The sequence below is a fragment of the Abramis brama genome (genome assembly GCF_963993115.1).
Source record: "Abramis brama genome assembly, chromosome: 4".
NCBI lineage: Eukaryota > Metazoa > Chordata > Actinopteri > Cypriniformes > Leuciscidae > Abramis > Abramis brama.
This window is the reverse complement of record NC_139966.1, coordinates 14,671,114-14,743,202: the sequence shown is the minus strand read 5'-3', so window position 1 is coordinate 14,743,202 and position 72,089 is coordinate 14,671,114. Positions and strand designations below refer to the sequence as shown.

At 37.6% G+C, this 72,089-nt stretch overlaps 1 protein-coding gene across 1 annotated transcript; it reads left to right on the top strand.

Moving 5' to 3' along the window:
• The first annotated feature begins 23,645 nt into the window (after positions 1–23,645).
• Positions 23,646–49,965, top strand: LOC311081652 (uncharacterized protein). The gene is made up of 7 exons (XM_084112256.1): positions 23,646–23,687; positions 24,352–24,437; positions 29,105–29,146; positions 29,665–31,503; positions 31,582–31,610; positions 31,739–31,899; positions 46,748–49,965. Exons 2-7 carry the CDS (start codon positions 24,416–24,418, stop codon positions 46,887–46,889), a joined length of 2,235 nt encoding a protein of 744 aa, XP_083968382.1. The 5' UTR covers positions 23,646–23,687; positions 24,352–24,415; the 3' UTR covers positions 46,890–49,965.
• The last annotated feature ends 22,124 nt before the right edge of the window (positions 49,966–72,089 follow it).

The following is a 72,089-nucleotide window of genomic DNA, read 5'->3' as shown; positions in this document are numbered from 1 at the left end:
CCAAGACACTCCTGTCTTATCGTGAAGACTGTGCTACATTCAGAAAAATGGGCACAGCTTTCACTGTACCACCAGAGCTCTACGAGGCAGTGGAAGCATTCACATGCAAGCTCTAAGATCAGAAGTGTATAACAGATGTCAACAAGGGAAGGTGGCAAATGTTCAAATCAGGGAAATGTTTGGAAAGAAGTCTTCCTCCAAATAAGGACTCCCTTCACCTTCACATTCAGCGAGCAAACTACCAGGCTGCTATACACAGGTACAGAACCTAGGAACAGAAAAAAACTAACTAATTACTACTGTAAGAACAAGCAATACTAAGAATTCCAATGTTACTCAGGGATGGGCAAAATTACATCAAAATGTATTTTGAAATAAGATTCAAAATACTCAAGCTGTAAAGGTATATAAATAAAAATACAAATTACAGCAACCATGACATGTATCAAAGTAAACAGTATTTTGTATTTTAAAAATACTAAAATATGTTTCCAAAGCTACATTTGGTCATAATTGACAACTCTTCACTGCTTGAAAATACGTTAAAAATCTGCTTTGAGAAGCACTGTATCATAATGGGGATTATTTTAGTAAACTAGATGACTGTAACCATGTCAAAAAACATACACCAAATTTTTTGTTGTCCAATCAAAGAGAGAAACAAAAATCTTCAATGCCTACATGGTTATGCTGCCCAAGCAGACACAAATTTTGTCAATTTCACATCCATTTGTTGTGGAGCAACTCTTGTTGCCTGGACTTGCCTGAATCATAGAAAACCAATGAGAGATCCATCTTTCACTTGCCATGTGTCTTGAACAAGCATGTGCAAAGCACTCAACACACCGTTCCAACTCCCTGTTTTGGGTAAATTATTTTGTGCGTTTTTAAAATACTCAACAACTGTACTATTTTGATACACATTACATAGCCATTTTTATGAGGCCCAATCAAATACAAATTACAAAAATACTTTTTTGTATTTCAAATACATATTTTACATACATGTATCAAAAATACTGTCCATATCTGCCTGACCTTATACTGGAATATATACCAAAATACTTTCTATTCCTCTGTTCTACAGGAGAAGTTTGCAAAGCCTGCCAGACATACCTCCCCCAATGCAGCATGGATCGAGGATCGAGGGGGAATTCTATGTAGTTCATTGGATGACACTTCCACCAGAACCAAAAAGTGTCTTGGAGCTTGTGCATTGCCAGTGAAAAGCATTACAATGTGTGGGGGGAAACTGCATATGTAGAAAGCACCAGCTACCATGCACAGAAATAACATAACACTGATAAAGTTAATCTGGTTCAAGTTCATTTTTGTCTGGTGTTGTTAATTCACTAAATAGCCCTAGTTAGCTGTTGATAATCTAAGTCAGGGGTTAGGATCAATGAAAGTGAAAGTGAAACAATATTACATTGCTTATTGCATTAGTTATCAAAAGGAGATCACACAGAATAGCCTACATGTGTGAGAGTTCAGAGATACAGTAGTTTTTGGGAACTGTTTTCCCCCTATCAGTCAGAAAGTCAGAAACTTATAAATGCCTCATGACAGACCTTTGTTTATAACTATTTGGTGTAGTAAGAAGTTATGTTCAGCAATATTAGGCTATTTTGGCTCAAATGTTGAGTGTCTATGGGATCAAAAAATATAATTATGATCCCATAGGCATCCAGGAATTGAGCGAAACTTACCAAGTAAACTAAAGATGTGGTGGGGGGTGCGCTGTTTCCCACGCTTTATCTGAAGGCACGCAGTCTCAGACTTTGAAAACCCCTGATCTAACGTTTGCCTTACTGTAACGTTTGCCAACTATACAAAACACATCCCACCTGGACATTGCTTCATGGAGATACTGTTAATACGTTGCCTACTTCGCCCAAGTGAGGTGTTCCAAGAGCGTCTGCCTTCTGCCCTCCAGATGTAGGCTCCACTCCATAGACTGTATATAAAAAGCTCCACTCTAAGGTCAGCTCCACCGTCAAGACAGGAAACACATGCAAAGTATACAAAATACAATGTGCGATTAGACAGGAAACAGGAGATAATGTAAGCTAACTATTTATATAACCGTGTGTGTTTTAGATCTCTCCCTGCCCCAACATAGCTGATTCAATCTGTCAACTCATTATGAACTCCGGAAGCTGTTTAAATCATCTGTGTTGGAGCAGGGAGAGGTCTATAACAGACAGGACAACGTGTAACTTACTCCTGGAGATGTTTGGGAAACACTGTCGCAGTACATAAGCTTCACTTCAAATAAGATAAATTCATACAGCTAGTCTACACGGAAGGAGCTGAACGATGGAAGGAGCTGAACGATGGAAAAAACTTTAAATCTTAATTTTATCTTCTTCTGGATGACAAAAAACCCAACAAGACAAATGCAAATATGCCCTTGCTAAACTCTTTACAACAATAAAGCCAAATACACAGTTAAATAAATAATTAGCTTGCGGTATCCACAGAAAAAAAGCTGATCCTACCATACTAAGTTACTTCAGGTGCTAACGCTAGCCAACTTGCCGTATACTACATTTAAAACGACAAATAGCTTAACATTACCCACGTGTGTAGCATTCGGTACTTTGCTTACATTAGTTTTACAAATACTGATAGCTATTTTGACGGCGAACATATGCCAAGACCCATGCATTCAGACTTTTTACAATGTTTCGGATAATGCTAGTGCTAATCAGTTACCTACCGTTTCCATGATGTGTGGTGCAGCCATACACTGTAGCAAAAACAACAGAGAAGTTACGTCCTTTCAGAGATGAAAAAAACGTCAGTTTATTATTTCCTGTCTGGCAGCAGAGCTGACCGCCGCTCTGAACTCCAGGCGGTCAGTATGTGCACCGGTTCAAATAATGATGTGATTGGCCAACTCAGGTTGACAAGGTAACAACACATTGATTGGTTCTTACTCCGGCTAACTCCGGCTAACATTTTGTGGTTAGCTAGCGAGATTATATCTATGTTATATTTTTAATGTGCAACAATTGATGTTGGAAACAAGCAGTAATGTGCTCAACAACAATTTATATAGCCAGTTATAAAAAATGAACCAGTTCCCTGAAGGAGATCTATCAAATCGAAAACTAAAGGAGAAAAACAGACTTGGCCCACTGCCTACCACTGCCCCTTTTTTGGCTTGCTTAGTTGGAGACATTTAATATTCAACAATATTATTGATCTGCCTTACTTAAGGTGGACGATGTTGTCAAACTTTGGTAAACTTTTAGTATGTTATTAAGGACACCTGATACTACAAAAAACAGCTGAGAAACCTTTTGTTCAAATTTTTTTAGGGTTAGGTGTTTTTCATATATGCAGCCGCCTACTATGAGCCGGCCAGCCATGGTAAAAAGATCACTCTACACTAGAATTGTGGAGGCTGATGGGACTAAACGATCTGCCTCACCATCAAAAAGTTTGGTCACAGAGGCGTTTCCTTTTGACAAATGTTAGAAAAATGTGGAAGAGGACAAAGGCATTAGAATTCATTCAAACAGTAAGGATTTGTAGATAGCTTTTTGCTCATCTCAGAATCTTAAACACAAACCTATGTTAAAATTGAATCCAGATTTGAGTTTATTCATCATTAATGAAAAGACATGTCGTGTCACTCCTTTACCAACTGCAATCAGAAAAACATATTTTGAAAATACCTGCAGTGTTCTGCCAGCATCTCTGTCTTTAACGGTTTTGAAAAACAATATCAACATCACTTTAAGAACATTGTGGATCATTACCTTTCAAGTTGAACTTCACCAGAGCTCCCCAATTCACATGTTCTTGCTTGTAGAACAAAATTACTGCACTGTCTTGCTCTTGCAAGTCATCAGTAACATTAATAGTCAGAGTCAGACTTGGGTTCTCCTCATTTTAACAGCAGATCTCTTGAACAAAGCCTTCTTTGGACATGGTTCGGTTTTCCATACTGGACAAATGCAAGAGCAGTACAAATGAATGTTCAACTGTTCACCCTGCTGAGGAAAACAACTTTGCCAGTTCAACTTTTTGTTTCACCATAAAAATTATGTGGTTTATACAATTGAGAAGTGGTTAGCTTTAAGGTAGGTTATTTTTTTCTATAAGAGAATCATGAACAATTATGACAAGTAAGGTTTCCACCAATCTGCTGAGTGAAAAATGTAATTTCAAACCCTGGGTACTATGACCGACATACTTTGATCTTTTTTTAAAACCTACCAGTTGTAGAATCTCTGAAGAATGAGGACCTTGGCATTTGCGACATCCCTGGGTGTTCTTCAACAATGGACTCTAGAGAAGACCTTAAATGAATGTGGTATTGATGTAACTTTCACTGCAATAAATAGTAACCAATTTGTTCAATTAGATGGCAGTGACTTCAGAAATGAATGTCCAATATTCAATGTCAAAAACTGATGTGACTCAAACATACATTTTTGGATGATACAATTTTTGCATTGCATTAGCAAAAAATTAATATTTACTTATCAATGCAAAGACTTGCATGCACTGTTAGCACATCAGTTGAGAACTCTCCCTGGCAGATCGGGCATATCTATAAATACATAAAAAAAAATCTAATGAAACTGAGGAACTGGTTACAGTGAAATAAACTTTTAAACTGCATCAAAGTTAATTAGTAATTATGCATAAAAAGTCGCAGTCTCTGATAAACAATGCAAAGAAAATTGGATGTCACGTTCAAGCAGCTCTAAATTGATTTGATGACTTTACGCAACTTACAGGAGTAAGAGTGTACATATTTTTTAGAATTTTTCCTGCATAACTGTTCGGGGAGACTGATGTACCATTATTTAAATGAGCTATTATTTAGGTTAGGTATAATCTATATTCCTAAGGAGCACAAAAAAAACTAAATAATGAACTGTGGTTTAAGTGCTTTACACTTCAAGTCAGACAGTCTGATCGTTTTTTGAGTAGATAGCACGTAATTGCTGTAGTCAAGTAAGTAGCTACACAAGACAGGAGTTACCTAATTGTTCATCCTCTGTATGATTTTCAGTGTCATCAACATCTTCCTCATCACTAATGATGCCAACATGATGGCATAATCATACCAACATGATGGCATTTCTGTCTTTTTTTTCTGGAAAAAAGTGGAAAAAGTGGTCTTGAGTGGAGAAAATAATATTTATACATAAACATTATTCAGCTCATTAGTAGAGGTTCTATGATCTGAAATGGGTACACCAGAAAGCAATGTATAGTGAACTTGTAGTGAGTATAGTGTGACATTGTGAGCTGTTCCTGCACTCTTTTTGCCTTAGAAGTTGATTGGGTTGGATTCAAAGATGAAATAGCTGGGGAACGGCTGAGGACAGGTGGAGTAGTTGGAGCATGGAAATAACCTGAACTTACTGTAGAATTAGGGCAGCTGATATTTCTAGAGATCAACAATGTGTGTAATGCTTGAAGACTTGTGAAAGCAATGCTAAACTAACAGCAGAAAAAAAACATGGACAACATTTATAACCATCTCTATCATGTTATTCAGGGGAAAAAAATAGGCCTAAAAGAGCTCAGTCGGACATTACTGTGAATTATTAGGAGCACACTTGATCTATTAACGAGGCAGACACATATATCTTAACATATTATCATCCTTCCAAGTCCGAACACACTTCCTATTATGTATGCCTACACTCGCTTTAGGCCCGACATTGGAAAAGCGACTAAGGATCCAGGGTTAACTATTTTTGGTATGAAAAGGCCTACTGAAGCTCAATGTAAATGCTGGAAACCAAAGTAAACCTGCCAACTCCAAATGCAACGGTCCTAGACAAATGTTTCCTCTTTGTTTCCCACTTTGATAAGATCGCTCTTTTCCCAGCTCAATAATGCTAATGCAGTAAAAAAAATCGTGACTTCATTTTTCATACATGTAATTACAGATATGTTTAGGCGTGTAAACATTTGACTTTGACAATATTCAGATATAGACACTACAAACCTCCGAGACACGACGTCTCCCAGAGAAGGCCATGCCGTTTCTGCAGAAGAACACGTGTGTTCATTACACCCAACAGTAAACGGTCCGATTACTTCATTTCCGGAAGCTTTCTGACTAACAGATTTTTATTTTATTTTATCAAACCTACTCCGAAAAATATTGATTTATTCTAATATATAATGTGCATCTATAATACTGTACATCGTGTTATGTTACCTTGTAGTTGCATTACAAAAAATAAACTCAACGCTACTGTCAGTATTTGAAATCTTCCTTTCTTCTGACCACCGTAACCCACTTCTCTATATTTTTTTGTTTGAAAACGCAGTAGCTGATTTTTCCCATTTGATGTTGCAAAAAGGACGCACAAATTATGTGTTTTTTTCTTTTTAAATTGATGCCAGTGTATCAAAATAAGAACAGAACAAAATATAAAATGTTCATATTTAAATAAAACGGTTATGTCACGAAACAGCACAGAACAAACTGGTAAGTTGCAATGATGTTTATTAACACTGGGAACAGTCACGGCAGGTGAGTTTGAAGAGATATGAATAACGGTTGCAGAGTTTATGGATGATATGGATCTGACTGAGTCTCTTATCTGTTTCAGGATTGTAGATGACAAGATGGGGTTTGATGACGGCAGCAGGATGGCAGACAACGACGGAGGATCCAGAGGACAGGCTGATGGCAGGTAAGTCGAAGAAGGTAAGTAGGGGTTTTGCATAAGCAGGAGTATAGAAGAGTCAGTAAGTTGAGTAGGTATCAACGAGACCTGACAAGGGACTGAGGGAACTGGAGGTGAATATAAGGAGTGCGGGAAGTGGCAGGAGATTGATGACAGGTGGTGAAGACAGGTGCAGGTGATTAGTATTCCGGGGATGCTGATCGGGTGGGTGGAGTGTAGAGAGCTGGCGCTGACGCTGATGTATCCGTGACAGGTTACATTTTTTAGGGAAAAAGCCTTAATATTCTGTCAAGTTGACAGATGATGCTCTTTTCCTTTCTTATGTGCACTTAAATATTTTCTGGGAAAATATGTCTTATTGTTTGGAGACAAAGATTCCTTCACTGCCCACTTTATGTTTGGAATGTTGTTGGATGATTACAAATGTAAAAATGATAAATGATTAAAAAAAAAATAATCACGTTACCCCAATTTTAAAATCTCTGCATTGGCTACCTGTGCATTTTAGAATCGAGTTTAAAATTCTTCTTTATATTTTTAAATCTTTTTTGTCTGAGCTACTCTTATCTACTACCCTGCTAATCCAGAGTTCTCGCGAGAGCACAAGTTGAATTTGCTCAGTGAGTTACTCTGCTGTCGAGTAATGATGCTCATTAAATATTCCCCTCGATCTGAGCTGCACCAATCACATCAGGTTATCTGATATAGGCGGGCCAGAGGCGAGCTAAACAGATGACGACAGCACTGCGACGTCGAAGTCATTAGTAAACATTGCAAGATGGCTCTGGATGAACACAGTTGTTTGAAACGGCTTTGGCCGCTACAATGAACGAGTTAGACTTGGCTTTTTATCTAAAACAGGAACAGAAGACGGCGCTCGAATCATTACTTTGCAAGAAGGACGTTTTTGCTGTTTTATCCAACCGGATACAGTAAGAGTCTAATCTACCAGTTAGCTCCGCTGGTATCTAAGCGTATGGGGTTTTTTTGTTGTGATTGGTCATAGTGTTATCCAATTGCGTGCAGTGAGATTTTCAAATGCATGCTTGGTGCTGCCCCTCGAGCTGGCCGATTTTCATTAGTCCATGCCAGACCATTAATCTTTTAGATTTAGGTCTGGATTTCCAAGCTACTTATCTACACAATCCCACATGAAATCTGAGGTCTGGGGATAAGAGACTGCACTCTGTCCCCAGATCGCGACTAAAGAATAGAAGAGATTGAGCCTAACCCAGCCCATGCTGTGGAGCAGCCTTCCGGCGTATATCAAATCGGCCCGGCCTTAACTATTTTTTAAAATCATCTCTTAAAACCTATTTCTTTTCCTTGGCTTTCAATTCACTGTGAGCTTCTGTCATAAATTTGTGGTTTGCCCTGTGTTTCTTTGCTTTTTTTTTTTTCTCAGCACTTTGGTCAGCTGTGCTTGCTGTTTTTAAATGTACTATATAAATAAAACAAACTTGAAACTTGAAAAAAAAATTCTCATTAATGTAATGTTGATTCTGGTCAAATTTTTCATTCATAGATGCACATTTATGATGACGCAACATTTTTTTATTTTACTCAAGAAACTTTAATTGTTACTCTTTTCCACCATTGGGATATATAAAATTAAAAAATGTCCATAAATTGTTTGGAATAATATTTTGTTCTTGGTGTTCAATAAAAATAAAAAATAAAATTCTCCGGAGTCTCTCCACGTGGACTGGTTACTGGGTACCGTAGAAGTTTAATGTGCTGTACCGTACCTAATAATGGCAGGTAGTACAAAACCACTTCAGACTGAATGGGTAAGTAATTATGTAAATGAAATATACATTGTACAGTTATCATACTTCTATACCAGTGACAGAAATTAATTTCCATTATGCGGTTATGTTTGAAATAGGCCTTTATCACAATCCGTGTGACATCACATCCTTAATAATAACCTTCTACAACTATATTTTATACTTACATGATACCTTGATATGTATGTCATCTTTTATTCTATTATTTAACATTATCGTAGAGCCGCGATTGTCAGACCAGTGCTGCAAGTCATGAGATTAACGAGCAGCAACGGACAGATTTAATTTAATTTTGATCATTATTTGGTTTATTTTTGCATTATATTACCACCCTTTATTGTCTACAGTATAAGGCTATCCAATCATTGTACTAAAACACAGAGGATATGACTCGTTTACACTTTCTGATAATTTACCTTCTGCACAATTTTTTTATTATGATCCAAATGTCTTATCCCCTCATATGATAGTTATAAATATCTTAAGAACTCTACTATACCACAGAATAAAAAAGAGAAACATTAAACCCATTGTCCTACTTTACCAGTAGGCTAGTTTCACCCAAACCTTTAATTTAATTCCCTCCAAAGTAGACTGTAGTTGCAAATAATATTTTTAGATTTGTCTAATTCTAATGTTCTTTAATGTGATCTGTTGTTTGTATTGTATTCTTGCAGTTCTGTAATAAAATAAGGTGATCAAACAAGAGTATTGTGCACACACATAGCAAATATGTTTTGGAATATTATGAAACCTTTTTCTTTAGAAGAAGTATGTGCTGAATTTGACATAAATTACAACAATCCCATGCTATGGGCACAGCCATTGATGCTGCAGTGGAAGTTTTTTTTATGCTCCTATTTGAAGCTTCTGCTTTTCAAACGCAGAACTGTGATAAAGGCCTATAGTTTACATGGCTCATTTTTACCCTAATAGGTTGAATATTTTTCTAATGTTATTGTGTCATCTTCTTTATGTCAAATGATTCAATCAAATCCACTTAGGATAATATAGCTTTGAGCAGCAATACCACACACACACACAACAGAGAGAGAGAGAGAGAGAGAGAAATAAAAGGATTACATACTGAATACATACTAATAATGCTTGCACACACATTTTCATGTAGATATCGATATTCTAAATAAATACCTGACCCTACACCTACACCTAATAAATGTAAAACACTTGTTGTTTCCTATTTAATAGAGCAGATTTAATTTTTCCATACAGGAGTCGATCAGATTCATGATCCTATATCGACTGCAAAATCGTCTGACCCAAGCTCTGAATCACCAACCTTTAGATTTAGATTACTTATTTTTTGTGTGTACCCAAGAGTTGTTGTCATTAATGCCTTTACTAACAGTCTCCAGATTCCTCCAGAGATATTTGACTCTCTCACAGACCTGCTGAATCTGCTTTAATTGTGTTATTGCGATCAAAGCAATTCATTATGTGAAGTAGCTTCAACTTCAACTGCAGGCCGCCCAAAAATTCAGCTTTCAGAGGAACACATCTGTCGCCTACTTGAGCTTGGATTCTCTGTACCAAAAATATCAAAGATAATGGGCGTCTCACGCGCTACCATTTTTCGAAGAATGAAAGAGCTGAATTTGTCAGTCAAAGGCCTGTTTAGTCCTGTCACTGATCAAGAGTTTGACACTCTTGTATCTGAAATAAAAATTAGATCACCTTTCCACGGATACCGCATGGTAAAAGGAAATCTGGGGGCAGCTGGGTAACGAGTGCAGTGGACCAGGGTGCGGTCCTCTATGCACCGTGTTGACTCAGCTGGAATCTTGTCACGACTCGCAAGAATGGGCTGTGTGGTCCGCCGAACCTACCATGTTCCTTGCCCATTGTACATGGTACACATTGACACGTGCCACAAACTTATCAGGCATGTAATAAACTCCACGAATATACCCTTTTTTAAAAGCTCAGTAGTAGGTCAAGTGTGACACTCCCAGTTAGCTTGGGAGGGGGCATGTACGATACAATCAATCAAAAACTTTACATCCCTTACTATACATCCCTTTACGCGACTATACTGTATCTATGCAGGTAAAGTTGAATGTACTATATTTCAACTTTAAATATATCACTGGGCCATACAGTATATAAGGAATAAATCCACCATTAGAACATAAAGCAGCAGATAGTTAGAATACAATGTGTTAAACATTAGTCAAATAATGGAGAAACTAAAGATTACTCAGATAAGCATATTAATGTGTGGCCGCCATCACACATAATTAGAGGCTGATCTGATCATATGTGGTGTTTCTATTTTGCATATAACCAGTAAACGCTCGGATCAGGGAGTCGAAAATGTGGATGACATAGTATTTATTTTGTAGTTTTATAACACAATAGATGCTTTTATGTTTTGTAGCAGAATGTGACCAAATACATTTTGTTTTTTATCAGCCCTACAAATCTATATGAACAATGCAATGTGTTCACTGCTTAGTGCTTAATACACAGGAAGCTGTACTGTATCAACTAGAGGACTAAATGCTGCTAGGAGGAACAAACTGTAATTTGCACTGCTGTCTGTTCGAAATAGATGAAAAGAAACTTAGCATTGGGGATTTGTTGCTTTTTCCTGTTGTATCGAACTGTGACCCCAAAACCGAAGCATGCGCCGAAACGTGATTTCTATGTACTGTTACACCCTATACTGTATATATAAACGCTGATTTATAGTGAACATTGAAAAACAGGACAGATTTGGCACACATGTACTCTGACATGTTATCTCAGAGCAACTCACTGCTGGAGCTTCTTCACTTCAGTTTGTAGTCCAGTCATTTTAAGCCAAAATGGGGGTCAACCTTGAACAAATTGCAACAGAAGCAAACTCAACTGATTTTGTATCCTCAGTATGTCCTGAGTAAGGAAAAAAAAGTCCCGAAGAATCCCATTAGGGGAAAGTTTCGAAAAAGACCCAAATATAGCCTATTCATACGCCTATTCATTCTTTTTCTCGCGTGAACAGGGTAAACATTTTAACCTTTAGATATCACCATGAAAATTACTGAGTTGATTACTTGCATCAAGACAAACAAAAATTGTATTACAAGTTTTTTTAAATGGTTTGTTAACATGGACAAACGGTGCATAATCTAATTACGTATGTGCTAATTTGCATAAATACCACAACAGATCTAAACATTGGGTATAGCCAGGTGAAAATATCTTGTTGAATCTTGTTGACACAGTACAGTAAAATACTTAATGTTAAGGTCTGAATGGAACCCATTTAGGCTACCCATGAGCATTAATACATAGAGGCAGGAAGAAGTACTTTAGAAACCTTTTTTCATAAAATGACTGGACTATTGGCCCTATTGACATTTGTCAGTGGAGGCCTGGAGTGAATAATGAGGCTGGAATCGCACAACAGTTCCTGAGCCTCATACACCCTCATCAGGTGAGGATGATGAAGGAGCCCTACAGCTCAGCACAGCCTCACTGAGAATCATCGTAACCGTCTCTCATGGCCTCCATGTGTTGTGTGCCATGATATCAGGCCTTCTACACTTTCACATTCACATGTCTGTCGGGCTGGTTCCTGAATGTTACGAACAGTGAACAATGGACTGTTGTTGTAGTTTGTTTTGATTTTGTTTTTTAAATAAATTTGATTAGAAGGAAATAAACAGCTCAGGGATTATGAGATAAGCTCTGACAAGCTGTATTAGTCACGCACAAAATTAACACCTGTATTTTGGAAAATTTCATTCAGTACTATATTGAGTTTTCTGGGTTCTTTTTGTGTCATACTAGTAGTAATGCTGACTAGTTACATTTTCTTCACAAGGACTGTTGAAGTCAATAAAACTAATAATAATTTCTTCTTTTTTGCAGTTAAACATGACTCTCTTCATCAGGATCATCATCAGTCTGAACTCTCACAAAACTAGACACTGAAGATTCACAGATGAAACAAACCAAGTAACAAACATTCTGATATAACTGATCTATGAAAAACATATAGTCAATAAAGACACAATACATCTCCTTCTTTCTCTGTAGGATTATAGCATTTAAAACTTTTTTAAAACACATTTACCTTGACTGTTCACTGCTGGTGGAATGACCAGCCTAACTCAACCCGAGCTGCTGAGACTTTAGCCATTTTCAAGGAATGGCTAAAGACACATCTTTTTTGTCAACACTTGACACATTAAAGGTGACATATTTATGCCCCTTTTCACAAGATGTAATATAAATCTATGGTGTCCCCAGAATGTGTCCGTGAAATTTCAGCTCAAAATACCCCACAGATCACAGATTTTATAGCATGTTAAAATGGACACTTTTTGGGTGTGAGCAAAAACGCACTGTATTTGTGTGTGTCCCTTTAAATGCAAATGAGCTGCTGCTCCACAGGGTCGATCCTTTACATGAGCTTCGGATAAACCAGCAATAACAAAACATGCGAATAATTTCACTCATCCAAAATCTCAGGAATAACCAGTAGCGAGTGCAGCCTTACAGAGAGACTCAGGAAGAGGTTGAACTTTTAGACGCACCTGAACGTTTCTGAATGGTTAGTGGACATTTATGTAGTTGTTGTGGAGTTACATTAATTCACCTCATCGACTTGCATGTACCGTCATGTTTATCTTTTACACAAGTTGACACAGTTCCCTGAGGTCTTTGTAAGACAGCTGTGGCATTATTTGGTCAAATAGTGTTCAATGCTCGTCTGTGCAGCAACGACAGAACAGTTTGCATGCTTTGCTCCAACTTTTGCCATTGCGTTAGAACTGGTTACACTAGCCGCGTTTCCATTACCCTTCAAATTGCGCAAATTAAAATTGCGAATTGAAAATACGCCCAATGGAAACACGTAAATTTCGCAAAAACTCCCATTTATCGCAAAAAAGTTTTTACGCTCGCATGAGGTGGTTTTTCAGGCAATTCGAAAAAGAAATATTTCGGAAAACTGCAATGGAAACAGTTTTTGCGCATTTCCAGGTCACCTGACGTAGATGACGCGGTTAGTTTGGACAGAATACGAGACAGAGTTCTTTATTAAATTCATACAAGACAAAAGAATTACAGGAATACTGGATTCTAAACCTCAAATAAATGCCACAATCAAGACCTCGAAGCAGATATGAGGGAGAAACACCCAGAAACACCTCATATGTGCCTCTCACAGTATAAGGGTCTTTCCTTGCCATTAATGCTTGGATAATACACATCTCCTTCCATTAATAATAATGGCCAGTGCAGTGGCTGGGATATAGTACATAAACCTACCAACGTCCGTTACCATGGTTTTTGGAATGATTTTACTGATCGCGAGAGGAAAAAATGAAGTTTTAGTCGCATAACATCGGTTAATGGAAACGCCATCATTTCGCAATAGTTTTTTGTCGACATTTAGAAAAAAATCGCGCAAATCTGTAATGGAAACGCACCTAATGTTGTCGCTTGCGAAAACCAACGGCGCCGTGAGTGGAAACGTGCAGATTAAGGGCGGCAATATTGTAATAAGATCCCCTTCCTACGTCAGAAGGGGAGAGAAATCTGATCGGCTTAATTTATGACATGCTTACAGAGAAAGGCTTACTAAAAAACTCATGTTTTCTGAGTTGGATGATGCACTGGGCACACGATTATAGCACTTAAGCCCTATTCGGACGGGACTAGTTTTCCAAACGACGTTTGAGTTACAATTCTTATCAACCTACGTCTGTGATTTCATGTACGGATTCGGATGGGACTAACATCTCCGTGTTTATTACCGAGGTAGGAGTGTCTGTGTCTGTCATTTCAGGAATATAACTTAAAAACTTTAAATTGAACACAATTTATGAAGTTTGATCAAATGTATTTTGAAATTAAGTACTTTTAAAATTAAGCACTTTGAAATATAAAGTAAAACGTCCTAACGTATTTAGTGTTTTGTAAACATTTTATAAAAATTGTAGTATAAAAAAACTAAACATACATTTATCATCATGATTTTATAGAACTGGGTTCTTATAATAAACCCAATGGAATAAAAAGTTTTAACTTATATAATTTACACGTTATGTAATTAAGTGCAGAAATGAAAGTAATCTTACCTGAAACTGATATTACAGTAGCCAGTCTTAACAGTTTACGTGATTTGGCTCTTCTTGTTCATTTCATTTTTTTATTTCTGCGCAGTGTACCGAACACATCTACATCCATTATCGGTGCGCAAAAAGCAGAAACGTGAATACCGGCGCGATAGCGAGAGATTGTACGGTAGTTCACGCTGAACAAAACACACAAGAAAAAGCGTTTTGGAAAAAAACATTTTCGGCAATCACAGACATTCGCATTCGGACGGGATTAGATTTCTCTGAGGACCGCCGAGTTTGACGAAAAACAGTAGGTCATTTGCTCTGGAATTTTTACAGAGGTCGTGTGAGAAAAAGACAGACATGGCAGATTCGGACAGGATTAAAATCTCAAAGTACGTCTGTGAAACAGAAATTTCTCTAACGCATACTTGCCAACCTTGAGACCTCAGAATTAGGGAGATATTCAAAAGGACCATAAACCGAAAAATGTAATTCATTTATTTGACAAATTCAATTCCTTAAGGCCTCTCCTCAGGAGGTTAGACCCTAATTTGTTTGCTACTGTAAATGAAAAGACAAGAAATAGCTAGATCTTATCAATAAACATTTATTAATTCATAGCCTAATGCAAAAATTACATAAGTAAACTCTCAAAACATTATAATTATGACATTTCATTTTTACATTTTCATGTAAGTCTAAAGCTAAATAAATAAATAAATAGCTGTTCTTGCCAGTATTTCAGACGTCTGCTTCTAGGGGCCGTTCACATATCGCATCTTTTTCACGCTCAAGCAAGGTCGTTATTTCAACTGTAGGCGCGCGGCCGCGGTGAGCACGCTCATAATGGAAGCAACGTGGTGCGCTAGTTTTTCCAGGCGGGTTTGTACTTCTTATTTCCAGAAATATATCTAATAGTAGCCTAAAGCTAATGCGAGGGCTAGAAATCAATTAATCCTTTGCTGATACTTCTTCGTCGTCATCGTGGAGAGCGCAGTTTGGTTGCATAGCAACGACAGGTCTGAAACGGCTGGTGTAGCAATATTGTTGTCCGGGTGGAAATCGGGAGAAATTCGGGAGAAAGGTCGGTCCGGGAGATTTTCGGGAGGGGCTTTGAAATTCGGGAGTCTCCCGGAAAAATCGGGAGGGTTGGCATGTATGCTCTAACGTCCCCCTGTGAAACTAGTCCCGTCCGAATAGGGCTTTAAAACACCGAAAAAGTCAGATTTTCATGATATGTCACCTTTAATACTAAAACTTTCTATTATATTTTTGTATTTAAAAAAAAAAAAAAAAAAACTTCCTTTGTGTACTGTACTCTCTAATGTACTCTGACATGTTATTTCAGAAACTCACTGCTGGAGCTGTTGAATTTGGTGTGTGTACCGGTGGGGCTGGTGTTCTTTAGTTTGGCCCTATTGACCTTTGCCCTTTGTCAGTGGAGTCCTGGAGTGAATATTGTGGCTAGAATCAATACAGTCTCTCATGAGGCATGTTTCCATTGCAGATTTGTGCAAAAGGTTTGCGTTTTTTTTTTCCTCTATATATTGATAAAAAAAACTGTTGCGAAATGACGGCGTTTCCATTTACCAATGTTATGTTTCCTCTCACGATAAGTCATTCCAAAAATCATGGCAATGGACAGTGGTAGGTTTATTATACTAATAATAAATATTAATACTATGTTTATTTTATATAGCGCCTTTTCTTGCCTCTCTTGACCTGTAACATGTTGGTAGTTGAACAAACTCTGGGTTAAAGGATTAGTTTCGAGTTGACAAAACCAAACCAATCTAACCAGGCTTTGTTAGTACCATGATGCTGATCATCAACTTTCTCTGTCAATCACATGCTGAGAAAGAGAGAAACTGCGATTCATTTCTGGCAAAAGAAAAGCAGTACGATTCACTTCTCTCTTCTGCAGAATATTACGAGATTAAAAAAATATATATATAAGAATTTAAACAAATTTACACAGCAAGAAGAAAATAACTGTCTATGAAAGTAGACAACTAAAAGAAAAAATCTTGCTATATCAGTGCAAGTAAAAGTTGTGAAGTTAGTTTATACAGTTGATAAAGGTATAGAGAGAATTGAACATTTAAACTCACATGTAGTAATTTTATAGCTTAATTTATTGATTCTAAAGCGTATTTATATTACCTTTATATAGTTATTCCTTTAAACTGTGCGTAAAAATAATTGAGAAACTAAAATTGTACATGTGTGATCGATTACTAATTGCATAAATAATATCTAAATCATACAAATTACTATTCTAAATAAGTGTTACTAAAAGCCAGATGATTTTGTCTTTAAAAAGCATTTGCTATGTAGTGACCTTTAAATTGGAGTAGAAACAGGTGGAGTGACCTTATCGCATCAGACATGTGTCACTTTGCTCACAGCTGATTGGTCCAAGTTCAGTTTGAGATCTCTGACCTGGAACATACACTCCACGGCTAACCTGGTGCAGGACAGGTTAAGTTACTATGGCGATGAACACTGTACAAAGCCAAACCACTTTCATGGTGCCTAAAACCCAGGGTTGGTGCAAACTAAACTGAAACACACCTGGCTACCCACCTAAACCAGCTTCACGGTATAGGCCTCAGGTGTTGTGTGCCACGATATCGGGCCTTCTACACTTCCTCTTTCTCTACGGCTTTGTGTGGGTGTTCATCGAAGCTGTGTTGCTCTTCATCTGCGGTTGCTCAGGTTATGGTGGGTGTGTCTGTCAGGCTGGCTCCTGACTGCTATGGCTGTGAACAATGAGTTGTTGTTGTTGTTTTTTTAAATTAATTTGATTAGAAGGAAATAAAACAGCTTGGGGATTTTTGACATTTATGCTATGAGATAAAAATACAGCTTTGACACAAGCTGTTCACAGTCACGCATATCTGTAACATTTCAACAGTCAACACCTGCATTTTGGAAATGTTCATTCAGTTTTTATAATGTGTTTTGCTCTAAACAGTTACTGGATTAAAGGGAATAAAGGTTTTATCTGTAGTTTGTAAGTTCTAGTTATAAAAGTTATTCAATAATGGGGTCAGGCCTATTTTTCTATGCTAGTTGTCTCCAGAGACAGTATAAGAAGAAAACCAACAGTAGCCTATTTACTTCCGAAAACTCTACTCTCTTAAAACACCTTATTATCTGTTTTTTACAAAAAATGCCATTGTGGTTCATGCGTTTCAGAGGTTAAATTGATGACATGAAGTCACTCGACTCCTCCCGTCTCATTCTTGTCCATGTGCTTCAGATGTCTTTGCTGTGGACTCAAACAACACTGAGGACTACAGCATCAGTGGAAAATGGTTGAAGTGCCATGATTATACAGTGAAAAAAAAACTACAGCACAGTAAATGCTTTTAGCAATCTCTGAGGAGCCTCAGTTACGATAATTGGCGTTTAGTATTCGACACGCGCTTTACATGGTAGTACAATCACAGCAAACTGGGCCATCCGACCAATCAGAGCACAGTAGGCCAACGGAAAGGAGGCCCATGTGAAAAAAAACCCTGCATGGTTCATATACAGCAACCACATATCTTCTTTGCTTAAATCGGCCAGAATTACCTTCTGTGTTTCATGTAAGCCCAATACATGTCCTATACAAAATCAGACCGATTATGGCCCATTTCATACTAAATGGCACACATACAACTTGTAGGGGATTTTTGCGTTATATATGAATACTGTAAAAAGTCTTATATGAGTTTTACATGACAAAAGTATGCAATAGTGTATGGTATTAGTAGAAAATAACTGATATTCATATACAGATCATTTAAAGTTCTTATATTGAATCATATGCTAGTCAAATTAAAGTCATAGGATTTAAACACATTGGGTCTCATTCATGAAACATTCGTAAATATACGAGTAAATATGTGAGTGATTTGCGCGTAAAGAGACATTCCCGAAAATTCTTCTCCTGATTCACAAATACTTCGTAAACGTCAGATTTGATAGTGAAATGTGTGTGTGGGTTAATGAATTCCAAACAGTCGTAAATGGGACGCGCGTGCACGCTCATTCTTAATTACCATAAATTCCGCCCATTAAAACCGACTGACAACTATATATGGGCATCATATTATGACACCAAACGAAGGATTTCAACATGTCTTCCCAAAAGCGAATGAAGAAGAGAAATTTCTCAGATGCAGAAATTGAAGTTTTATTATCAGAAGTTTATTCAAAATGCCACATTTTTTTTTCAAGCGTACATAGTGGCGTATCAGGTCTTAAAAAAAGGATTTTTTAGGTAAAAATGCTTGGCAGCATATTACAGATGCAGTTAATGGAGTTTCATCTGTTAATCGAACAGTCCCAGAAGTGAAAAGAAAATGGTTCGACATGAAGCTTGACTGCAACACTTGTGACTTGCTGACTTGTAAAAAAAAAAAAAAAAAAAAGAATAAACAGCTTGAATATAAAAATTTTTTAAAAAAAAAATTAAAAAAAGACTTGTGGACTTGTGTTCCGTTTGCAGATGCTATTACTGGCTCTCGTAATAAAAGTAAAAAGAAAAACCGTATGTAATTACTATATATAATATTTTTTTCAAAATGCTTGTAAATATGTACCCGATTAAGGTTAATTAAAAGGCAGCCTTATTAAAGAGCAAAACGTTCGGATGTTAAACGCACTATTTACGCGTGGCTGGGAGCAGGTGTAGATTTCTTTCGTACCAACTAACATTTGGGAAATACGAACATTTTAATGAATCCGAAAATTTACGCCAGAACCCCTTTACACACGATTTACACACAAATTTGTTCTGCTCGTGTTTCATGAATGAGACCCATTTTGTGTCATTTGTTTATGTGTTTCATACATACACGTTTTGATGACCAACATCACTTATATGCAGTTGGCAAATTTGGAAATTGTACAGTGCAGAAGCCGGTTAGAGTATTACTGTCAGAATATCACTGACCTTTATGAAGACTGTTCATTTTCCTACAGGATTTGAAAGAGCAGTTATAAAGCAATGACATTGTAAGACCGTGTATTTACATTAATTGTGAACTGTCTGAGCCTGTTGTTTGTGAACAAATCATAACATATTATTGCAAATGAACAAAGTTGAGTCAAATATGTTTCTAAAACAGTGATTAAAATGTTGAAAATTGGCTGGAATATATTTTTGTATATGTGACATGAACTGGTGGTGATATGCATAATGTCACTTCGACATTTAGGAAAGTTTTTATGTTTGTAGGTTAAGAATAGAACTGTTGTATACCATAGTAGTACTGTGATAAAGTTCATAGAAATTGTCACAAATGAAAAGGAAATCTGGTGATGCAGGTTTTAAAATGAAAACTATTGATATGTGAAATATGCAACTGTATCTTGTAGAATACACTCTAATAAATCATTTTGTAATTAAAATGTGTGCTTGTATGTGTAGCTTAAATGTGTTTCATCTAAGGTTGATTATACAGTATATATAACCATGATTTACTATAGGCATATGGCTCCACTTAGGAGAAGATAAGAGTGAATTACAGCCTTATACTGATTGGTAAACTGCACTGTGTTTTATACAGTACACGTCCATGCTGGATATTCATATTAAATTAGCATTATTTTCTGATGTTTTTACATCATGAAATCTCTATGGCTTTAGTTGTATGTAGAACATATATGACATAATATGATTAAAAATACATTAATATTATGCAATTTATATATGTGTTTTTTTTTTGTTTGTTTTTTTGCAGCATATATGTCCCTTACAATATTCTGCTGGAACATATAAGAATCACAGGTGTTTTTAGCAAACCTTTTTCCATATGGGGAGGGAGAGACCGAATCTTCAAACTGCTTTGAATTAATCATTTGAGAATCTTTAAGAAATTACGTGATATTAAATGCATATTATGAGAAAATGAAAGTGATTTTGACCTTGGATGCATGTTAACCTGTTGTAGGGTTTATATTTTATAATTATTTTAATTTTTTAAACAAAATTAGGAACTTTTAAAATAGCATAATTAGGGCACTTTAAATTCATTTGACATGCTAACTAGTAATAGCACATGTTGGTATTTTATTTCTATTGTGTTATACAAACCTATAGGATGAGCAAGCAAGAAGAAACTGGTCTCAGTATTACAAATTAACACGGTTTTTGCTCACTGAGTGAAATAACAAATAATATCTGACTATTAACACCCACTTCCACAACGTTTGTATCCACTTCCGCCCACACACACAACATATTATATATTGTAGTGTTGCTAACTTCATACTTCAACCATTCATCATCAAACTAAAAATTAAATTTAAAGGATTTGTTGAAGAATGAGGGGAAAATAGCCTATAGGCTAGTGTTTACAATGTTTGAAAATGTTTGAAAATGTTTCGTTATATAATGGGTATATTTGTGGCAATAGCCAACAATACATTGTATGGGTCAAAATTATTGATTTTTCTTTTATGCCAAAAATCATAAGGCTATTAAGTAGATCATGTTCCATGAAGATATTTTGTAAATATATATATATGAAACATTTATGTGAGTGAATGCTGCACAATCGCGAACAAAAACTTTAAAGGTGATTTTTTTTGCACCCTCAGATTCCACATTTTCAAATAGTTGTATCTCTGCTAAATATTGTAATATGGAAAGTTTATCTATTCAGCTTTCAGATGATGTATAAATCTCAATTTCAAACAATTTACCCATGTGACTGGTTTTGTGGTCCAGGGTCACATATAACATCGCGACTACATGAAAATAAATTTTACTGTTATAAAAAATAGATTTGTGAACATTAGTGGAACTGAAGGTGTTCGAATAAACACAAAACACATGTGATCATAGCCATAATTTGCGGTGGGTGGGACATGTCCACACCACTTTTTGCTAAGGTCGATATTGTCCCCACCACTTTTGAAACATCTTGTGGCATGAATGTACCAATACAAATAAATAAAACATCTCCAGTTAACTAGCAGAGCATTCATTTTATTCGTTTGTTAAATAAGAGGCGATCTAGTGCTGAAATGTGTTGTTTTTGAAATCAAGTGCTGGTTGCCGCTGCGATCAGTGGCGCGGATACTGTGTTTGTTTGTGGCTCGCGCACAGTCTTTACACGGATGCGCGCTTGAATCCATTGTGAAAACTCTTTATTCGTTCCGGTGAAATTACAAAACAAAATGCTCACAAACGTGTCCCTGCCTGATATACAACCACTGATAAACATAATCGGTTTTGATGAGAGAAAAAAAACATATACGGGTGCGGATTAGAACCCAGAACCTCTGACACGCTTGGCAAAAGTTCTGCCACTGGACCATTTACACTAACAACATATTAGACCTCATTAAACGACAAATTAAACCCAATGTACTATTTAAATCGATTGCTTGACATTGTAATGTTATTGTACATACATCTGATTTATGATTTAGCATTGTGTTAGCAACGCCCAGCCCCCACCTACACACCTGTCCCACCCACTTTTTAAAACAAAAGGCTTGTTCGTCTTGAACCGGCGCTGCACAGACCGATCGGTGAATGACATCAAAGTACCGCGAGAGCGAATAGAAAGTAGATGGCTCCTTATGCTTTTGAATTGCTCTCGCGGTACTTTGATGTCATAAACCGATCGTTCTGTGCAAGTCGAACAAGCCTAAAGTTACGCCACTGCACTGATCGTTGTCATGCGGTGGATTCGTCCAATCATGGAACAGTTGTGTCATCATCAGAGCTCATGCAGCCGCTCTGAAGAAGCTGCGCAGAATGAACCACTCGACTGTCACTCGGCAGTCACGCGGCACTGTGACGTATCGGCACTGTTTCAAGTCGGACACAATTTCTCCACTCCGTGTTCAGCGATCAGGTTACACTCTGGCTCAGCGTGTTTTGTGACTTTTCTTTTGAAAATGCACAACTTCAAAGTGTGTTCCAGTGTGTGTGTGTGTGTGTGTGTGTGTACCGTTCACGCTCACTGGAAAGGCAAAATCTCGCACATCAATGTGCATTGGCTCATTTTATCAATACTCGAAGATGACAGGCTCCCTAAGCATGATCCCAATCAGTACGGTACGTCCGACTCATGTCAAACGTGACCGAACTGAAAGGGAACTGAACTGAGCTGGACGATGACAACACGGTTTTCTCCAGAGCGGCTCTGTAGTTAAATGAACTAAATTAATAACTTTTTTACAACAGAAATTAACTATCACTGAACTTATTTAAGCTGGACTATGACAATATTTTCTTCTAGATCTGCTGTACAGCAGAAACAAACTTTGTTGCATTATTTTCCTGTTATCACTGTAAAGCTGCTTTGAAACAAACTGTTTTGTAAAAAAGCGCTATATAAATAAAGGTGACTTGACTTGATTTAACACCAGGGTTTTTAATGTGATAATGCACAGTTGATGTCTTCTCTAACCCAAGGTTCTTGCTTTCAAAACATGCTGTCAAATCCCATCCCTTCACATTACAGTGGTGTTTTTTCCAAAAATGAAAATTCCAAAAATTCTCATGTCATTCCAAACCTGTATGATTAAACAAAACTTGCAGTTGTTTTTGTCCACAAAATGAAAATCAACTGGGTTTTAAGCTTTAAAAATCCCAAATAGCATAATCTGCACAGAAACTAAGACAGATATAAATCCATGGTTTCTATATTGTCAGATGTTATGAATATTCTGTTGACACTGGACATGAATATTTGACCTGTTGAAGTCTGTAATGAAGAGCAGTTCTATAAGCTTTTGGTCACTTTTCCTGAGTTTCTGGCATTGAAGATGGATGTGGTGCTGTTGTAGTCTTTGCACACCACACTTTGAGTACAACATCCAAAAACATGTGCCATGACAAATATGAAGATAAGAACAAGGAACATTTTTTTTTTTTTTTTTTTTGGAAATGTGTATAAATATATTTGAAATGACATCTTTGTTTTCTATTGAAATGAAGTTATAAATGCATCTTGGTGTTTGTTCTGTCTTTGTGTGTAGATTTGAATATAAATTTGAATTTTAGATGGAAGAGACATAAATATGTTAAATATGTTTCATCATCAGATTAACAGATAACTATCATATAAACTTTGGACACAAATATAGTCAGTCTAGTTGGGTGAAGATCACTACATGTAAACTCATTTCAGGTGAGTCCCTCCCTCTTTAAATGCTATGAGAATGAAATGCTTTAGTGTTACTATCAATTAATCAATTTTTGCAGTTTTGTCTTCAAAAGCTGTTTATGATACTGTATATGTTTCATGCTATTTAGAATAAACATTGAAATCCTTAATTAAACTTTCTAAACATGTTTCTATCATCTAAATCCCTGATATTCATCATGAGAATGAACTATTAGCCTTTTCAAAACAAATATACTTTCTCGTGTGTACTGAGATGTGATTTATTTGTAAGAGCATTTAAAAAAAAAAATCAAAGGGCTGTTCAATGTTGCAAGAGAAAGTTGAAGGGTTTACAGACAGAAGAGCGAGGTAAAATAGAACTGAATTAAAATTTGTTACTAGCTATTTTTTAGAAAATTATTTTCTTTTTTTTATCCTTAAATTTTATCCTTAAAAAAAAGCAAGTGTGTAAGAGGTAAATGTGTAAAAAGAGTTGGTTGGCACTGTTTTCAGTCTGTTGAATATCTCTGGTGGGAAACCCAATCATGGGTATGGTTGGCTCAGCAATTAAAGGTGATTGTGATTATGATGGTGCTGGTTATAGATTATGATAGTAATTCTCCCTGTCATTTTGGTAAAACTCTCCTCATCACAGCTAATTTTTGTTTTGTCTCTTAATTTATTTCAGAAAATCAATGCCTGATCTGGTTTGCTAAATAAATATTAAACACAGTGGACTATGAGATTCCACAATGGTGGTCACTGGTTTTAAAAGTAAGTATTTTTCTTTTCCTGTTTTCAAAAATTCATGAATAATTGATGAATAATTGAATAACAGAAATTGATGAGTATTTTATGTTCATTTATAGCTCAGCTCACATATTTTTTGTAAAAACTATATAAATATTTTTAAATTATAATTTATAGTTTATTACAGTTGCATCTAAATGTCATGCACTATCATTACTCTATCATCCTCAGCAAGCCAAACTTCAACTTTCTACATTCATTTATCAGTAACATGTTTTCCAATTCCAGAAATGTTTTTTTTCTGAAACTGTAACTGCAAAACAAAACTTTTTTTCTCTTTTAACAAGCAAAAACAAGTAAGAAGTTATATGGCACCATCTGTGTCTCTAAATGGTATAGACCAGGGGTGGGGAACGTCGGTCCTGGAGAGCCACTGTCCTGCAGAGTTTAGTTCCAACCCTAATCAAACACACCTGAACCAGCTAATCAATGTCTTTAGGATCATTAAGGCTACAATCAGATGAGTTTTTATCTGGGTTGGAGCTAAACTCTGCAGGACAGTGGCTCTCCAGGACCGACGTTCCCCACCCCTGGTATAGACGGTAGCAAAAAATGTCCTTGGGGGACTTTATATTAATAACATAAATTAAAATTGCACTTTTGTTGCAGTCGTAGCTCTAAGAGTTATATTCTAAATACATCTTATACTTATACTTCCTATATTGATCCCCGAGGAGAAATTAAGGTGTAACAGCAGCAACAGAAAAACAAGACAAAACAAAAGACAAAAGTAGACAATACAGTCGATCAATTATCACAATAATCTGAATATCAATTACAAAAATACCATACAAAGACCTAATTAACATAATAAACTCAAAAACACCTCCATTCACTTGATACCCCCATACACACTCAATACTCGCAAATTACATATCATACCATCAAACAATGCGACTCAACCCCTTAGGGTGACTAAACGTACTGTTTTCCCAGGACATGTCCTGTTTTCATGTCCTGTCCTGGCCGTCCTGGCTGTTTTTTATAAAGTGATGAAAATGTCCTGGTTTTCATTATTTTTCATTGGGCCATTAAATTGACCGGCACTAGGGCAATCTACACCTGCGGTGCTGCATGTGACGTAATCCCTGAGAGGCTGCCGTGTGGGCGGCTCTCTTTACACTCACAACCAGCGAGCAGACAGCCGTCCGAGCACTTCTGCCTGCAACATGCCAAAGTGCAAATGCACATTTACCAATGAGTTACAGAGGAAATTCCCCTCTTAAAGCTAAACTTTTTTTTTTTAAATAGTATTCTATTGTTGCAGGCCAAACACTGAATGGAAAGGATGTATTACTTTATGTATTAAAGTACAATTACATAGTTGCAAGGTTGTGAATGCATTTGTCAAGTATTTTTTGATGCATTCACCCCTTAACCACGCCTCCCCAAACCACGCCCCCGTCCTCTTTTCTGAAAACTAAAATATGGTCAACCAACCTTAGTCATGATGGTTCTCAAACTGGGGTATGCATACCCCTGGGGGTACACGGGGTGACAGGGGAGACGCGAACAAAATGCTGAGTTTTGCTGTTCATTAAATTCTACTCCACCTTAAAATAACATTAAAACTGAGCATTTATTTTGAGCAGGTAAAATGCTGTAAATACATGACATCAAATGAAATTACCTCATCTTTCGCAGTCAAAACTCACTGCATCCACACAATCCAGCAAATCCTGCTACATTACTGCCATTCTCGACAATGTATAAAAGTGCAATTTAGCACTTACTAGCATGAAGAACAAATACTGTATGGACACAGACTGTGCATAGAGATCGATTTAAGATTTAAAATCTCTTCAGTACAAAAACTCTGTGTGAGTTCTTGTTTTTAATGTTGATCATATATTATACGAGCAAGAGTGCAATGTTTCCTGAATATCCACGATTATGTGACTGATTTTATTCAACAGTTCAACAAACGAAAGGGTAATATTAAGTGATGTTCATTTTAAACACAGTATTGTCAGTATTTTTGCTCTATTTTGCAACAAAATAATAGTTCCAAATTCTAACAAAAGCCACAGCAGTGTTAGTGAATGAATCTGCAGCTTTGAACGAATCGTGAGAGTCAATTATACAATGACCCATTCATAAATACAGCCATGCTTTGTTACTGAATAGATGAATGAATGAATGAATGAATGAATGACTTGATGAACCACTCATAAAGACAGTGGATTACCACCAATAACTAGCGGTTTCAATTTAATATTTAAAAGTATCACTTCGTTTTCACCATCATTGTATATTTCTCTATTGAACCTTTTTATTTAAAGAATTATTTATTTTATGTAAATGTAAATTTGGTAAAATCGATTTAAGGGGGCAAGTATTGTCCCTTAATGAAAAAGGTGTAACATGCAGTCTAAGTGGAATAAGTGGAAGGGAAGAGAGGTGGTACACATAAGGATGTTAAATGCATCAGGGGGTACTCCCCTCTAAAATGTTTGAGAACCCCTGCCTTAGTCCAAGCAAAACATAATAATAAACAAAGTAATATATTATGTCATTAAAGTTATATAACTAAAAAACAGTAACATAAGTTAATATATCAAATAAACATCTGTTCATGTATCTACATAAGTACATATTCAAAAATACGCATGCCACACATACCCATATACATCCCTATGCATATACATATACACATACATACATATATATTTACACAAATATACCCCTAAACATACATACCTATACATACACACCTATCCAGATTAATGTTTATATGTATACATATCCACACTATTCTGCACATACTACAAATCAGGGTGTGGTTATAGTCTAATTGCTGCAGGAATAAAGGACCTAAAATAGCTCTCCTTCTCACAATGAAGAGGAATCAACCTCCTACTAAATGTACTCCTTGCACCAACAATACTATTTAATGGGTGAGCAGTTTCACACATAATGACAGAGAGTTTGGCTAGGACTATTTTCATGAATACAAAAGTTGGATGACTCTCCCCCTAGACTAATAAAAGTTGTCCCTCCCCTCAACAAAGAATAAAAAGACATGACCCTCCCCTATTTTCCTCCGGTGGTCCTTTCCATAAATACCGAACAGTCCCTAACCATAATACTTGGCTGTTACGTAACTGCAACATAATTTGATTACCAAACTTTCGTTGTGGAAATGTAAAAAGTGGTTATATTGTCACAACCGGAAAAGTAATTTTCCTGGATTTGTTGCTACAACATAACTTTGTGATGTTGTCAGTGAGTAGTTGTGTGTTAGGGTTGTAATCAGTTGGTAATATTTTTTTTTTCTGTGAGCGGACATAAGCTTAATAAGCTTAACCTAAGTTATGTCCTCATTTGCCCAAATAATTAGTATGGCTCCAGAAATTTACAAAACTGCTTTGTATAGTGGAGGATTTTCCCGAATTTTAGAAAAGAACCGCCCTCTCCACTTTTTGAAAAAATGCAAATGCTCAACACTCTACCTGCTCCCAAGAGGGAACGCCTATTAAACGTGTGCACGAGAGAGCATGCACGAGCCTAGTTCTCCTCGTGCACGCTCTATTTACAAGTTGCTGTCGGCATGGCACATACAAGCCTACTTTATACACGTTAGTTGTTTGTTCTAACAAAGTACAAGCATAAAACATCTTTTATATTTTAGTGCACAGATATGCATCAAAGTAGATTATTTGGAAGGGCATCCACATTTGGCTAGTCACGTTTGGTGGCACAATTATGTTGCAAATTATAAACTAACTCAAAAACATTCATGCAAGACAAAATGTCAAATGCCCTTCCGTGTTTTATTTACTTATTATACTGATCGATTGAGTGAGGACTCAAGACATGATCTGCAATGGCGAAGTAGCTTGTTGCATTTGTGTAATAAATACTATGGTGAACACATTGGAATTATTGAAAATGAACACACAAGGTTTTAGAACATTTCAGCGTGATACCTTTTACCATTTGGTCATAAGGCTACTTTAGACAAATTGAGATGTTTACCGTGTCTGCGCGGTGCGTGACTTGTGCCAGGGCTAGCATCGCTAATCATAGCTTACATTAACTTTTACTAGCAGTGATTTTAAATGGATTTCTCCAAATAGCATGCCAAACTTTACCTGTCGAGTAGAAACTTCGCGACTGAGGCATCAGTGGGAAGCCCAACCTGTGCTTTGAGCGCACACCAGTGTGTGAAATATTCTCCCAAAAACACTCTGGTCTTGTTTCTTTCTTCAGAGGCCTTTCTCTTCTTGTCATACAATTCGTACTACACTTTTTCTCTTGCGACCCTCAGACATTTAGAAAAAACCCGGTGAGAACGGCGAGCTTCAATGAATGGCTGAAACCGTAGCTCACCACACACATACACCTGAAAGTGTGCATGCGCAGAAAGCGAAAACTACCTAGGGACGAGCACGTACAATGGCCTTACGTAAACATATCACCAGAATGATTGACAACTAGGAGGACCAATAGTCTTGATGATCCACCCGGAAAAAGAAAATCCTCCACTATACCTTTAAGTGTCTAACAGTCAGTGCTAAAGATCTCCTTTGAAAAACAATTCATATTTGTGCGTATTGTGAAAGAATTCTAAGTATAACAGTAGAAAAACATTAGACGTTTTAATATTTGTCTTTTTTTTTTCATGCCAGGTGTTGAATGGTCACTGCTGACTGTCATCTCTTTAATCCTCTGTAAGTGTAAGCCAGTACTGTTTTCTTTAAACAAATGTCTGTTGACCCTGTGAACCATATTACCTTTTTGTTTTTTTAAATAATTAGTTACATTCATTTCTTAGAACTTGGTCATTGTCAAAACTCTACTCCGTTGTCTATATAAGGATGCAATTTAACAGACCTGTTAATCTAATTTCAAAAATGCATTCTAAATTCATACTCCAAATGAAATACTTTGAAAATATTTATTACATTTTAAAGAATGGATACTATGAATCTACACAAATAAACAGTGCCTGAAGCACGTGTGAAAAATATGGCAATTTTATTGGCCGACAGAATGGTCAGGTGATGTAAGTGCATCACCGAGAGTATAAATAAACACCTGAAACAATTGTCACCAGATAAAAACAAAAAACAAACAAACAGTGTTTACTCAAAATGTGTTTAAAATTAAATTAAATGTGCTAAACATGTATGAAATTCACCTGTTTTGGTATTTGTGTTTACTTTGACCACATCTTTCTCACTCTCAGGTATAATATCCACTACTGCCACTGAATCAAGAGCAGCAGTTCGTTCAGTTGTGGACTGTGATCTTGATAATGACACGCACATCTGCACCGGTGCTCAGTACCGCATGCACTGCAACATAAGAATGCATCGTTTCTCCTACCAGAGATACCAATACCAAAACCAATACCAGTGCATTAGCAATGACTGTAACTGTGTTGGTAATAATGACACCTGTGCATGCTACTATAATACTTCATCCTGCTTCTGTGAGAATATTAGCAATAACATCACTATCCCTGCAGCAGTTCGTCCAGTCTATAACTGTGGGCTTTATAACGACACATACGTCTGCACTGGTGCTCGGTACCGCATGCACTGCAACACAAGTGTGCATGATTTCTTCTACTGGAGATATCAGTACCAAAACCAATACCATGACCAGTACGAATGCTGGGGTAATGACTGTATCTGTGTTGGTGATAAGGACACCTGTACCTGCTACAGTAGCACTCCGTCCTCCTGCTTCTGTGAGACTAACAACAATAGCATCACTATCCCTGCAGCAGTTAAACCAGTCTACGACTGTGGTCTTTATAATGACACGTATATCTGCACTGGTGCTCAGCACCGCATGTACTGCAACACAAGAATGCATGGTTTCTACTACCAGAGATATAGATACACAAACCAATACCAGTACGAATGCTGGAGTAGTAACTGTTACTGTTTTGGTAATAAGGACACCTGTACCTGCTACAGTAGCACTCTGTCCTCCTGCTTCTGTGAGACTAACAACAATAACATCACTATCCCTACATCAGTTAGTCCAGTCACAGACCCGGACTGTGTGCTACAACACGACATATACATCTGCACTGGTGCTCAGTACCGCATGTACTGCAACACACAAATGCATGATTTCTCCTACCAAAAATATCAGAGTCAGGACCAGTACCAGTGTGCGAGCAATGACTATAACTATAACTGTCACTGTGTTTTTGATAAGGACACCTGTACCTGCTCTAGTAGCGTTTGGTCCTCCTGCTTCTGTGAGACTTATGGCAATTACATTGCTCTCACGACAGCAGTTAAGCCAGTCTATGACTGTGTGCTTTATAATGACACATACATCTGCACTGGTGCTCAGTACCGCATGTACTGCAACACACATATGCATGAATTCTCCTACCAAAAACATCAAAGTCAGTACCTGTACCAGTGTGTGAACAATGACTATGACTATAACTATAATTGTCACTGTGTTGGTGATAAGGACACCTGTACCTGCTCCAGTAGCACATTGTCCTCCTGCTTCTGTGAGACTTATGGCAATTACATTGCTCTCACGACAGCAGTTAGACCAGTCTATAACTGTGTGCTTTATAATGACACGTACATCTGCACTGGTGCTCAGTACCACATGTACTGCAACACAAGTGTGCATTATTTCTCCTACTGGAGATATCAGTACCAAAACCAAGACCAATACCTGTGCATGGGTAATAACTGTTACTGTGTTGGTAATAAGGACACCTGTAACTGCTACACTAGCACTCTGTCCTCCTGCTCCTGTACAAATAACAACAGTAGCATCACTATCCCTGCAGCAGTTAGTCCAGTCTACAACTGTGGGCTTTATAACGACACGTACATCTGCACTGGTGCTCAGTACCGCATGTACTGCGACACAAGTGAACACGACTTCCATTACTGGATCAACTATTACCACTGTTATAACTATAATAGTGGTAACTGTTACTGTGTTGGTGATAAGGACACCTGTACCTGCTACAGTAGCACTCTGTCCTCCTGCTTCTGTGAGTCTAATATCTACACTCCAACCAGTCCAACTATTACAGGTAAGCATGTTTCTAGACTGAGATGTGATGTTTGATTTTACTTTATTCATGTTATAATGATGAGTTCCCTCACTACAGGTCTGGATAACATGCTGGATCAATGCAGGGTAAGCCGAATATTTACATTTAAACAGTGCACAGAGTCTTTGAGTTTAATTCATAAAGCTCAATTGTTATTTCAGAGTCAGAACTCTACAGGATGTTTTCAGAATCTTACTTTGACATGTTTTCTCAGAGCGATCCGGACCAGTTGATTTTGGTGTGTGTGATCGTGGGGCTGGTGTTCCTCTGTTCGGCCCTGTTGACCTTTGCCCTTTGTCGGTGGACTCGTATGTGTGATTGGATAGTGGGTCACTCTGGTGTCAGGCGGGTTCCTGAAGGCTATGTCAGGGAACTGTGAGTTGTTTAATTTTTTTTATTTGTTTAGAAGGAGATAAAACAGCTCAGGCTTTTGTGACAATTCTGCTATCTGATAAAAAATACAATGTCACGCTCAAGATTAAAAAGGTCAAACAGTCAACACCTGAAATACTATTTCAACACGGGCTCAGTTTGTGGTTCTTGGTTGCTCCTGGATTCTGTGTTTCTTCACTAATGGCAGAAAGGAGCTGGAGGTCTTCTTCAGTCACATACACACTGTAAAGTTTCAGGAAGTGACAACCGCATTTAAATGTGGGATTGAGTCCTGTTAATTATCATTCAATGTTTGTACGGAACACATGACTCTCGAAACTGTGATGATTGACACTGTGGTAACCTTAGCAACGTTCTGGCATCTTCATGTGTTTAGTATCCACTATTCAGAACAAAGTAATTATACAGTGACAAAAGACTCATTGGGCCCTATTTTAACGATCTGAAACGCAAGTGTTAAAGCGCAAAGCGCAAGTAACTTTGTGGGCGGGTCTTGGGCGCTGTTGCTATTTTCCCGGCGGGATAAATGACTCTTGCGCCCGACGCAAATCTAAAATGGGTTGGTCTGAAGTAGCTTCATTATTCATAGGTGTGGTTTGGGCGTAACGTGAAATAAACCAATCAGAGCGTCATCTCACATTCCCTTTAAGAGCAGGCGCGCTTGTTCTAAAGCGGATTCCTATTATAACGGCGGATTTGCCAGGCGCGCGCCAGGAGCGGTTCACAGCCAAGGAGAGCAACGCTCTCGTCAGGGACGTTGGGGATGGAGAAACACACCCAAATTAACTTTGGTTAAAAAGGCGTATGATAATTTGGATAAATGAGTAAGCTAGATGTATGCTTTTATAATAAATTGTCTATCTATCTATCTATCTATCGTAAAAATGTATGATTTGCAAAAATGAAAACTGCTGCTTCTGTGTAGATGAGAGAATCAAAGTGCGCGTTGTGCACACGCTACATTGATTATGGCCAAGCATGCACCCTTAAAATAGCATATGAATAACATGCGCAACGCGCCACTGACTTTAAACTATTTTTTCCTGGTTAGTGGCGCAATTGTTTTCTAAACCTGCAAAATAGCATGAAGGAACATTTGCGCCGGAACACGCCTCCTTTTTTGCGCTGAACCGCCCAGGGAGCGCAAGTTCATTCCCTAGTTTAGCGACGTGCTTCTGTGGAGGGAAAAGCGTGCTTTGCGCAGGTGCAAAATAGGAATGATACATGCGTCAGTGTACAAAGTCAATTGCGCTAGGTGCAAGATAGGGCCCATTGTGTTCAGTTATTTTAACTAAAGCACAGTCGACGGAGGCATCGTGTTTTGTTTATGCTTAAGGCTGCTTCACAGAGCGTGCTCTTGCAGTCTTGCCATGTCCACTTAACAGAAGTGTTTTTGGGCTTGTTGTTTAAGCTCAAATGTTGCTCACTGCAGAGTCAAATGACGTCCAGCTCCTCCTCTCTGCCCTAATGGGGTGGAGGGATAGAGTTGTGGGTGTGGTTGGATATTGTAGCTCCACCCATCAGGACCAAATTACATTATGTAGCTGACAAAACGGTATTTAGCTGTTAATTTCAAAAACAGTAACACACCATATTTTTACGGTATGATGCTGGCAACCACAGCTGCCAGTAGTTTACAATTTTTTTACAGGATTATTTTTTACAGTGTAGTTGTGTTACTACTCACAACCCCATTTCAATTTTAAATACATATTATACCCTGCATTTTCTGTTATGTGGATTACAAAAGAGAACAACACAACACTAGATAAACTTTTAGATTTATCTCATACAACATTAGAGAGACTTTTACCATATGTCTTAAAACAGGCATACATAATTACATACATATATACATACATACATACATTACCTGTTCATAAAATACAAATATACTCTTAAGTCAGGCTTCAGTGAACACTAGTCAATTATTTTATATCAAAACAAATAGTTTATTAAATATATATCAGCATTTTATACTTTTGGACTGATGGTTAAAGTCTTTTTCTGCACAGTTTTCACAGTTATTTTACACACCTCTTTCTCTGTGCAGCTTTGGTTCTCTTTTCCGGATTTATTCCAATAAAGTATCTGAAAAATAAGTATGGAGTGTGAGCTTTGTTTTAGAGAAACAAAATGCAGACATGTCTAATATGACATACTTACCAAGGAGGATCAAACAAGGAGACACAGGCAAGCATTTACTCAAGGTCAGCAGGTTTGGGAGACATCTATTGATAAAGAAAACAATTTAAGATGACTGACAGTATTTGTATCTGCAAATAAAAAAATTTAAACTTAAAGCAACAACATGGAACTTTTCCTCTGCGGTCGCCCTACAGGTTGGAAGCGGAATTGTCCATTACCGCTGTCGTAAAATGATTTACGGTTACTGTATATGAAGCATGCAGGTTTTTTTCATATGGGCAATGATAATATTATTAATCTTCCCCCTTTCATAATTTATACATGTTTAGTAGACTAAACATTTTAACTCAAACATTTGCGATTTGCATGTCGATTGCAATGCTCAAATCTGAACGAGAATGATAGCGATAGCATCCTAACCATCTAAAACTACCATGTTAGTGTTTACTAGCTACCAGATTGATAATTCGCTCATCTACTAGCTGATTCATGAAGATAAATAAATGGAGGACCAGATAGTTTCCGTAACGTAGCCAGGCAGACAACAGATTAGAAAAACTAAAGATAGTATGCAAGCAATTTACAGTTACTTACTAGTTCAACAGCATGACGGCCAAGTCAGCATCGGTCTGGTAACTCTCCTCCTCCATAAGCTAACGCCAGCGAGCAAACGCTCGACCACTATTGATCCTCGTCCTGCCTTTCAGTTTATCACTCTCCCTTTTCCTCTTCCGACTCTACTCCGACAAAACCTTGGACTTCTTACGTTTCGCTGCTGCTTCAGCCATGACGAAAACAGACGTACGAAAACAAACGCGCTGGTTGGCCACATTTGAGGAAGTGGTGGGCAAAGTGACGTATGCCGTAAAGCAGTCGAATTTTGTAGTTCTTTTTGAGCGCTGGTTACTACCCGCACCCCGAAGTTACATAGTGCCAGTAAAAGCGATGCAGACCCCGTCAGGCTCTGGCAGACGTCTCATTCAACCTATTGTAAGTCGATGTACTATCACAAGGGTCTTGGAAATATATTATGAAGGTTGAAAAGTTACATGTTGTTACTTTAATGTGCTACTTGTTGCTTATATTCTACAATAGAGCTGGTAAGTCCCGCCCATCCGTAAAACCCCGCTGGACCTCTAGGTTGAAAAATCGTCAATGCAAGTGAATGTGAGAAAATAATTATATTCTGGTCCCGTTTGAATTGTGCCATGAATGTGAACATATGTTGTCTGTGAATTTTTTATATAATTTTTCATGTTACGAGTTTGACAGTATATTGTATGATTCTTCGGCTAGCAGTTGTGGAAAAGACATAACGAGAATGTGACCTATGTGACGTCACCCCATAAAGTTGACTTACCCGTGGTTTTCGCCAACCTCAACGATTTTGTCCTCTCCCTGAAAGAAGACGGTGAAGTGCACCAAAGACACAGCCGTGTTTAGCGGGATCCGTGTGCTAGTGTCCGTGTGCGAGTGGTGGTGACGTATCAAACGCGTCGAAAGCAGCGAGAGTTGTAGTCCACAAAGTGCTCTCACACAAAGTCTAACCGTATCAAACTTCTACCCGCTAAATTGTAGCATTCTTTACACGAAAAATTATATAAAAAATTCACAGACAACATATGTTCACATTCATGGGACAATTCAAACGGGACCAGAAAATAATTATTTTCTCCCATTCACTTGCACTGACTTAAAGTCTGATGATGCAAAAGACGATATTTTAATGGAAAATTTAATGTCTGTTTGTCCCTACAATGGAAAAGAAGAGAATGGGGATCAATAATGGGGAACACCAATAGTCGTAGTAAATGAAAGATAAAAGTAGCCTAATTTATACGGGTCACGTGTTTTAACCAGTTTTCTGAAGTGATTCAGTTTGTTTCACTGTACATCTAGCAATTGGAGGCCAGTTTTTGATGCTTTGGTCTCATATCTTTGATATTACATGAAACAACAGGTGACTTATATTAAAGGGATAGTTCACCCAAAAATATAAATTAGCCCATGATTTACTCACCCTGAAGCAGTTTTAATTTTGGCAGCCATTTTTGATTTAGTCTTAGTCTTCATCTTCAGATGAAAATGCTTATTGGTCTTAGTCGCATTTTAGTCATTTTGTCTTTCACAGTTTTAGTCTAGTTTTAGTTGACGAAAAGTCATTGAATTTTTTGTCAACTTTTAGTCATTACTTTTAGTCAAACTGCAGTTAGCGACATTAATTTTGGTAGCTATTTATATGTAGTCTTTAGACAAAAAATTTCCTTATAATAATCTCTAGGCCAATTCAATTAAACTTAAATTAAGGTAACAGGCTGTATTGACATTGCACTCTTTAGCAGAAGCACTTGTGCAATTCTACATACCCCTTTTCCTTAGTTCAGTGGTTCAGTGGTTTTTAGAGTGCCGTACCCCCTGGTGCCCCCTCTCTTCCACTTAGACTGCAGGCACACCTTTTCAGTATTTGCCCCCTTTAATCAATTTTTTTCCAATTCATTTTTTACCTTTATAAGTAGCTTTATAAAATAAATAATGCTTTAAATTAAACAATGTTCAATAAATATGAAATGATGGTAAAAACGAAGTGATACTTTTAAATATTAAATTAAAATCGGCAGTAGGTGGCGGTAAGTCACTGTCTTTATGAGTGATTCATTTATTCATTCAGTAACAAAGCAAGTTGCTATATTTATGAACGGGTCATTGAATCTCACGATTCGTTCAAAGCCACAGAGTTGTTCACGAATCACCGCTGTGTGCTGCAGTTCTGCTATGGCTTTCGTTGCAAAATAGAGAAATACGCCTATTGACAATATATTGTCAATAGGCGTATTTCTCTATTTTGCAACGAAAGAAGGGTAACATTAACTGATGTACTACATTTAAAACAGTATACTGTTTTAAATGTAGTACATCAGTTAATGTTACCCTTCTGTTTGTTAAACTGTTGTATAAAATCAATGTCACATTTGAAATCGTGTGGATATTCAGGAAACATTGCATTCTTGCTCGTATAATATGATCAGATAGCTCAAGCGGCTCGTCGCAGAACACAGACCGAATGAATGACACTTTAATTTAAAAATCTCAAATGAAGATCGCTGAACTCCAGCTTACTTGTCTGTGTTTTCGGATCATCCCCAGATAGCCACTGGACGCTGTAACGGAACAGGGCCGCAACCGCAAAACGATAGAGCCGGGTCTGTTCCGCATCCGCCTCACGGACTCGTTCCTGAGTCCAAACGCACATCGGGCCAAAGCCGTTTCTGGTCTGTTTTTAGGGGTTGTTGCGGATATGTGACAGCGCCGATCCAGCACCGCCTGATCATCCCGTTACAGATGCGTAACGGGTGCGTGAAACGATTCCGCCTACCGGAGCTGTGCCGGATGTGTTACGATTCCACTTAAATCACCACTGGATTGTCCTTTTGCCTTATTTTCGGCATTTTTGTCAGTTAGGTTATCATAGTAACCTATGCTACCTAGGCATACATAAAGTTATTTTATAATAATGCTCTGTCTATCTACAGTAATTATCTTTTAATATATAGTTTTTCTGTGTAAAATAACTAAGAAGTTATGTATAAAAATGCAATAAGTACATAAATTCAAATACAAAGTTTGTATATTTTCAATTTTTGCAGATCCAGTTTCACAACTTTGACCAATCTCTAATTAAGTACTTAATAATAGCAAATGTACAGTCAATTTCTGTTAAATACAAGTACGGAATACCTGCACATTTACAGTATTACAAACTCTGAACATCAAGATACGTGAATGATAGGAAATACAAGCTTAGTATATAATTTATAACATGTAAAAATATCCACATTAAAAGACTATTGCTGTATACCTTTATACTCTATTATAACTTATTTTAAACATTTACAATTACATTTTATCCAAAGTGACTTAAAATTAAGAGAACAATAGAAGCAACAAGTGCAGTGACAAGTCCCAGTTAGTGTAGCACAGTGCACAATTTTTTTATTTTTTTTATTAAAACAAAGATTTAGTATTATTGGGTCAAGTGTTTATGAAAAGATGGATCTTTAACAGTTTCTTGAAAATGTGTTGAGTTGCGCCGGTCATTCCACCAGCAGGGAAAGGTCAGTGAAAGTGATTTTGTGTCTCTTTGGGATGATGGCATTACAAGGCGCCGTTCACTTGCAGAACACAAGCTTCTGGAGACACATAGATCTGAAACCAGCGAGTTTAGGTCTTGCTGCAGCATCTGGATCAGTTGCAGAGGTTTGACTGATGCTGGAAGGCCTGCCAGGAGAGCATTACAATAGTCCAGTCTGGATAGAACAAGAGCTTAGACAAGGAGTTGTGTGGCTCCGATAGGAAGGGCCGGATCTTTCTGATGTTGTAGAAGGCAAATCAGCAGGATCACACAGCAAGGATGGTTTGGCTGAAACCATAAGCAGTTCTGTCTTGGCAAGGTTGAGTTGAAGGTGAAGGTCATTCATCCAGCAAGAATTTTCCATCAGGTAGGCTGAGATGCAAGCAGCTACCGTCAGATCCTCTGGCTGGAATGAAAAGTAGAGATATGTGTCATTAAGTGATAGGAAAAGTCATGTTTCTAAATGACAAAGCCTAGTTATGCTACAAAAAATAAAAATAAAAAAATAGATGGGTGGAATCTAACACAATCGTGGTTTTACTGTAGTAAAAACAAACCTTGTGCAGCTACAGTGGCCTCACAAGGATCAAATGAATATTCACATGGGAAAATATAGTATAAAACAAATTCAATTTTCTGCCACTTTTAGTGCAATCATATGGAATCAGAAGACTCTGCCATTATAATATTTTAAATTACTTCTTCCCATACCTTGTTTGCCATGATCATTCTGCTTTCCACTTGACCTGAAATCACACACACAAAATTTTTTTTTTAACAACTCAGTATTACATTTACACATGTCAGAATATGTTCCACTGAGACAATGCAAAACCTGACTATGATCTGGAAGCTGAGCAGGAAAGGCTAACAGTGAAGTTTTGAGCTGAGACGAGACACCTAAGGTTAGGGGTGTAACTGCCTGTTCATCTGGATCAATGCAATTTTCATAACCAATGATCAAAAGTATCCTATGAAAAAGGCTACTATGATGACCCCAGGCCATCCAAAATGTAGATACGTTAATTTCTTCATCAGAACACAAACATTCTATCAACTTTTATTTTATAAGCCTAATATATGCACATGTATGCATTCTATAGCTGCGTGTTGGCAAGCAGATGCAGCCAGAATATGCAATTTATCATGTTGTGTTCATATTCTAGTCTCATGTGCTTTCCTGTATCAAGTACAGTATTTACTGAATTCGTTTTCTTACCAGTCTTGAGATAGCCATGTTAACCCTTACGAAAATTATCTATGGTTTCACCACAAAGAAAAAAAAACAAAAAAAACATGGTAGGCCTATTTGTATTTGTAGTATAACTGTGGTTATTAAAAATGGTAATAAAAATCCGCCAAAAACGTGGTTACTATAATTAAAACCGAGGATATTTTTTAAGAAGAGTTTTCAGCTTCCAGACAGTGTTTCAAAATGTCCCGCCATTTAAGAGATTGATTTACTGACAGATACTATCGCGTATTAACAAAGATTTTATACACAATTAAACGGACTTTGATATGTATAACAAGTCTACGAAAGCTTGTTTTAGGTCTTTTGAGATGTGGGTTCAACTGATCTTTCTTAAAACAGATGGAAAATGTAAAGACGCATGATGCTACATTTTCAGTGTTTTGCCCTCCAGCTCTCGCCAGTTATGACAGAACATCATTTAAGAATGCTAACGTTAGCTTGAAAACTGTAAACGTAACACAAATGTAATATAAAATATCGTTCACATGTAACTTAGGATAATGAGACTCTTACCTCAGCCGGTGATCGGTTGGCATGATGTCCACTGTGACGAACAAGGCTCACTGAAAAGGGCGTTATTTCCAAAGAATCCAAACGGACTGACTGACAACAGAAGTCCTGCTCACGGCTGCTCGCCTCTTGACGAATACGATTGCTTTGAACCACTGTTGATCTCACAATCCACTTCACGAGAGTAGACTGAATTCAAATCTCCCGCTTGCCCAAACTGGACTGATCAGCTAACGTTAACCGTTGTGGGCGGGAGTAAACAGCGGAAAAGTAATGGCGGCGAATTTGAATCTGCGTCATCGCGCGCGCGCCCTGAATGTGCAGCAACGGAGATTTGGAAAAATATTCATAAAATATACATGAAATTATGGGAGAATAAGACAATGAAATAATGATCAAAATGAGTATAAAATAAAATGTGAAATAAAAAATAATTCAATACAGGCCTACTGTAGCCTATGTAGGGTACTGAATGTACAAATACTATTATTTAACCTTAAAAAAACTCACTTTAACTCCCACATGCTTAATAATCTGTAAGGAAAACATATTGAATAGATGCTGATTTCCGCAGTTATACCTTCTTTACTTTGTTTTCTAATTTCACAGAAAAAAATCTGTAAAATATTACCTAATAATTTCTGTAAAATTACACATAACTCTGTAAAAATACAGACAAGTTCCTTTTAAAAAAACGTAAAATTGATGTAAAACCAAAATACAAGCAATTACCTGCAAATTTAACAGTGGACCTTTAAATTACAGCCTTTTATTTTACAGATATTTGCTGTAATAATGACAAAACGGTAAAAATCTGTAAACAAATACAGACAATTACCTGTAAAATTACACCTTTTTTTTACAGTGTGTGCTGTAACGGACCTTATAGCATCACAAAATGTTGCTGTATAGTTTTTAAACACTGATAATATTGCTCAGCTTAATGACAATGCATTTATCTCGTGCTCTAGATAGAAAAAAAAATATGCAGACAGGTAACCATGTTGTTTTGAAAATGTTTATTCCACGGAGTTCTTCACACAGTTTGAGAAAAGTATTTCGGATGTGGTCCACATCAGGTAGTCTCTGTCAAAACAGTGTTGGCTCAAATCCGTTTTGCAGATATGGGCCAGAGCAGTTTTTAGCCCTTTTTTAAATGCAGTCGGCTCAGATATGTATCACAGATTCGGGCCACACCAGTGTAGCCTATGTGAAAACAGTATCGGCTCAGATTCATATTGCAGATCTGGACCAAATCAGTGTCAGACACAGCTAATGTCTTTCGGTTACCTATGGGAAAAGTGATCTGGGCCAGATCTGTAAAATGATATAAATACTGAACTGATGGCAGTTAGAATGTTTAAGATGAAACCTCTATCTGGCACGGATCTGGTTCACAATCAGAAAACGTCTCTAAGATAGAAACGAAGGCAAGGGGCTTAAAACGGATCCGGGCCAAATGTAATTGCTATCTGGGTCGGCACTTCTTCAGCAGTGTAGAGAGCGCGCGCGCGCATGGTTGCCAGATACTATTGAAAACACCGGGTAGAAAACGTGTTCTATTAACAGAAAAGCTCTGACTGGGGTTTAAAATTATTCAAATCTGGCAACCGTATGCCTGAACGCTCGTAAAAACAGTCAATGTGTTGTCGTCTACTTTATTTGACACAAACAAGTGGTCAAGTAAAAAAAAAAATTGTAAACATCTCGTCACATCTTGTCTCGTCAACGATATTGCATGTGTTGATATAGTCACAGTTATCGTTTAAAGACGTAGGTCTCTCATCGTCTTGTCTTAGTCAGGGAAAAAAAGGACGTTAACGAACATTTTTCGTCATAGTTTTCGTTAACGAAATTAACACTACCCTGAAGGCATCCTAGAAGTATATGACATTCTTCTTTCAGACAAATACAATTGGAGTTATATAAAAAAAATGTCCTGGCTCTTCCAAGCTTTATAATGGGAGTGAATGGTAAGTCCATACAAGTGCATCTATCCATCATAAAAGTGTCCCAAGCTGCTTTGAGGGGTTAATAAAGGCCTTCTGAATTGAAGCAATGCGTTGGTGTAAGAAAAATATCCATATTTCTAACTTTATCGACTAAAATAACTAGTTTCCGCCAGGCGGCGATACGCATCGATTTACGGTGAAAGAGTAACACTTGAACTTGACGCACGAAGTAATGACGAACGCGGTAGCTGCTCAGCCCTGTTTGTTTGAACTGGCATAAGTTGACTTGCGGATAGCCATCTGCCGGAAGCTAGTTATTTTAGTCGATAAAGTTTTAAATATGAACATTTTTCTTACAAAACTTTACAACGCTTTACTTCAGAAGGCTTTTATTAACCCCCCGGAGCTATTTGGGACACTTTTATGATGGATAGATGCACTTCGATGGACTTAAAAAAATTGGTGCCCATTCACTCCCATTATAAAGCTTGGAAGAGCCAGGACATTTTTTAATATAACTCTTGACTGTATTTGCTGTGCATGATTGTAGTGAATACAAAAGAAATGCAGTCTGTGTATGCTAACGAGCTCACAAGCATGCTATCATTTTACTTGGGTTACTCTTCCATGATTAGCCTAAAACATGCTATCTTGTCATCTAATTACACTTCACTGGATCTTTATAATGTATGTTAATATTTAGACGTACTTGGTAAAATCAAAGAGTAGTTGCAAATAACAGCAGCAGATAATGGACGGTTTGAATCACACATAAAAATTTTAACCACATAAGAAAATTTTTTACTCAGATAAAGTTAAGGAAAATGTGCAAGTTTAATAAAAGTTTCTTACCCGTTTGAATGTGATGGATGACAGTCTATACAATGGGCCTCATACAGATAAACTAAAATGTCTTCCTAAACTCACGTGCATGGGAAAATATGGTATTATACTGTTAAATAACAGTGTCATACTGTTGCTGGTCAACACGCAATTTGAAGCGACCAAGTTCTCCCATAATGCATTGCAAAAAACGGTAACTTACAGTTATTACATGAAAACAGCATTTTGCTGTTAAATTTTCATGTAGATTTACAGGAATTTTTTACAGTGTGGAAATAACACCAAATTTGGCACACACCAAGTCAAAACCAGATATCTATAGGAATAATATATATTCAACCTTTTTTCCATGATACCACAATTTTTTGATTAACATTAATTGACAGCCTACATATTAAGACCTAATGTACCACACGGATCTAATATAAATGTTACAAATCAGATGTTTTTCCCCACAGTTAACCAAACGTTCACATAAGACATAACAGAATGTTTGTGTGAATGCTCGCCAAGACAGATATTTTAAAATACTGTGATTCTGTGTGTATATCGGGATTCTGCTCTGTCTGAGGCGTCTTTGTACGCACGATTCAGATCTGTTTCAGATTGTTTTGTTTACATCAGCATGAGTTTAAAAATCACATTTCATTGGTTCAGACACATACCATAGAATTTGCTGTGAATATTCACAAAGTTGGAATGCTGCACTTTAAAACGATGCCAAACTTGTGCTGAGGGAAGCACCAGTCGTCAAGAAGCGAGAAGAAAAAAACAGCACTTTTCATGGACAAGGGAAAGGTAATCCTCTCAGAAAACAAACAAGTAAATATACTTTTAGATGTTTAATAGCTATTTGGAGCTTTGGGATCGCTAGACAAGGAATTATTGAACTCATTATGGAGAAAACCTCAAATTCAACCAAAATGTATATTTTTCACTTGTTTCGCCTGTAGCTTGTAAATAGCCCGTGCGCATTCCGACTCATTTTGTCAGCACAGATCACACACATATTTTAACGTGTATCAGAGATGTATCTCTCGCTCATATCTCATATCTCTCTCTCAGTTCGGTTCAGTACACACTGCGTATCATTTTTGTAAATGTGTACGTCATTACCTGTATTTTTCTGGAGTTAATTTGGTTGTGGAATGCGGTTGTCACTCCTGTAAATGACTGAACTGTGTGTGTACAGAACAGGATAAGCACTAAAAGGTGAATTGACAACCGAATTTAGCTGCAGCGTGAATATGGCCTTTCTGATCTTGAACTGCCAGCAGGGAACCTTCATCTTTCTTATCATCTGTATTCTCAATAATGAAGTAAGACCACTGATCTGTATAATGACTGGATTGTGCATTGCGTTCTTAAGTGCCATCAGGCGGTGAAGCCACCAGAAGTGTTTGAGTGGCCATATTACTATTCCCTACCAACAAAGGGCATCATTGAATGACAGCCAAAACATTAACCTAAATCACCTGATTTGCAGCGTATCAGTCGCACAATATATGTATGCAAATTAATTGTTACTTTCGGATGTAATCTGTAATGTTTATGGTCTTTTCTGATAGGATAAGTCATATATTGAAATCGTTACGGTGAGTGTGTCTGCTCCACACTGCCAACACAGGTAACTGACATAACACAAAATATATTTCTTTATGTGTGTATTTATGCAGGAATTATTAAACATGAACATATGTGGGTTTAGTTGCAGAAAAATTAATTCAAATATACAATACATTTTATTAAATAATATTAAATATACAAGCCTCTGTTACTATATTGCACTATATTGTATTAATATTCAAAGTTTGCCATGCATCATCTCAGAAATAAAGCAGTCATCATTATTTCTCTGAGTTATGATGCATGTATTCTATTTCCTGATTGAGCAAAAGCTATTTCAGAATTTAAGACTGCAAATTCTATGCCATTTTACTAGAATTCGTTTCCATATGAGTAAAGTGTTATGCATATGTTGTTTGTAAGGGAAACAGGTCAATTTGTCTCAAAGGGAATTATTAATTAACTTGTAGGGAATTTTGAAAGAATCACTACTTTTTTTTCCCAGCAGCAATATATGCACTTTATGAGACATGACCAGAATGAACCATCAATCATTAATTTAGCCCTTCTATTGTTGCTTAGAAGGGTTAGGGTTGTGGTGTTGAAGTGTTGTGCCATCTCCAAAGCAATCTGTCTTGTTAAACTTCATAACTTGCAAGCGTTCGTTGTTTTAAAGCTGTGGAGTTCGTTGGTTAGCTCAGACTGGATAGCATTAAATTTATTAATGCTCCTGGATTGTTGATTTGGAATTTGTGTTGAATTCTGCTTCTTGATAAGTTTGAAAGAGTCAGTCTTATTCGCTCTCAGTTACTACATGTTGAATTAATTATTAATTTAACCAACGTTTAAATCATTAACTGCTTCAAAATTCATTATGTTAAAGGGATAGTTCACCCTAAAATGAAAATTCTGTCAGTAATTACTCACCCTCATGTTGTTCCAACCCCGTAAGACCTTCGTTCATCTTCGGAACACAAATTAAGATATTTTTTATTAAATCTGAGTGCTGGATCACTCCTCCATAAGCTTCTAAGACATTATAACTTGCTGGCCCAGAAAATGCATTAAAGACATCGTTAATATAGTCCAAGTGACTCCAGTGGCTCAATATTAAGTTTATCAAGCGACGAGAATACTTTTTGTGTGCAAAAAAAAAAAAAGAGACTTTATTCCACTTTTCATTTTCTTCTCTCTGGACCTCGAGTTTTTTCACGTAGTGTTTTAGCGCAGCGCGTCTGTGTTGCACCACGCATCACACACATGACCAGCGTCGGCCAATAGTGAGCCTACGTGTGACGTACACACAGACGTGCTGCGCTAAAACACTACATGTCTACTTTTCACAAAAAGTATTGTCGTTGCTTTATAAACTTAAGATTGAGCCACTGTAGTCACTTGGACTATATTAACGATGTCTTTAAAACATTTTCTGAGCCAGCAAGTTATAATGTCTTAGAAGCCTATGGAGGAGTGATCCAGCCCTCAGATTTAATCAAAAATATCTTAATTTGTGTTCCGAAGATGAACGAAGGTCTTACGGGGTTGGAACAACATGAGGGTGAGTAATTACTGACAGAATTTTAATTTTTGGGTGAACTAACCCTTTAATGAAATCATTTGCAGTTTGCATACTTTACAAATAAAAGCAACACTACAACACTACAGTACAAAGCTTTCCCATTTGTAACACAAATGTACTAAGGAATACATTTGCTGATGTACTAAGGAATACCAATGTTGCGATGGCTTCATAGTGGTGGCTTCACTTTTTATGATTTCATGTGAAATCCAGTTCTCTGTATAGATCAGTGGTTCAGACATCACTCATTTTACCACCATATTCCATGAGAAGTCTGGATATGGAAAACTACTGTATTTATAAAAAAAAAAAAAAAAAGGTTCTAGAAGAGGTTCTTATTTCAGCAATCTGTGTCTTTTAGAGAGAAATGTCAAAGGCAGTTGGTTAATCTGTTACTACTCTTGAACATTCTGTCACAGGAAAGAAATGGAAGAGAGCCAAAACTATTCAAACACCATCTGTCAAAAATTCAAACACAGAATGTTTTTGATCTTCTGTTTGTCTGTCTGTCTTTCTGTCTGACTGCATAACAGTAGTCATCTTCAACTCTAAGCTTTAAAACTACTTTAAACTTTTAGGCCTGGCTTTCTCAAGGTAAAAGTTTTAAATCTTTTTTCTATTTTGTCCTCATTAATGATTTTAGCCATTTTTTTTATCCTGATCCATAGGAAAATCATTTCACTGTCTCCAGAGGCATTATATGGAAGGAAAAAAAACATTAGTATTTATCAGCATTTACTGAAAATGCAAATATACTCTTTTAAAACAGTTTTCTTACCTGTTTATTGTAAACAAATTCCATTGTGGTTCATGAGTCACTCAACTCCCCTCGTCTCATTCTTGTCCAGGTCAGGCAGCGGCACTGGAAGTGCTTATGATGTCTTTGCTGTGGACTCAAACCCCAAGACATCAAAAGTTACCCAAGAAAAACATTGCAACATCACGTTAAACCTTGAACGCGTGAACCAAAATATCTACGCGAATGCATAAAGGATGGTCAAAATTTGAAATAAAAAAAAAAAAAAAGATTATTGATAAATATATAATCAAGCATGATATGTGTATAGTATGAATGCAAACTGAATGTTCTACATGTGCTGCCATTTTAGCATTATCATGTGAGTTATAGAGCGCATTGTGTGATTACCATTCACAAATCTTCTCCCATATGGATAGAAAAATGTTTATTGGATGTGAACTTCAAAATCTTGGCAGAAGCTGTAGGTCATACTTCTTTTCACCTACAGTAGTAGTGAGATTCTTCAATTGGTGCTCTTCAACAGGGGTGACACACTGATCCAACTAAACTCCACGAAGTGTCTGTTGTCATCTCTGGGTTCAGTGTGAATTGGCCTACAGTCTCAGCTTCTTTCTGCAAATAATATTAAAACATTCAAGTTTCTTAATATTACAGCTGTCAATACTAGTGATTGAAATTAAATAACTCTAATTTAAGCACTTAAGTTTTTTTGGGTGGAAGGCAAAAGTATGTTTACAGACTGACTCTTAATAGTTTTTGTTTATTTGATATAAAAGCTGAATATGGAATAAATGCTTGCAAAATACAAAAACAAAAAAGTACTTCATGCCTACATGGTAAATGGAAATCTTAAATGACTTTACATTGTATAGTCTTATATTGCATGTATCAGCTCAAATAATTAATGAAACTGTCAAACTTCAATTATATTTAACTGTAACTATTATTCTTTTTATATTTATAGTTATTTTTTTATTAATTTTTTTTTGTCAAGCTCAGAAAGCCTTCATTAGATGACCATTCCTCTGTGAAAACATGTTATGCGAGTGTCTTCTTTTATAGCTGTTAATACTATAGATGTAAAGCTCAAACTATTTTATTCAGTCTTTTTAAAAACTTTTTCTTGATGGAGGGTGAAAGGCATATTTTGACTAATTCCTCTGAATAATCAAACTTAAATATTTGTAAATAAAAATAAAAGGCTAAAAACTATTTCATGTGTGCATGGTGAAGGGATATAAATTAATTTACATTGAATGGAATCATGGTTGTTAAGTTATGAATTTTTGTTATTTTGTTATTTTGTTTGTAGAGCATAGAAAGCTGTTTCTTCTATAAGGACCCATTCTACTGTATATTACTTTAAATATTCATATGCCTCATACAAAATATGTAATTTTTGTTACAAAATATCTTAATAAAATAAACAATAGTATAAAAATTGTGTTTTAAACATGTTTTTTCAGGTTCCACAAAATAACAAAGCTCCAGTGACTCCGATTTGAGAGGAATACCCTAGAAATATGAAATACTAAATCAAGCCATCTTGCAACATTAATAACCAGCTTGGTTTTTTCATTTTTCATTTTTTTACAACAGAAGTCAATAATCAGCGTTTGAGGGATAGATGAGACTTGAAATGTCCATCTTATTGAGGAAGTTAAGAAGGGAATGTTGGGATTAGTCATGACAGAAAATAGCCTTACGGAAAGAAAATATATTTCATATTTATGTTCAATATTGATTGTTATTAAATTTTAATGTATAATTAATATATTGTATTGAATAATACATAAGGAATTTCCTCTTTTCATATATTTAATATATGTGACACTACTTTTATACACTGTAAATGAAAAGTAATTAGTTGAGTTTACTTAGAAATCTTGTGGAAACAGATTGCCTTAAATTTCTCAAGCATATTTTACTCAAGTTGTAAGCTGTTAGTACAAAGACATAAAAAAGAGTGTCGAACTCGAGACAGCATTAGACTGTGCATTTAAATTGCAAATACGTTGTGTGCAAAAACTTAACTAAAAAACATCAACTAAACAAGTAAATTAATAGACATTACTGCAATACAGTTACTGCCTTTAAAGACTTAACCCGCCGCCATGGAGTGAAGGTTGAGTCTAGAATTAATGTGGAGCAGTGTTGTTTAGCGGTGGGAGAGATTGTGGGACATGATCAAATTGTCTCGGCATCGCGAATGAACAGTGCAATTGTTCTTTTTTTTAAAACAGTTGAAAAGGCAAATGACGTTGTACAAAGCGGCGTTGTGTTGAATGGTTCCCTCATGACTGTTTTACCTTTGAGTACCCCGTCAAAAAAAAATCATATTGTCCAACGTACCTCTGTTTATTAAAGATGAAATACTGATGCAAGAGTTATCTAGGTATGGAAAACTGGTTTCCCCTATAAAGAAAATCCCTCTCGGGTGCAAGTCACCTTTAGTGAAGCATCTAGTCTCATTCAGAAGACAAGTTTTCATGGTTCTGAAAAATGGAATTGATGAGATCGATCTGGTTTATAAGTTCAAAATTGATGGGTTCGATTACACAGTGTTTGCAACATCTGACACTACAATTAAATGTTTTAGTTGTGGTAGAATCGGACATCTAGTTCGTGATTGTCCTAGTAAAAAGGACAGTGCAGGTGCGAGCACAAGCACGGGACTGGCGTTTTCTGTTGTTCCTCCGGTTGAGATCGCGAGTGATACAGACACTGCCGGTATGTCTGTGGTGGAAGCCGGTGAGATTGAGCCCGAGCCGATCACAGTTGTGTCTGTCGAGAATAACCCTGATACACTTGAGATCGTTACCGAGCCTAGTAAAAGTGATGTTCCCTCGATGTCTGATGAGCAGGCTGAACATTTTGAAAACGTTTGTGTAACGGAGGCTGATGAAATTGATGTGGAAGATGATGTTAATTTTGAAATGGAAGCTAAATCTGTTTTCAAGGTCCCAGTTAAAAGAAAGAAAAAAAGCTGTGGAAAAGCTTTTAAACAAGTAAAGAAAGATGAGGTTGGTAATGAGAATGTGGGTTCAGACAGTGATAGGGATTCCTCTGATTCAAACGTGTCTCAGGGTTCAAATCTGTCCATAAGTTCTCAAAGTGAAAACTTGGTTTGTTTGTATAAGGCTGATGACATTAGTAGATTTCTGCAAGAAACAAAGGGATTGAAAGGAGTGCAAAGTTGAGCATTTTTTCCCTGATTGTAAACAATTCATCAATGATGTAAGGTATCTAATGAAAGAGGGAGCCTTTCAAGATGTGGAGATTTACCGTCTTAGAAAACTTGTGAACAAACGTAAAAAAAAAAAAAAATTCTAAAGATGATGAGGCTGTCAACTTCTAAAATTCTGCCAAAAATTTTTTTTTGCCAGCTCTTCTCTTTTTTTTTGTTCTGGGGCCGTATTCACAAAGCATTTTATTTTACCACTAGGATTACTCCTAAATCGCACTAAAAGATTTTAGCTAGGAGTTTTCTCTTAAAAGTTATTCACAACGCCTTTCAGACCTACTCTTAGTAATATTCCATATCTCCATAGCCATGCCATTTGAGAGCTATCATTAGACCTTCCTCAGCCTGACTCACCAAGAGCCCAGCACCGAGCCTTCTTGCTAGCAAAGTCATTGATCAAGTCTTTGAAGTCTAGCTTTCTAGCCAACTGACTTTCAATGGACAACATGGCAAGACTGCAAAGCCTGTCCTGAGACATAGTGGACCTCAAATAGTTTTTTATCAGTTTTAGCTTACTGAAAGCTCTCTCCCCACCAGCAACAGTCACAGGCAATGTACAAAATATACGTAAAACAATGCAGACTTCTCCAAAAATGCTATGTAGCTGCATCTTGTTAATTGCATTCAGGAGACCAAGAGGGGACAAGTTAGGAGGGAAAGTGGCAGCATATACTGTGTTCAGGTGTCTAATTTCATTTTCAAACTCGGACGTGAGATCTCTGTAATATTTCTTGACAAGTGGTTGGCACACAGAAGGGACTTTATCCTCACGAATCTGCCCAACTTTTAAAACAGCAGAGAATCCCTCAACTATTTCTGCAGTGGTGCGGACCCTGGTGTCCAGATCACTTATGATGCTGTCCATAGCAGTAAAAAACACTGTGTCCCGAAACACTGTTACTGCACTGTCATGAGCTGTCTCCTCTTGAGAGGTCTCATCATGGAATCTCTTCCTTTTCTTTTGCCGACTGTGTTCCTTGCTAAACTGAGGTGCAACATCTATTTGTGTTGCAATCAGTGTTGCCTCAGACAGGAGTGACTCCCATCCATCTCTAAGAGCCAGCATCTCTTTTTTTTAAGGCATTGATATTGGATGCCTCTGTGTCAAGAGAGATTTTTCCAGACTGGATAACCACATTCCTGTCATCAATGCACTGCAGTACTTTGAGCCAGACAGTGAGTAGGACAATAGCATTGAACGACATGAAGTAGTTCTTCAGACCACTAGCCTCTGATCTGGCCTCGCTGGTGAAGACTACATGTCGTGAGTATACTGTCAAGGGCCTCAATGACAGAAGGAAGGTGTTGTGCTACAGGTTTAACAGCCATGATTCTTGCACTCCAGGGAGGCGATGCAAAGAACAACCTGTTTTCTCTTTGTAGATGGCCCAGCGTTCTGGGCTGGCACTAAAAAGTGAGTAAAGGCGATTGATGCAGCCAAAGAATGTTGCTACTTCTGGGCTTGTCTGTGCAGCATGCACACCTTCAAGATTTAAGGTGTGGGAGACACAGGGTAAAAATGTAACTAGATGATTTTTCTTTCATATCTGGGCTTGGACTCCCTTGACCCTTCCTGACATGTTTTCCCCGTTGTCATATCCTTGACCTCTGCAGTCGCAATGTCTATCCCTTTGTCATCAAGCACATTTTCAATAATTTCACTTCTCACTTCCTGTTTTTTTGTGAAAGTCCTTAAATTCTAAGAACCTTTCCGTGATCTCCCAGTCGTCTGTTTCTTTGTTATACCTCACATATCTGATGAGCACCACATTCTGCTCAGTGTGGGAAATGTCTGGTGTAGCATCACAGATGACTGAAAAATAAATAGCATCTTTCCTTTCCTTTAAAATTGTTTTCAAAATTCTTCTGCCACATAAATCAATAAATTCATTCTGAATGTCAGAGCTCAGATAATGCGTCAGCCTGGTTCCGGTTTTTTTTTTTTTTTTTTTGCAAGTGCTCATTAAGCAGTGGATCGTAATGAGACGAAACCTCTAGTGTGCCTAAGAAATTTCCATTATGGGTATCATCTAGGTCTTTGGTTTTACCCCTGAAAGGTAAATTCCTTGATGCCAAGTGCAGTGTTACATCCAGGATTCTCTGCAGGAGAGCTCTATTTTCCTCAGTTTCTGTTTGGATCTGCTTTTGCAACTGAGAGTCAATGCCACTAACAGCCATTACTGACTGTTGCAAGTTCTTCCATTTCAAATAGCAGTCTCTATGTGCCGTATTCTTCTCATGAACAGTGAATTTATCATACATCCTACACCACTTTACATCAGACATTTTATATCCCTTTTGGCTGTTCAGTGCACTAAGAGAAGGTCTTTTTTTGTAAATGAGAGAAAAGCACACATGGGATGCAATACAGCGCATTAGAAGATTTGCTATAAATTACCCAGTCTCTCTTCACTTTTTCCCTCCCATTGGCTGCCTTGCTGTACAATAAGTATTCTGGGAATGGTTTTCCCTCAGAATCCTGTGGCAGTAGTACATCATCATCATCATCATCTCTGGTGGACAGTTCCCTCACAAAAGCCTCCCTGTCCCTGTCAGTCAAATCCACTGGCCACTGACCTGGGTCAACATCCTGCCTATGACTTCTGCCTTCTTCCACCATGCATCTCTCATCCTCATCATCACTGTAACTTTCTTTCCCTTCTACCTTTCCTTCCACACTTCTTCCTCCTTCTACCTGAGAGGGCCCTGGCTCTGTAGGATGCACACAATGCATGTGGATATACATATATACTGTGATATATACAGTATATATATATTAAAATATGCCATATACCAATAAATGACACTAACACTACAGAACATTTACCCAAATTACCTATAGTTCTGTATTACCACCACTTGATTACATACATTAGATACGATAGATTTGTGTGTGTGTGTGTGTGTGTGTGCAAGCTTCTCAAATAAATTGCCCTTCATGATGGGAATAACAAAGTCTGTATCTATACAGTGAGGAAAATAAGTATTTGAACACCCTGCTATTTTGCAAGTTCTCCCACTTAGAAATCATGGAGGGGTCTGAAATTATCATCGTAGGTGCATGTCCACTGTGAGACACATAATCTAAAAAAAAAAATCCAGAAATCACAATGTATGATTTTTTAACTATTTATTTGTATGATACAGCTGCAAATAAGTATTTGAACACCTGAGAAAATCAATGTTAATATTTGGTACAGTAGCCTTTGTTTGCAATTACAGAGGTCAAACGTTTCCTGTAGTTTTTCACCAGGTTTGCACACACTGCAGGAGGGATTTTGGCCCACTCCTCCACACAGATCTTCTCTAGATCAGTCAGGTTTCTGGGCTGTCGCTGAGAAACACGGAGTTTGAGCTCCCTCCAAAGATTCTCTATTGGGTTTAGGTCTGGAGACTGGCTAGGCCACGCCAGAACCTTGATATGCTTCTTACAGAGCCACTCCTTGGTTATCCTGGCTGTGTGCTTCGGGTCATTGTCATGTTGGAAGACCCAGCCTCGACCCATCTTCAATGCTCTAACTGAGGGAAGGAGGTTGTTCCCCAAAATCTCGCAATACATGGCCCCGGTCATCCTCTTCTTAATACAGTGCAGTCGCCCTGTCCCATGTGCAGAAAAACACCCCCAAAGCATGATGCTACCACCCCCATGCTTCACACTAGGGATGGTGTTCTTGGGATGGTACTCATCATTCTTCTTCCTCCAAACACGTTTAGTGGAATTATGACCAAAAAGTTCTATTTTGGTCTCATCTGACCACATGACTTTCTCCCATGACTCCTCTGGATCATCCAAATGGTCATTGGCAAACTTAAGACGGGCCTTGACATGTGCTGGTTTAAGCAGGGGAACCTTCCGTGCCATGCATGATTTCAAACCATGACGTCTTAGTGTATTACCAACAGTAACCTTGGAAACGGTGGTCCCAGCTCTTTTCAGGTCATTGACCAGCTCCTCCTGTGTAGTTCTGGGCTGATTTCTCACCTTTCTTAGGATCATTGAGACCCCACGAGGTGAGATCTTGCATGGAGCCCCAGTCCGAGGGAGACTGACAGTCATGTTTAGCTTCTTCCATTTTCTAATGATTGCTCCAACAGTGGACCTTTTTTCACCAAGCTGCTTGGCAATTTCCCCGTAGCCCTTTCCAGCTGTACAATTTTGTCTCTAGTGTCTTTGGACAGCTCTTTGGTCTTGGCCATGTTAGTAGTTGGATTCTTACTGATTGTATGGGGTGGACAGGTGTCTTTATGCAGCTAACGACCTCAAACAGGTGTATCTAATTTAGGATAATAAATGGAGTGGAGGTGGACATTTTAAAGGCAGACTAACAGGTCTTTGAGGGTCAGAATTCTAGCTGATAGACAGGTGTTCAAATACTTATTTGCAGCTGTATCATACAAATAAATAGTTAAAAAATCATATATTGTGATTTCTGGATTTTTTTGGGGGGGATTATGTCTCTCACAGTGGACATGCACCTACGATGACAATTTCAGACCCCTCCATGATTTCCAAGTGGGAGAACTTGCAAAATAGCAGGGTGTTCAAATACTTATTTTCCTCACTGTAGATGTCATTTAACGGCCAAAATTCAGTCTAAATGAACGCATCAAACTGGATTATTTTAATATTGTCTGTAACTTACATGCAGGTTGAGGTAAGCTACTCATTGTTTCTAACTGCATCCAGTACAGACAGGAGTTTTTTTTTTTATGTCATAATGGTCATTATGTGAGAAAATAATTTGTGTTTGATTTCTGTCATTAATAAATATTTCATTTTCTTTTTTGTTACGTAAAAAAGAGCAAGAGAGACAGAGAACCCCACACAGACTCCCTGGAATGATGCTAAGTCATTAACCCTCTGGGGTCTGAGGTGTTTTTGGGGCCCTTGAGATGTTTTGACATGCCCTGACATTTGTGCTTATTTCAGCTACTTACAACATACCATTGGCCAACATGTAATTTTGCTGTATTCAGCACAAACTCTGCTACAATAATATGTGAGCAAAATGGATGTACATGTTTGCATTTTATAGAAAAAAAAATAATGCGTGGTTATTGCGGTGACAATGTTTTTCCCAAAACGTACTAAGGCCATTTAACACATACTGAATAGTTGTCCACAAGACTTTTGAATTACTATTCTTGTAGGCTAGAATTTTTTTTACAAAATAATGTGAAAATCATTCTGACCACTCTTTCACAAACAACAATATAACGATTTTAATTTTGCATGTCAATTTTTGTGTCGGCACTGCTGTATGCATGGGAGTGTTAATGACCATGAATATTAATGTGATTCACACCGGGGGTGTGACTAAAGACACTCCCCCAATGGCTAATGGCCCATCAAGGTGCTGTGAGGCAGCCTGAACAAAGAATAATGAACTAAGAATGATTCACTGATGAATAAAAAGTTAAAAATAACAGCATTTATTTAAAATAGAAAACAATGGAAAGACTTAAAGTTATTACTATCACTTAATACATCCTTTCCAAAAAAGAAAGAAAAAAAGACCAAACTTTTGTTGTTTTTTTATAAAAAAAAAAAATTATTCACAGAATCCTGAAAAAACTATTACAGGTTATAAAAAAAATATTAAGCAGCACAACGGTTTCCAACATTGATTTAAAAAAATAATCATCATAATCAGAATGATTTCTGAGGGCTGATGGTTAGTGGAAGGTGGTCAGCAGAGCACACACATCTGAACACAGTCACACATCTTTATGCCACTCTTGAAAACAGTTCCTGTTCAATAGGGGTTATGCGGAGCGCCCAGCGTTCGAACCGGAAAACAGATCTAAACATTTCCACTTTTCACTTCCGTACACATCTGCAGCGGTAGGTGATCGCTGAGGTAACTGTTAATTTTCGCTTATTATAATAAAATTCTTATTTCTGATCAAACTTCAGTGTATTTGTTTTAATTAAAATGTCATGAATGTTGAAATATCAGAAAAGGGAACATCCGAACAGCAGTTTTTGTTTCTGTGTCGAGGAAAATTAAGAGAGTCATAGTTAACGTTACTCCTGCCATTTACCCGCGCTTCATTGAATTTCTTCACTTTGACATTCAGAGCACTGGTCAGAAATCACATCGCGTCAACACCCGCCGCGGGCCTTCGCAATGCTTTGTTTTAATTAAACAGTCGGATTCCCCTGATCCCCGGAGAGCCCACCTCGGCGCCAGCGAGACCAGGGACCCGGCCCCCTGAGGGAGCCTGCTGAACGGCGGGCGAGAGGGACCGAGCACACCCGGCCACACTGAGACCTCGGACGGGAACGGGAAGGGGCGCCGCGGGTCAATAATACATAATTGAAGGTTTGACCAGCATAAACACACAGGACATCGTAGTAATTATACTGTTGGTACTATAACCCCATCGCTAAAATGCAGTCTTCATTTGATTGTTTTAATCGTCTGTGAGCAAAAATAAAAGGCTAACTACTGATAGCAAAATAAAAGTCTAAACTAACTAACTGTTTACTGATAGTTACCTAAAACTATATCAGGTGCCATTGGCAAAAGCTACATATACTACATAGCCTACCTTTAAATTATGAATAAATGAGGAGGCATAAAACTTAAATCCCTTGTCTAGCAGAGTACTCGGGGCTCTGGACGTCCGTTTGACAATACAGTATCCATCGGAAATTGAAATTAGGGGCAGCTCCTGTAAACACCGGCTATAGAAGGTCGCCATTACTACGCTGTGTTTACCTCAGTAGCTGATGGTCGGAAGTAGTTAATCCCGTTTTGTAGAACCCGGAAGAATGTTGCGCATAACCCCCATTGAAGACATAAGTGAACATTGCATGCCTGGCATTTCCATGGTGTTAATTGTCTTTTACCATGCACTGCTGTGCAATGCACACAATTGCGGCGGCCAACTGTGGCAACATCCCTGTCATCTGATGTCAGCTCAGCTCCTGGAACCGGTACATGGTCACTATTGGTCCGTTTTGGTGCCGTTTTCTGTGACACACCACAGAGCTCTGTTATAAGTTGCTCCATAAACTCTTTATGGGACAAGTTACCATGTAGCTATTTGTGCACAATGAAAGAGTTGGTGGAAGCAATGTCCAAGAAGTGTAGAAAAATCTTTCTGTACCACTTCATAGTTTTGTGCTGTGTTGTGTAGTACTGTAACAGCTGATCAGACAGGTCAACACCCCCCATGTGTTTGTTGTATGTTGTATGTTGTATGTCACAGGTCATGGAAATGTCTTTGTCCTCCATGTATCTTGTGTTTTCACCCTCCTCTGCGCAGTGTCTCCTGTATAAGCAGGATGGATGGTAGAACAGACAGATACCTCTCATGTGTCCATCCACTTCACAAATACAAGAGGTCCATCCCGAATCCACCTGATGGATCCCCTGGCAGATTTTTTAGTTTAGAGAGTGAATTAGCTGCATTCTGAGGGCAGTCCTTCCTGTTGTCCCTGTAAGTCCCACATGCACCAAACTTCATTGCAAACAAGTCTTTTAGGAGCTTTGGACTTGTATAAAAATTGTCCATGTACACATGGTACCCAGAACCCAAAAATGTGAGATCTAAAAGAGATGTTACAGCATCATATGACAGTCCATGGCCTGTGGGAAAGTTGTTCTTTCCTGTGTACACAGAAAAGTCCACAGTGTATCCATTCGATGAGTCTGCAAGAACAAACAACTTGAAACCCCATCTGGTTGGCTTGGCTTTTCATGGACTGCGTCATACCTGTGTGTGCTTTGTATGCCACCATTCTTTCATCCACAGCTAAGTTTCTTTTAGGATGATAGATGGCTTTACAAGCATGACGAATAGTGTCCATGAGAGGTTTGACCCTGAAAAGACGGTCATGTTTAGTTGTGCCCCTCTTTCTGTCATTATCCATATCTGCATCTGGGTGACTCATGTCAACATCAGTCTCTGTTTTCCATGACAGAGTTGACTGCCTGTTGTTTGCCTGCTGGTTAGCCTTGGCTCTCTTCGGGACAGTTATCTCTTCGACAAAGTTATTTGTCACATCTGTAAAAAACAAACAAAAAAAAAACACGTGAGCATGCTGATAACACAATTAAAGAAATTGTATTATCATTATCAATCACTAATGGCCATGGATAAAAAAAGACAACGTTTTTTGTCATTTCACACAAGAATAGGTAGGCTACTTTTATATTATGACGACGTAAACACAATTAGGCTACATTTCATCTGTAAAATATTACGTCTATGCACTTACTCAGTATGATTCTCGATTGCACTGAGAACTGAACGACACCTGCATGCCCCTCTGTGAGGTGCTGGAGAAGGAGAGCTTGATGCAGACACATTCCTAAAAAACAACAACAAAATAAAACTGTTAGCATACATTATTCAAAGTAAACTGATGAGCAATTGATGGTTATGGACACACAATGTATATATCTGTTGTTGCATAAGGCAGTATTGAAGCATGATAAGCAGAGTCAAAGGCTAACCAAAACCGAACATTTATATAAAAATATAATGTATTTAGACAGTATCACATATTTTACCGGAGGCTGAAATATATTTGCACTAAATCACATTATATAACTTAAGCAGATATTCGCAAACAAACTACATTACGCATAAGGCAGTATTTTAGCATGATAATCAGTGTCATAAGCTATTCAAAACTGATTGAAATATATTTAACATACAAATATGTTTAAAGAGCAATATCACATTTAAAAAAGTTTACACTTGAGCATATACACGATTGTTAGGGATATTGTAAGGCAATCGTTCCTGTAAGGTGTCAAAAGCTAGCCAAAACTAGGCAAAATATAGTCTGAAAATTCATATGAGTTCTATATTATCAGAAAAGGAATTATATAACAGTAAACAACTTACTCCGAACTTGTATCCTCGGCGGGATCAATTCGCTCTTGAAAATGCTGCCGTTCGTCGTCCGAGTTACAATCTTCCTCTGAGGAAAAGGTGAATTCTTCCTCGTGGTCCAGAATCATCTGAAGGGCGTCTTTACCGGAGTAGCGTGCCATTCTCAAAATGCGATGAACTATCAGTGAATCTGATGAAGAAACTTCGTGTTTTTATGGCATTGATCGGGGGGCGTGTGCGATGCATAGATCACCTAAACTATTTACCATGTGAATAGCGCCGGGGGCGGATCATTCATACAGTTCATTTTCGGACGCGTTTCAGAATGGACTTCACTGACAGAGAGAAGGCAGAACTCACATCATGTTTATTTTTCTTTATTTGGCGAAAAGCACAACACTTTCACAATAAAAACACTTAACAGGATCGAATGATGTATAACACAAGTATGTAAGATCAAAATCAACAGAGTATTTTGAGTCTCTTTTGCACTAAGAAAAGAAAAACGAGCCTATCACGCCGGCACGATAGCCGACCTCAGGGGGTTAACTGCTGATAAAGTAATCCATGATGAAGCTACACAGCCATCATCATCAGACCATAGTGAAGATGACACAGAAGATGACACAGAACCAAGTCATGTTGGAGCAGGGCAAGGAACAAAAGACTTCTGTATCATGCAGCCATGTCACTCAGGGAGATTATAGAGGCCCAGTGCAAAACTACTCCTAAACTGCCATGGCCACCCACAGCGCAAGACCTTCAGATGGACACTGCCTCAAATCTGGTACCAGATGAATTATACAATGTCCTGGCTTGGACAACAGGTATGACTACAGAATTTAGAACTGATGGTTTGTGTGCCAATGTTAGTGTGGAGAACAATCAGAAGATTGTGTCATTGTGTCAGGATATCATGAATCTTGCAATGAGAGGACCCTGGCTCATGCCAAAGCATTCCTCCTTAGCCATGGCTGTACGACATACGACAGGATCAGCTCAGCTGATAGGAATACTGAATGGTCTAGGGCACTGTTCCTCCAACTCACAAGTACTGGAACATGACACCGCTCTAGCAGAGCTGCAATTGCAAAAGAGGTGATACATACATCCCACCAAACATTACAGTTCAAGTTCAAGCAACTCTTGTATGGGACAACAACAACTTTGGTGAAGAAACACTATCTGGAAAGGGAACAACACATAACACAAATGGTATTGTAATTCAGAGGCCAATTACCTGTGGTGTGTCTACTTCTGAGACAGTATCTCTGCAGAGAACAAGGAAAAGGTCTCTTCAACCACCTCACGCTCATATTGACACCTACATTAGAGGAAAGAGGACCGGTCCAAAACCTTTTGGATCAGAAGTTGAACTGGGACACGAGAAATACATGTATACACAGGACTCTGTATGAAGACTGGATGGTGCCTACTTTTTCATGAAGACTCAAAAAGTCCATGGCAGTGTTTCACCTGGATGGACTGGTCACAATACACTGCTACAGAGAGGTACAATTCCACAGCAGTCTAACATTGGTTACCTGCCCGTCATTGACGCCAGTCCAACAGACCTAGACAGTACACACCATCCTCACTCGTTCAATAGAAATAGCAGACAAACTGGAGCTGAATGAAATTGTGTTGGTAATGGATCAGGCCATATATGCAAAAGCACAATAAATTCGTTGGATGAACACCACATTTATGGAACGACTAGTCCTGAGAATGGGGGAATTTCATACAGCCATGGCATACCTGTCCTGTATTGGGAAGCGCTTTGGGGACGCAGGATTTCAAGATGTCATCCTTGAAGCTGAAGTTGTTGCTGCAGGATCTATAGAAGGAGTCATAACTGGACATCAGTACAACAGAAGCATGCGTACCCACAAGTTAATGTGTGAGGCACTTCAAAGACTCCGCTGGCAGGCATACCTTGACAAGCTTTCAGAAGACTACCGTGAATCTGCTATGAAGATAGCTGCTGATCTGCAGACAGCCATCCCTGGTGAAGACTTTGATGTTTTGGTAATGTCTGAGAACTTCTTGACAGTTATGAGAGGGTATGGAAATTTTATCAAAGACAACAGCACCAACAAGACATTCCACTTTTGGAGCGCATACATATCGATGGTTGAGGACCTTCTCCTCTTCATCATAGGAACGCGAGAGGCAAATTGGAGTCTCCATCTGTCAAGTGTCCGTTCCATTTTGCCATGGTTCTTCTCTTATGACAGGATCAACTATGCCCGATACCTATCAACGTACTGGATGGAGATGATCAGTTTAGGGGACACTCATCCAAGCATAAACCACCAGCTCCAATCAGGAGATTTTGTTGCCCAGAGACAGCAAACCGTGACTCCAAAACAAAAGGTGGACTAACTGGGTTTTCACTCAACAAAAGTGCAGTTCATAGATGGACACTCACACAACATGAGCGCGCAGCCATCACTATGGGGTGCAGAGACATGGCTGGACACAACCCCACAACAAGGCAACGAGTGGAACTAGATGATGCACGAGGAGAATGTGACAAGAAGGATGTAAAAATATCATGTCCACCATTCAGAACATGATTAATCCATTTGATCCTTCCATAGATAGAGAGGTCCTTTACCACATCACATCAGGTCATGTAGCATCAGAGCCCATTTTCACAGATCTGCATGAAGCAAAAGAGAGAGGTGAGAAAGCCTTCTTAGATTCTTGTGAAAAGAGGCTACAAACTGATGAGGCAGGAATCGATGAGCCAATGAAAAAAAAATGAAGCTCAAGACCTTCAAAGACACTGCAACTAAAACTGTGACAAAAGCAAGAGGCAGAGAGATAGCCCTAAAAGCAGACTGTTCGCCAGACTAATTGTAATTGGAACCTCCAGACCGATTGACATGAGTGAGATGCTTGTATATAGTTTAGGGCCCTTACCCGCATCACTGGCACCGACAAAGCAAAGCTGATGCACTTTCTGGAAGCAGAGGTCAACCCACCGGCAACAGTGGATAACATTCCAGAGGGTTCAACTTGGGTGTGGGATGCTATGGCACTTGTGTAAGTCATGAAACCCCAAGCAACATTTGGGATGTTTGCAGACAGTGCTCTGAGGTTGATTGTCAGTGTGGCAAAAGCAAGCAAGTCCAAGGTAGTGCATTTTGTAACGGACACCTACAAAACCATGAGCATCAAGAATGCAGAACGAGATCGACGTGCTGTGAAGGGCTCTCAAGTCACCAAAATATATTCTGAAGAACAAAGGACACCAAAGCAATGGGTAAAGTTCTTGGCATGTGGTGAAAACAAAGAAAATCTCCTACAGTTTTTCTTTGAGAGATGGTGCAAATCCGGAAATGATCTGATGGATGACCTCACTTTAACCCTCTGAGGTCGACAAACGCGCCCGCGCGTTTTGCTGGATTTTTTTCAGTTCAGTTCAAAAGAAATTAATTTTGCTCTGTTGACTTTGATATTACAAGCAAGTTTCATACATCAATCGATTCTGTTAAATGTGTATTATTTTTGTGTATACTCACAATAAAAACAAACTGTTGTGCTTTTTGCCAAATAAAGAAAAATAAACGTGATGCGAGTTCTGCCTTCTCTCTGTCAGTGAAGACCATTCTGAAACACGTCCGAAAATGAACAATAACTCAGCGAATACTGAGTCAAACAGGCATACAGTCACACAGGCATGAAGCTTGAATTCTCTTCTTTAAAATGAGGTAATTTATATAAAAAACAAATATTCTCATCTTGTGAAATCTGTATTAAAAGAGAGCGATTCCAGTCGAGCTAATTAGAGCTCATTCAAAGGTAATGTGACTCCGCCCACGGAGAGCGCGCGCTATTCAAACGCAAATTACTGAGGCAAACCTGTGAACGCCCCCATATCAGCTCGAGGAAACACAAGTTTAATCATATCATTGTAGCCTACGTGTTTACACCATCTGGCAGCGCTGTGAGGAATAATAATAATGGAAAATCTACCTCAGAGACAGTGCGGGTATTGCAGGAGAGAGGATCCGAATATGTAGTAAGTTTTTTTTCCTTCTCAAGTTAATCGCGTTTCTGTGAATGAATGAACGGCAGCCGCAGAGATGCGCGCTGTTTATCACAGCTCGCAAAAAGACAGTTTAAATTTAAATTGCGTCTCTGTGTGAATGAATGATGATGTTTTAGCAAACTGTATTGCTATACTGAGCTGAGTAAAAATCGACAGAAATATGTTGAAATAAAATGTAGGCTATTTGTATAAGCAACGTATTAAACTGAAAATTAACATTTATATGCCCTAATATTTCATAAAAACAACGTTACAGTCAGGCGTTTCTGTTTGTGAATGAATGTTTCGGTTTTAGCAAACTGTATTGCTATACTGAGTAAAAATCGACTGAAATATGTTGAAATAAAATGTATTTGTATAAGCAACGTATTAAACTGCAAATTAACATTTATATTTCTTATAATAAAAATGAAAGACCTATGTTACAGACATATGAAAGACAACATTTCGTTGATTAGTTTTGGATAGATTATACATTTTTACTGTAAAATATCTGCCAACTCAAATAAGCTTTTGTTTGCCAATATTTGCTCATGTTAAATATAGTATGTTTTGTCAAAAATAAAGTAATCAAATAATCAATCAAATCCTTAACTTTGAAATATGTATGATAAAATGTATACTTTAGTTTTTACAAAGAAAGATTACACTTGAATTGTTGTTGTAATTGTAACCTTTTTAATAAAAAAATATATTTACAAGGTAGATGTAAACAAACTATTAAAAGGTAAATATAAGCCTTTTCTTTAAATAATTTTTATTGTGTTTTATTAGTGACAAATTTGGGGAGAGGATAAATATTCCAAAACTGAAAATACAGTATGAGAATTAACTGCACAATTACTAGACATGTTTTCCTTGGATATTATAGGCCAAATTGCAAGCACAATATGTGGAAAAATAAAAAAGAATTGAGATGCTTCCAACTGTTGCTCTTGCATTCTTGTGGCTCAGTGACTCACCTGAATGAATGGCTAATTAAGTATGCAGGCCCCATTGTCTCCTAAGGTGTGAACCACTAAATATGCATGATCTGTGACGCCCACTCCGCATATTGCCTTTCCAAACAGAAAGTGCTTTGCAAAATTCAAATCAATGTATTGTGTTATGTGAATGATTAGGCAGGGTGATTTTCACATCATTTTGAAGAAAAAACACTAGGCAATGACATCCATTAGACAAAAGTCTTATTGGCACATATTTAGTATGTTTTATGGCCTTATTTCAGAAACTTTAGTTTTTAGTTTTTTCAATAACCACGCATAAACATTAATCTCTCAAAAATGCAGACATGTACATTCTTGTTGCTCACATATTATGGTAGCCCTGTTTGTGCTAAATAGTGTGTAATTTTTTTTTGCCATTAATATGTTTATAAGCAACTGAAAAAAGCACAAATGTCAGGGCATGTCAGAACATCTCAAGGACCCCAAAAACACCTTAGACCCCAGAGGGTTAATCGTTGGACATGGAGGAGAGTGCCATGCTCTAAGAAAATCAAAAGATCCATGACCAACTAGAAGAAGTGTGTGATGCGCTGATTGGTCTACATTGCTTCTCTGGCTGTGACACAGTGAGTTCCCTGTATGGCATAGGAAAGGTGAAGACAGTCAAGACACTCCTGTCTAATCGTGAACACTGTGCTACATTCAGAAAAATGGGCTTTCACTGTACCACCAGAGCTCTGCGAGGCAGTGGAAGCATTCACATGCAAGCTCTATGATCAGAAGGGTATAACAGATGTCAACAAGGCAAGGTGGCAAATGTTCAAATCAGGGAAATGTTTGGAGAGAAGTCTTCCTCCAAATAAGGACTCCCTTCACCTTCACATTCAGCGAGCAAACTACCAGGCTGCTATACACAGGTACAGAAAAAATAACTAATTACTACTGTAAGAGCAAGCGATACCAAGAATTCCAATGTTACTCAGGGATGGGCAAAAATACATCAAAATGTATTTTGAAATAAGATACAAAATACTCAAGCTGTAAAGGTATATAAATAAAAATACAAATTACAGCAACCATGACATGGTTACAAATATGTTTCCAAAGCAACATTTGATCATAATTGACAGCTCTTCACTGCTTAAAAAGACATTACAAATCTGCTTTGAGAAGCACTGTATCATAATGGGGATTATTTTAGCAAACTAGATGACTGTAGCCATGTCAAAAAACATACACCAATTTTTTTTGTTTTCCAATCAAAGAGAGCAACAAAAATCTTCAATGCCTGCATGGTTATGCTGCCCAAGCAGACACAAATTTTGTTAATTTCACATCCATTTGTTGTGGAGCAACTCTTGTTGCCTGGACTTGCCTGAATCAGAGAAAAACAATGAGAGATCCATCTTTCATTTGCCATGTGTCTTGAACAAGCATGTGCAAAGCGCTCAACACACCGTTCCAACTCCCTGGTTTGGGTAAATTATTTTCTGCGTTTTTAAAATACTCAACACTGTACTATTTTGATACACATTACATAGCCATTTTTATGAGGCCCAATCAAATACAAATTACAAAAATACTATTTTGTATTTCAAATACATATTTTACATACATGTATCAAAAATACTGTCCATGTCTGCCTGACCTTATACTGGAATATATACCAAAATACTTTCTATTACTCTGTTCTACAGGAGAAGTTTGCAAAGCCTGACAGACATACCTCCCCCAATGCAGCATGGATGGAGGATCGAGGGGGAATTCTATGCAGTTCATTGGATGATACTTCCACCAGCACCAAAAAGTGTCTTGGAGCTTGTGCATAGCCAGTGCAAAGCATTACAATGTGTGGGGGGAAACTGCACATGTAGAAAGCACCAGCTACCATGCACAGACATGTGTCTATGTAGGAACTGCTCCAATGCTGTCTAAGGACGCAACACACAACATTGTGAGCGTGCAGCCATGGCCTAAGTGCATCTTTAAATAACATGACACTGATAAAGTTAATCTGGTTCAAGTTCATTTTTGTCTGGTGTTGTTAATTCACTAAATAGCCATAGTTAGCCGTTGACAATCTAACTCAGGGGTTTTCAAAGTGTGAGGCAAGTCTCCCTAGGGGGGCTCCAAACAGTTTCAGGGGAGGATCAATGGAAGTGAAACAATATTACATCACCGAATAGCCTACATGTGTGAGAGTTCAGAGACACAGTAGTTTTTGGGAACTGTATTCCCCCCATCAGTCAGAAAGTCAGAAACTAATAAATGCCTTAGGACAGACCTTTAGTTATAACTATTTGGTGTAGTAAGAAGTTATGTTCAGCAATATTAGGCTATTTTGGCTCAAATGTTGAGTGTCTATGGGATCAAAAAATATAATTATGATTAGGGCTGGGACGGTATGGATTTTTTCTTACCGTGGTTGAAAAGCAACAAATTCCCGCGGTATAGCGGTAAACCGCTCAACCCTCAACCCTCATGTGCGCTTTTGTCTCAGTGGTTCAAGGCTATTTAACGAAGGCTATTTAATTTAACAAAGTGTCGCTGCTCACAATACTGTGATTGTTTTTTACTTTATATTTATATTTATATTATTTATATTATATATTTTTACATATTTATATTAATTTATATATCTCGTGTGCGCTTTGGTCTCAGTGTGGTTCAAGGCTATTTAACGAATGCTATTTAATTTAACAAAGTGTCGCACACTACCATGATTGTAAGCCTGCCAGACGGATATCTTTTTCGATAGCCTTTTAATGAAATTTGAATTTCAGAATCACATAGGCTACTTAAATGTTTAATTGCCTATAATAGATTATTTATTGATTTATATTGAATTAAATCTCGCAGGCACAATTTTTTCGGATTTGCTCCATCTTTTGATGAAGTTTTGTTTAGAAAACCTTGAATCCATGTAAGACACATGTCATTAGACACAATCCATGTCATTAGAATCAATGAATCCATGTAATTAGACACAACGTGCACACATGTGCAGGCCAAGGTTTTTTTTTTTTTTTTTTTTTGGTGATGACGGTGACGAGTTCAGGTAGGCGTCACGTGACCGCGGTATTGCGGTAATGCGGTAACCGTCCCAGCCCTAATTATGATCCCATAGGCATCCAGGAATTGAGCGAAACTTACCAAGTAAACTAAAGATGTGGTGGGGGGCGCGCCATTTCCCATGCTTTGTCTGAAGGCACGCAGTCTCAGACTTTGAAAACCCCTGATCTAACGTTTGCTTTACTATAACGTTTGCCAACTATACAAAACAAATCCCACCTGGACGTTGCTTCATGGAGATACCTTACTCCTGGAGATGTTTGGGAAACACTGTCGCAGTACATAAGCTTCACTTCAAATAAGATAAATTCATACAGCTAGTCTACACGGAAAGAGCTGAACGATGGAAAAAACGTTAAATCTTAATTTTATCTTCTTCTGGACGACAAAAAACCCAACTTCAACGTCATAGTCAACATTTTAAGACAAATGCAAATATGTCCTTGCTAAACTCTTTACAACAATAAAGCCAAACACACAGTTAAATAAATAATTAGCTTGCGGTATCCACAGAAAAAAAGCTGATCCTAAGTTACTTCCGTATACTACATTTAAAACGACAAATAGCTTAACATTACCCACGTGTGTAGCATTCAGTACTTTGCTTACATTAGTTGTACAGATACTGATAGCGGTAGCTATTTTGACGGCGAACATATGCCAAGTTCACATCCTGGTCTTCGGGCACCGGTTCAAATAATGACGTGATTGGCCAACTCAAGTTAACAAGGTAACACCACAAGCTTTGATTGGTTCTTACTCTGGCTAACATTTTGTGGTTAGCTAGTGAGATTATATCTACTTTATATTTGTTATATAAATGTGCAACAATTGACGTTGGAAACAAGCAGTAATGTGCTCAACAACAATTTATATAGCCAGTTATAAAAAATGAACCAGTTCCCTGGAGGAGATCTATCAAATCGAAAACTAAAGGAGAAAAACAGACTTGGCCCACTGTCTACCACTTTCGCCTTTTTGGCTTGCTTAGTTGGACAACATTTAATTTTCAACAATATTATTGATCTGCCTTACTTAAGGTGGACGATGATGCAATTTTCTTCTAGAAACAAACTTTGTTATACAAGTTATACAACTCCAATTTAAGTTACTTTTGGGTGCAATAACTTTTACATTGTATGTCAAGTCTGCTTTTTGTCCAAAAACACGTACTGAGTAGGAGTTACATGACATAGGCTAAATCGTTTACATCTCTGGTTCACCCAAAACAAAGATAAAATCTTACAGTAATCTCACAAAATCATGTATTCCATAAGTATGTAATCGTGTCAGTGCAATGTAGACAAGTCCAATGGATTCATAGACCCAGAAAACATGAGGTTAGACACCAAGATTACTTGGCTAGGTCAAATAATGAAGGAGTTAGGATATTGTAAGGGCTTCCTGCCCATCTTGGACGCCATCTTGAAAATTACACTTTTCTAGTAGTTTCTGAGAAACCTTTTGTGAGAATTTTTTTAGGGTTAGGTGTTTTTCATATATGCAGCCGCCTACTATGAGCCGGCCAGCCATGGTAAAAAGATCACTCTCCACTAGAATTGTGGAGGCTCATGAATTATTAGAATTTTGTAGATAGCTTTTTGCTCATCTCAGAATCTTAAACACAAAACTATGTTGAAATTGAATCCAGATTTGAGTTTATTCATCATTAATAAAAAGACATGTCGTCACTCCTTTACCAACGGCAATCAGAAAAACATATTTTGAAAATACCTGCAGTGTTCTGCCAGCATCTCTGTCTTTAACGGTTTTGAAAAACAATATCAACATCACTTTAAGAACATTGTGGATCATTACCTTTCAAGTTGAACTTCATCAGAGCTCCCCAATTCACATGTTCTTGCTTGTAGAACAAAATTACTGCACTGTCTTGCTCTGGCAAGTCATCAGTAACATTAATAGTCAGAGTCAGACTTGGGTTCTCCTCATTTTAACAGCAGATCTCTTGAAAAAAAAGCCGACTAGCCTTCTTTGGACATGGTTCGGTTTTCCATACTGGACAAATGCAAGAGCAGTACAAATGAACTGTTCACCCTGCTGAGGAAAACAACTTTGCCAGTTCAACTTTTTGTTTCACCATAAATATTATGTGGTTTATACAATTGAGAAGTGGTTAGCTTTAAGGTAGGTTATTTTTTCTAAAAGAGAATCATGAACAATTATGACAAGTAAGGTTTCCACCAATCTGCTGAGTGAAAAATGTAATTTCAAACCCTGGGTACTATGACCGACATACTTGGATCTTTTTTAAAACCTACCAGTTGTAGAATCTCTGAAGAACCTTGGCCCAAGAGAAGTTCCTTCAACTGCATTTTGCGACATCCCTGGGTGTTCTTCCACAATGGACTCTAGAGAAGACCTTAAATGAATGTGGTATTGATGTAACTTTCACTGCAATAAATAGTAACCAATTTGTTCAATTAGATGGCAGCGACTTCAGAAATGAATGTCCAATATTCAATGTCAAAAACTGATGTGACTCAAACATACATTTTTGGATGATAAAAATGTTGCATTGCATTAGCAAAATGAATATTTACCTATCAATACAAAGACTTGCATGCACTGTTAGCACATCAGTTGAGAACTCTCCCTGGCAGATCAGGCATACCTATAAATACATAAAAAATCCTAATGAAACTGAGGAACTGGTTACAGTGAAGTAAACTTTTAAACTGCATCAAAGTTAATTAGTAATTATGCATAAAAAGTCTCATCCTATGATAAACAATGCAAAGAAAATTGGATGTCACGTTTTTGATATAAGCAGCTCTAAACTGATTTAATGACTTTACGCAACTTACAGAAGTAAGAGTGTACATATTTTTTTAGACATTTTCCTGCATAACTGTTCGGGGAGACTGATGTACCATTATTTAAATGAGCTTTTTCACATAGTGCTATTATTTAGGTTAGGTATAATCTATATTCCTAAGGAGCACAAAAAAACTAAATAATGAACTGTGGTTTAAGTGCTTTACACTTCAAGTCAGACAGTCTGATCGGTTATTGAGTAGATAGCACGTAATTAATGTAGTCAAGGAAGTAGCTACACAAGACTAACCCCTAATTATTCATCCTCTGTATGATTTTCAGTGTCATCAACATCTTCCTCATCACTAATGATGCCAACATTATGGCATAATCATACCAACATGATGGCATTTCTGTCTTTTTTTTCTGGAAAATTCCAGGGAACTGTCTTGAGTGGAGAAAATAATATTTATACATAAACATTATTCAGCTCATTAGTAGAGGTTCTATGATCTGAACTGGGTACATCAACTTTGCAACCTGGATTTGAAAACAATGTATAGTGACCTTGTAGTGAGTATAGTGTGACCTTGTGAGCTGTTCCTGCATTCTTTTTGCCTTAGAAGTTGGTTGGGTTGGATTCGAAGATGAACTAGCTGGGGAACGGCTGAGGACAGGTGGAGTAGTTGGAGCATGGAAATAACCTGAACTGACTGTAGAAATAGGGCAGCTGATATTTCTAGAGATCAACAATGTGTGTAATTCTTGAAGACTTGTGAAAGAAATGCTAAACTAGCACCAGAAAAAAAAGATGGACAACATTTATAACCATCTCTATCATGTTTTTCGGGGGGAAAAATTAGGCCTAAAATAGGTTAGAGCAGTGGTTCTCAACTCCAGTCCTCGTGACCCACTGCTCTGCACATTTTGTATGTCTCTCTTATCTGACACACTCAGTTCAGTTCATGGAGTCTCTCCTAATGAGCTGATGATCTGTTTCAGGTGTGTTAAATAAGAGAGACATACAAAATGTGCAGAGCAGTGGGTCACGAGGACTGGAGTTGAGAACCACTGGGTTAGAGCTCAGTCAGACATTACTGTGAATTATTAGGAGCACACTTGATCTATTAACGAGACAGACACATATATCTGATCATATTATGCTCCTTCCAACTCCGAACACACTTCCTATCATGTATGCCTACGCTCGCTTTAGGCCTGACATTGGAAACACGGCTAAGGATACAGGGTTAACTATTTTTGGTATGAAAAGGCCTACTGAAGCTCTATGTAAATGCTGGAAACCAAAATAAACCTGCCAACTCCAAATGCAACGGTCCTAGAAAAATGTTTCCTCTTTGTTTCCCACTTTGATAAGATCGCTCTTTTCCCAGCTCAATAATGCTAATGTGGTAAAAAAAAAAAAAAAGTGACTTCATTTTTCATACTGACATGTAATTACAGATATGTTTAGGCGTTTAAACATTTGACTTTGACAATATTGAGATATAGACACTACAAACCCCAGTGAAGGCCATGCCGTTTCTGCAGAAGAACACGTGCGTTCCTTACACCCAACAGTAAACGGTCCGATTACTTCATTTCCGGAAGCTTTCTGACCAACAGATTTTTATTTTATTTTATCAAACCTACTCCGAAAAATATTGATTTATTCTAATATATAATGTGCATCTATAATACTGTACATCGTGTTATGTTACCTTGTAGTTGCATTACAAAAAATAAACTCACCGCTACTGTCAGTATTTGAAATCTTCCTTTCTTCTGACCACCGTAACCCATTTCTCTATATTTTTTTTGTTTGAAAACGCAGTAGCTGATTTTTCCCATTTGATGTTGCAAAAAGAACGCACAAATTATGTGTTTTTTCTTTTTAAATTGATGCCAGTGTATCAAAATAAGAACAGAACAAAATATAAAATGTTCATATTTAAATAAAACGGTTACATTTTTTGGGGGAAAAAGCCTTCATATTCTGTCAAGTTTCTGTCAAGTTCTTTAAAATCTCTGCATTGGCTACCTGTGCATTTTAGAACTGAGTTTAAAATTCTGCTTTATATTTTTAAATCTTTTTTGTCTGAGCTACTCTTATCTACACAATCCCACATGAAATCTGAGGTCTGGGGATAAGAGACTGTAATCTGTCCCCAGATCGCGACTAAAGAATAGAGGAGATTGAGCCTAACCCGGCCCATGCTGTGGAACAGGCTTCCGGCGTATATCAGATCGGCCCAGCCTTAACTAGTTTTTATAAAATATAAAATAAAAAATAAAAATCTCTGGAGTCTCTCCACGTGGACTGGTTACTGGGTACCGTAGAAGTTTAATGTGCTGTACCGTACCTAATAATGGCAGGTAGTCCAGAACCACTTCAGACTGCATGGGTAAGTAATTATGTAAAAGAAATAAACATTGTGCAGTTATCATACTTCTATACCAGTGACAGAAATTAATTTCC

Excerpts from the sequence above, each read along its gene's own strand:
- LOC311081652 (XM_084112256.1), top strand. The coding sequence starts at position 24,416 with ATGGTGGTCACTGGTTTTAAAA. Across the intron at positions 24,438-29,104 it reads GGTGGTCACTGGTTTTAAAA|GTGTTGAATGGTCACTGCTG; the intron begins GTAAGTATTTTT and ends TTTTCATGCCAG. Across the intron at positions 31,504-31,581 it reads AACCAGTCCAACTATTACAG|GTCTGGATAACATGCTGGAT; the intron begins GTAAGCATGTTT and ends CCCTCACTACAG.